The sequence below is a fragment of the Motacilla alba genome, chromosome 15, assembly GCF_015832195.1.
Source record: "Motacilla alba alba isolate MOTALB_02 chromosome 15, Motacilla_alba_V1.0_pri, whole genome shotgun sequence".
Taxonomy (NCBI): domain Eukaryota; kingdom Metazoa; phylum Chordata; class Aves; order Passeriformes; family Motacillidae; genus Motacilla; species Motacilla alba.
The window spans coordinates 13,938,024-14,007,666 of record NC_052030.1 but is presented as its reverse complement, the minus strand read 5'-3'; the positions used below and the strand labels follow the sequence as shown (position 1 = coordinate 14,007,666).

Below are 69,643 nucleotides of genomic sequence, written 5' to 3'. Positions count from 1 at the left end.
TGAAGGCATCAGGAACTGTTTTGCACAGACAAATAGCACGGAGACACTTGCTCCTGTCAGGAAGGAGAATTAGCAGCATTTAGCCTTTAAAAGGAGCCAGACTCACAACTGCCAAACACTCTGGGTCTTCAAGGAAAGGGAAAAAACGTGGAAGAAAGATGGGAAAGCTGAATTTGGTTCAGAGCTCTGGCTGGGGAATAAGCCAGCAGGTTCCAGACTCCTCCTGGCCCTTCAGAAGCAAAGCTGCACCCAGCACCTCCTGCTCCAAATGCCAACAGGAAAACCCCAGGTGGCAACAAATGCACAGCTCCATCTCCACAGGACACGGCCAGTCTGCAAAACCTCACTGCTAGGCTGAAAGCTGTGTCACGAGAGATTAATCACACCAAGGAAAACCACCCAGAATACACCTCCTCATCATTGGTACTTTGCTTATATTTAGGGCTTTTAAAAAATTGCTCTACACTGACTTCAGATCAAAATATTTCCAAATTTGCAAACTACACAACTCCAAATTTGCAAACTACACAACATTTTATGGAGAAAAACAGGAACAGATTCTCCTGTGAATACATTTTGGTCAGTCTTTATCTTTTACTTACTCCCAACTCCACAACCTTGGTTTACATCTCAGAATCTGACAGGAGCAGGGCTTATTCCAACTAAACCAAATTACAGGTATCAATTAATGGCTCATGCTTGTTTGCCAGCTCCTGCAAGCAGAAGGGTGGATAAAAATGTATTTACAGCAGAATTTAATTACCCATTTTCAAGCCACTGGCCTCCTGGCAAAAGCCTCCCGATGTAGTGCAGAACAGGGCTTGGATTAGGAATTAATTTACTGTCAGGAGTGATCTGCAATTTAACAGCTTAATCGAGTTTGCTGTGAAATTGGTCAGGAGCCCTGGAGCCTGAGCTGCCCCGGAGCTGCTGCAGCCAGGCAGGGTCAGGATCCACAGCTCAGGCAGCAAACATAGCTCAGGCAGCAAAACAGAGGCTCTCTGAGACCAGAGGCTGCCCAGGATCCAAACCTCAGCCAGAAACCAGAGCGTGGGTCAGGAGCCACAGCTCAGCCAGCAAACCCTGAGCCTGGATCAGGAGCTGCTCAGGATGCATAACTCAGCCAGAAACCAGAGCCCTTCTGTGACCAGGAGCTGCTCAGGAGAACTCTCTCACACGGAGTTACTCCGTGCTGGATCCTTTCAGCATCAGACAGTGGCAGGCTCAGCTCTTCACCCTGTGCACTCAGAACAGAGTTTTCCTCCTGTGCAGTCATCCTCCACCCCCCTGGATCCCAGCCCAGGGTGAGCTGTGGGCAGCAGGCATCAGCAAAGCCTCCCCCATCTCCAGTGGGAAGCCAGGCTTGCAGCCCTCGAAATGCCAAGGCACAAAAAAAGCATGCCTGTCCCAATTTCTGCATGTTATTTTGGTATACTTCGGGAAAAAACCCAACAACACATAACTCATTAATTATAACCTTTCAAAAGCGTTTTCCTTCCCCCCCAAACTGCTAAAATTTAGCGGAGCTGCAGCCAAAGTTCTAATAGAACCATTTTTGGCTTTTGCCATGCACAGAACATCATGAAGTAGGTCTCCTCCTTCTATTGATGCACGCGTGTTCGAGCAGTCGGTGCAGGAAACTTTCAAAGGTGCTGGTCAGTGCTCCTGTGGGCCCTGCAGCCTGTGCTGGTGTGTGCACACACAGGCCACGGGAGGGAACAGCAGCTGGCAGTGCCAGCAGGTGTGCCCAGCTCCCTTCAGGGACAGCCAAGTGCAGATTTTATTGCCATGTTTATGTATTTCACTGATTTCTACACCACAACCCTTCAACACAGGCTGGCCTTGCTCTCTGCTGCCTGAGCCGAATTGCCAGAGTGTTTTAAAAATGGAAATGCTTTTGGTGGTCACATGCACTGGCTTTCTTTGGAAAGTGGTTCAGTGCTGATGAAAGGGACCAGATTGGAGTTCCCTGATAATCCATAAGGAAAACAAGGCACTGGCAGGGCAGTGGCTCAGCCAGCTCCCTCCAGTGCATCTCCCCTTAAATCCCTGGGAGGAGAACTAAAACCAGCACCACACACACCTCACATCTCTCAGCCACAGTCTGGCTCTGCCTGCTCACACCCTTGGCCTTGCTTCTTGTTTCCAGCAGCAGGGGAAGCAGCCAGAGAGAGCAGATTCCAAATGCCCCGAGCTGCAAGGGAGATGCTGAAGGACAGCTCTGAGAAACATACTTGAAATATACTTTTCATTCCAATGTCAGCCTAATTTACCATGAGAATTAAAAATTCCGGGGCAGGAGTTTGAAGCTGTGTCGTTACTCCTGATCTAAACGCCAGCGTTCTGCATGGCTTGCCTTGTCAGCTTTAAACTCTTCACAAAAGGACTTGATTTTTATTTTTTTTTGGCCCAGCATTTGTCAGTGAAGCACCTCGTGCATTTGGAATCTGCGCTGGGATCCCCAGACAGAGATGCAAAATAAAACATGCATGAGTGCTGGGCACGGGATGGGGCAGCAGTTTGTGAACATCAACACACACCAGTGTTCCTGTTCCCACAGCTCAGTTCTGCTGGCTGCACCTGATGAGCAGGGACAGCTCACAAATGCAGTTTTAAACATCTTTCTGACAACCATATGCTTTTCCCCAGCACACCTCTCATCTCAGATGTACCTCAGCAAGCCATGGGCTCACCACAGCCCCTAATATCAGAGAGGGGTTTCATTTAAAATGCCCTCCTCCCAGCTGGGCTGCCCTCACAAAGTGCTGCACAGACTGTATAAACCCCATTTATATAACCTGGAGCTCTGACCCAACACTTCTGGTGGTTTTTAGCCAGTGCAAAGCAGGCCAGGTGTCCCTGAGCAGAGTCCTTGCTGCAGAGCCCATCATCAGAACGTCTCCAGGACACAGAGTTTGTCCAAGCAGTGATCACTGCACTCACCTGCTGCCTGGGAATATTCTGATTATTCACCCAGACAGGGCTGCTGTGTGCAGGCACCTCTCAGCCCTGCTGCCAGGGAATATTCTGATTATTCACCCAGACAGGGCTGGGCACCTCTCAGCCCTGCTGCCTGCAGGACCTGCCAGGACCTGGCCAGGACCTGGCCCATGGGGAAGGAAAATGAACTCTGACACTGTCCTAGGGAGCCCTGACACGGGGAACTCTGCCCCAAGGAGCCCTGACACTGACACAGGGAGCTCTGACACTGTCACAGGGAGCCCTGACACAGGGAATTCTGTCCCAGGGAGCCCTGACACTGTCACAGGGAGCTCTGACACTGACACAGGGAGCTCTGACACTGACACAGGGAGCCCTGACACGGGAAACTGTCCCAGGGAGCCCTGACACTGTCACTGGGAGCCCTGACACGGGGAACTCTGCCCCAGGGAGCCCTGACACTGTCACAGGGAGCTCTGACACTGTCACTGGGAGCCCTGACACGGGAAACTGTCCCAGGGAGCCCTGACACTGTCACTGGGAGCCCTGACACGGGGAACTCTGTCCCAAGGAGCCCTGACACTGACACAGGGAGCTCTGACACTGCCCCAGGGAGCCCTGACACAGGGAATTCTGTCCCAGGGAGCCCTGACACTGCCCCAGGGAACTCTGACACTGCCCCAGGGAGCCCTGACCCTGTGCAGTGTTCAGCAGTGCACTGCACACCCCTCAGAGGAGCTCAGCAGTGCAGTGCACACCCCTCAGGCTCCAGATCCCCCACTTTCACAGAGCAGAGATTCCTCTGCCTCCCCGTTTGTCAGGGCACTGGCTGCAGCCTCCAGCCTCATGGAGGCTCCTCAAAACCCCTCACAAATGCACTAAGGGGCTCACTCCAGCTCAAGGATGGGCAGACCACCAGAAGATGAAGAATCAGAATAGAAAGCCCGGCTTTACAAAATCAGTATTGATTTTCTGAAAGCCTCAGCACAGCCAGAGCCAGCTCTGGGCCCGAGCAGGAGCCAGTGAGGAACAGAGGTGTCGCAGCTGTGCCCACTGCAGAAAGCTCTGATATTCCCCAGCATTTTCCTCACCTGCTTTGGTGTAATCCCTGTTGGAAAGTAAAATCTAAATCCCCACGCTTCCTGTAACAAGGAGTCAAGCAGTCCCCGAAATAATTTGTAAATTAAATCTCAAGCCAAAATAGAAACCTGTCAGATAACACACCTCTGAGCTCAGCAGCAGCACCATGGGCCTGAAGGGTTTTTATGGGGTTTAAGATTTACATTTTTCAGTATAACCTGAATACTTTGCCTCCAACCACTGTACTGGACAAGAAGCCATGCAAGATTCTGCAGTCTGAATCATTAGGACAAAAGTTAATTAAATCACATTCTCTCCTCAGACATGCTATTTTGTCCTCAAGATGATTAAACAAGAGACAAATGTAATTAGGGCAGGAAAAAGTATGAGCCAAAACGTTAATGTTATTGTGTGTTTTAGAAAAATGGAGCAGTAAATCACCTTGCAGGAACTGATAACAGAGAGCCTCAGCCTTCCTGCCTGGTGCAAGCACCACGCTGATGGGGCAGTGTGGAGGGGAGCTGGGCTGTGCCAGCAGATATTCCACTCAGGAGAGAACACCTGAGCCTGGCTGAGGCAGAGCCACCAGCACACCTGAGCCTGGCTGAGGCAGAGGGAGCCTTGCAGGGAGCACCAGCACAGCCCTGGGTGTGAGGGCCAGGGAACACAGGCTGCACCCAGCACCACCCAGCCAGGGGGTGAAAAACCCACCAGCTGCCCCTGAGAGAGCCCAGCCCTGTTCCACACCAGGAATGAACCCACCAGCTGCCCCTGAGAGAGCCCAGCCCTGTTCCACATCAGGAATGAACCCACCAGCTGCCTCTGAGAGAGCCCAGCCCTGTTCCACACCAGGAATGAACCCACCAGCTGCCTCTGAGAGAGCCCAGCCCTGTTCCACACCAGGAATGAACCCACCAGCTGCCCCTGAGAGAGCCCAGCCCTGTTCCACACCAGGAATGAACCCACCAGCTGCCCCTGAGAGAGCCCAGCCCTGTTCCACACCAGGAATGAACCCACCAGCTGCCTCTGAGAGACCCCAGCCCTGTCCCACACCAGGAATGAACCCACCAGCTGCCTCTGAGAGAGCCCAGTGTTTGAAAACACCCAAAAGAGATGCCAGAGTAGAAAAGCTCCAGTAGAGCAGTGCTTCACCAGAGGCTGGCGTGGTGCCCAGAGCGTCCCCCCGTCCAGGAGGGGCGGCTGCTGCCCAGCAGTGTCAGATCTCCTGTGTGCCCCCAGCCCTGGCCAGGGGGCCCAGAGTGGGCCACGATGGACCCCAAGCCTGGCTGCTGCCCACAATCATTCCTCTCTCCTCCTCTCACAACCCAAATCCAAACAGAGCCTTTCGGGCCGCAGCCTCTCGCCTCCTGGAGGCACAAGTTCTTGGTGTGAGGGGAACAACCAGGGGAGCCCCAGTGACTCCAGGGTGCCCCCGGTGGGTCTGGGTCTGCAGGCAGCCCCTCCCTTCCCCTGCTCGGGGAAATCTGGCACTGCAGGACAACGCTGACTCCCCTTTCCCCCCGAAATGCCTTTCACCAGACCTTACCACTCAGTTCCCATCACTGCTGTGCAATTATTCCTTTCAGGAGCAGAGATGCAAAGGAGGCATTAACAGCCGCTCAGAATATCACATTTCTGCACTTTTCTCTTGTCATATTAAATATAATTACTTCTGATGCAATCAGACTCATATCCTTCACATGGATAAATCCAGCACCAAATTTAGAACCTCAAGCTTCACACATCAGGCTCCTAAAGCAAAGCTTTAAGCCTTTACTTTCAGTTCAGCGAGGTACAAAGAACAGTGAGAACATATGGTTTAAAAATGGTGTTTTAAAATGAAATTTCTTTAAATGACTCTGTTGGTTACTGGTGGCAAAGTGCTTTGAAGATCAGAGGTGATACATGAACTACATCTCCTAACTCAGCAGCAGGAGACGGGAACCAGTAACTGACCAAGCCTTCTGGAAGTTTCCTGTCCAAATTCAAGAAGTGCCTGAAAATCAGAGCATGTGAACAGCCAGAGATGCAACCAGAACACATCTGCTGCCACTCAGAGCCAGGACGGGTGCCCCAGAGGCACAGACTGTGCCCAGGCTGCTGCACTTGTTATTCCTGCATCCAGAGCTCTGCCCTGGAATTATTCACATCCCATTCTGGCTTTCACAGCCCCACCTGAGGCTGAGCACTCCTGTGTGCTCAGTGCCAGCTGCCACAGTACAGGAGCTATTCCTGCATCCAGAGCTCAGCACTGGAATTATTTATGTCACTTTTTGGCTTTCACAGCCCCACCTGAGGCTGAGCACTCCTGTGTGCTCAGTGCCAGTGCTGCCACGGTGCAGGGGTCATTCCTGCATCCAGAGCTCAGCTGTCATGGTGCAGGGGTTATTCCTGCATCCAGAGCTCTGCACTGGAATTATTCACATCCCAATTTGGCTTTCACAGCCCCACCTGAGGCTGAGCACTCCTGTGTGCTCAGTGCCAGTTGCCACAGTTCAGGAGTTATTCCTGCATCCAGAGCTCTGCCCTGGAATTATTTATGTCACTTTTTGGCTTTCACAGCCCCACCTGAGGCTGAGCACTCCTGTGTGCTCAGTGCCAGTGCTGCCACGGTGCAGGGGTCATTCCTGCATCCAGAGCTCTGCACTGGAATTATTCACATCCCATTTTGGTTTTCACAGCCCCACCTGAGGCTGAGGCTGCACCACAAGCACTCCTGTGTGCTCAGTGCCAGTTGCCACAGTTCAGGAGTTATTCCTGCATCCAGAGCTCTGCCCTGGAATTATTCACATCCCAATTTGGCTTTCACAGCCCCACCTGAGGCTGAGCACTCCTGTGTGCTCAGTGCCAGCTGCCACGGTGCAGGAGCTCAGCACAACTGAGGGGGTGCAGCCAAACCCTCCCAAGCCTCCCCCCAGGAACGCCCAAGCCCTGGAGCTGTGCACACGCACACAAACCCACACGCAGCCCCGGGCAGCAGCTGGAGTGCCAAACAAAACTGCCCCGAGCTGCACTGCAGCTGCCCCGAGCCGTCCCGCAGGGGCAGGACTTACTGAGAGCTGCCAGCGGTGACACTCTGCAGCTGGGCCGGTGACATGGGCTGGGGATCTGGCTCTCTTCTACAAACCAGCTCTGAGCAAATCTCTTCTGTCGAGCTGCAGGCTGCAGGCGTGGTGGAGCATTTCCAGACTGTGCGGGATAGAAGAGAAGCGGTCAGTGGCCAGTTTGTCACAGCTGCATTGCCCCGGCTCCGGCCGCGCCCGGCGTGTGCCCCAGAGCTGCAGCACAGTGAGGGTTAATCACCGCTGCATGCAGTGAAAGCATGAATTAATTAAATAATTAATTAATCCAGCCTTGCCGAATAAACATTTTTGTCATGGCAGGCAACAATCTGAGGTCCAGCAAAAGCTCCAAAAGAAGCCTTAAACGGTGTCATCACTGCTAAAATGATTTCAGGGGGCAAACGCAAAAATTCAGTCTCAGTACCTTCCCTAAGAAATGTAGGGACACAGAACGAAGCAGGAAAATTCTATCCAATAGTTATCATTGCACTCTGCAAGTCTGCCAGAATCTCTCTTTATAGTAACAACAAATTTCCAGCAAAGGTTAATACAAGGCAGCATTAGAAATCCTGCAGGGTTTTTGCTGTCCCACCCACTCGACTCAACTCACAGCACTCCTCAGCTTAACAGGGATCTTTACATCTGATATTTCAAACCTTTTTGGATGGAAGCAGTGAAGACAACATTCTCAAATTCCTCTTCAGAAAGGGTTGGGAACAACCCCCTGAAATCCACAGCATTTTCATGCCAACTTCCTTTGAAGCCCACGTTTCTGAGCAAACTGGAGGGATCCTCACCTTGGCACAGCTGAAATCCTCTTCATTCTCTGCTGAGCACTTTTGTTGTGGCCAGCAATCAAACACCTTTCCAAAGTGACTCAGAGGGGACCGGGCACCACTGAGGGAGATGAAATCCAAAGCAGGAGAGCCCCCAGGGGTGACAGCTCGGCTCCACTGCCCCAGGGGAGAGCCAGCAGCCCTGGCACAGCTTCCCCTCCTCACACCCAGCAACCCCAGAGCCACCTGCAGCCCTTTAGGCTGCTTCAGGAAGCACAAACACCAGGGGAAGTTTCTTAAAATCACAGGGTCCTTTTCAGTTAATTCTGGGAGAACTCTCGCTGTGTCCTCACTTTTCCACTGAGCCTTCACTGCTCCGAGCCACACGCTCTACCCTCACATCCCTCTTTGTGCAAGACACAGGTCAAAATAACCAAGTCAAAGTCGTCAGAGCTACTGGAAGAGCAGTTTTAGAAATAAATTGTGCTGCCAGTGGGGCTCTGAAGCAGTGAGGCACCTTTCAATAAGGTTTGATTTGGGCTGCAGCTCACTAACTAGAAAATAAAAAACGGAGTAGAAAGATCTGCTGATTAAGCTCAGCAAATAAAACTCTGGTGAGCCCCCAGCTTTGCAGAGATGTTCTCATTTCAGCTGCACTGAGGGGTAGGGGGAATTCAGACACAGCAACAACTCCCTTCCAGCAGCACTCAACCCTGGGACCTGTCCTCTCTGCAAAGCGCTGAGACCCATCGGGGCAGCAGCTCCCACTTGTGCTCACCTGCACACGAACATCAGCTCCCAGCTGTGCTCACCTGCACAGGAACATCAGCTCCCAGCTGTGCTCACCTGCACAGGAACATCAGCTCCCACCACTGCTCACCTGCACAGGAACATCAGCTCCCACCTGTGCTCACCTGCACACAAACATTAGCTTCTACCACTGCTCACCTGCACACGAACATCAGCTCCCACCTGTGCTCACCTGCACAGGAACATCAGCTCCCACCTGTGCTCACCTGCACACAAACATCAGCTCCCACCTGTGCTCACCTGCACAGGAACATCAGCTCCCACCTGTGCTCACCTGCACAGGAACATCAGCTCCCACCTGTGCTCACCTGCACACAAACATCAGCTCCCAGCTGTGCTCACCTGCACAGGAACATCAGCTCCCACCTGTGCTCACCTGCACACAAACATCAGCTTCTACCACTGCTCACCTGCACAGGAACATCAGCTCCTACCTGTGCTCACCTGCACAGGAACATCAGCTCCCAGCTGTGCTCACCTGCACATGAACATCAGCTTCTACCACTGCTCACCTGCACAGGAACATCAGCTCCCAGCTGTGCTCACCTGCACACAAACATCAGCTTCTACCACTGCTCACCTGCACAGGAACATCAGCTCCTACCTGTGCTCACCTGCACAGGAACATCAGCTCCCAGCTGTGCTCACCTGCACATGAACATCAGCTTCTACCACTGCTCACCTGCACAGGAACATCAGCTCCCACCTGTGCTCACCTGCACACAAACATCAGCTCCCAGCTGTGCTCACCTGCACACGAACATCAGCTCCCAGCTGTGCTCACCTGCACAGGAACATCAGCTCCCAGCTGTGCTCACCTGCACAGGAACATCAGCTCCCACCTGCACAGGAACATCTCTGTGCCTCTCCCTGAGCCAAGGAAATTCCCCCAGGCTGTGCAAGAGTGTCCAAGTGTCCTCCTCAGAGCTGCCCCTCTCTGGCACCTGGGGCAGTTCAGGACTGTCCAGGGGCACAGCAGGGCGTGGGGCAGCTCAGGACCAGCCAGGGGCACAGCAGGGGCACAGCAGGGCGTGGGGCAGCTCAGGACCATCCAGCCAGGGGCACAGCCACCCCAGCAGTGCCACAGGCCCCGTCCTGGTCTCTCATTAACCCCCTCAGGCTGAGGTGCAGACCCGTGCCCTGGCTGTCACACAAGTGCAGCACAGCAGCCTCTGCAGCCTGGCTTGGTGCTGAAACCCAGAGTGGAGCAGAGGAGGGGAGAGGACGAGAAGCATGAATCAGTTCTTCCAAAGACTTTATTTTTTTCCCCTGGAATGGAATTCTAAAAATACCTTGGGATGGCGTCCCTGCACACGCAGAGTGGCAAGGCAGATGAATTGCATCCCATAGGCACGAGCTAAATACCAGAGGCTGCAGTCTAACAGATTGCACAGAGGCAACGACAGCTACTTCCACCCATACCCACACACTGCCAGCTATTTTTAAATGCCTTTACTTACATAATGCTTGGTGTCTTCATCAGCACAAGTCTAATTCTGATGGCAGCGTCAAGGCTGTGCTCGTGGGACACGGAAATCACTCAGGAAGGGATGCACCCCCAGCTCTGCCGGGCTGGGGCCTGCAGCTCACATCGTTCATTATTCATGGCTGCCCTGAGCAGAACCAGGGCTGCACAGGATCGTAATTCAATCTCCTGCAACCTGCCCGAGGTGCAGGCTGGCTGCTGGAGAGCTCAGTGGCAGAGCCTTTGGCTGGGGAAGTTCTATTCTGAGAAGCCACTTCACGCAGTGCAAGTGCCCCACGCTTGGTTTGGAGCCTGCCTTCATTGCTCAACGACACAAACAAAGGCAGGGAAGCACAGTCACAGCACGGGGGGTTCTGCTGCAAGGACCGTGCCAGCGGGCACTGGGGTGCTCCACGGGCACGGGCCTTCAAAGGCAATTCACAGCTGCAGCCTGTGTTCAGGCACAGCATCTGCAATCAAATGCAATTCACAGCTGCAGGTTGTGTTCCAGCACAGGATCTGCAATCAAATGCAATTCACAGCTGCAGCTGGTGTTCAGGCACAGGATCTGCAATCAAATGCAATTCACAGCTGCAGCCTGTGTTCAGGCACAGCATCTGCAATCAAATGCAATTCACAGCTGCAGCCTGTGTTCAGGCACAGGATCTGCAATCAAATGCAATTCACAGCTGCAGCTGGTGTTCAGGCACAGGATCTGCAATCAAATGCAATTCACAGCTGCAGCTGGAGTTCCAGCACAGGATCTGCAATCAAATGCAATTCACAGCTGCAGCCTGTGTTCAGGCACAGCATCTGCAATCAAATGCAATTCACAGCTGCAGCTGGCATTCAGGCACAGGATCTGCAATCAAATGCAATTCACAGCTGCAGCTGGAGTTCCAGCACAGGATCTGCAATCAAAGTGCTGTTTTGCAAGGAGTTCTCACCGCTCCTGTGGAATTCCAGCCTGCCCCTGGGGCTCTCTGAGTGTAAAGAGGAGGAGCTCCCTGCCTGCACAAACGCCCAGCCCTGGTGCCTGCAGGGCTCTGTCAGCGCAGGTGAAAGCCCTGGCAGAGCTGCAGCCTCATGATCATCAGCCTTGCAGAGCTCTCCTGGGGAAGGTGTCACCACGACATTTTAATGACAGTCCTTTGCCGGGATTTTCTTCTCCTGAGAAGCTGAGGGGCCTCAGGAAGGAAATGCAAACAAGAACTCTCTGCTGCTGTGGGATGCAGCAGGTGCTGCCTTGGTTGGTCCAGGGAGGTGTTTCTAATGAATGACCAATCAAGGATGCAGCTGGCTCAGACTCTGCTCAGTCACAGCCTTTGTTATTCATTCCTTTCTGTTCCTGCCCAGCCTTCTGATGGATCCTTTCTCTCTGTTCTTTTAGTGTAGTTTCAATACAGCATTTTAATATAATATATATCACAATATAATAACTCAGCTTTCTGGAACATGGAGTCAGGATCCTCGTCTCTCCCCTCGTCCTGGCTGCCTGCAAAGAGCACAGGGAAGGTCTCGGGTGACAGGAGCTCAGCAGGAGCTGACCTTTCCCAGAGAGCTGTGCAGCACACACAGGCCAGCAGGGCTTGCTAAGAGCCGGAAAGTCTTTCTAGGAAATGCCTGCCAGGAGCTGCAGGGCCAGGCTCTGCTCCTGCTGGGCTCTGGGCTCAGCTCTGCGCTGCCAGCCCTGGCGGGTCACGCTCAGCTTGTCCCAGCAATCTGGGAGATGCTGTCACTGCCTTGTCCTGCGTGGTCTCCAGCTATACCCTGGAAATAACCCGGCACTGACTCTGCAGGTGAGGGGTGCCGGGTGACCACAGGCAGCAGCCAGGTTACAGAGCACCAAACCATGCAGCATTCCAAACGCCAGCAGCTGCAAGTCATCCGTCCCCTGAAGCAATGCTTGAGCGTGAGCTTGTCACGTCAGACACCTCAATAAATCCTGCACAGAACACATTTCAGTCTTTCAAATTGAAAGGGTTTTCCTGACCTGCCTCTGCTTTTAACATCATTTTCCTTTTGCCTCCATCAGAGTATAAATATTCAGTGTTAGTGCAATAATCAGCAGTGTCACAAAGTGCAGGGCTTGTGCAGCTCTGCGCCGCGTGGGTGCGTGCAGAGACTCCTTCAATCAAACTGACCAAGCTGGAATGGCTTATTTACTGTAATTAATTTATTACAATCTAGTACCGTCCTAGGAAGTGTTAGTAGGTAACAGTAAGATAAGCCTTGGATTAGGGGCACTGTTAATTTTTGGGTTAAAGAGCCTACAAACCTGCACTGTGGTGGTGCAGGACAAAGGGGCAGAGATTCAGAGAAGGGAAGTGGCACCATGCACGTGAAAAACGCCAATCAGTTGTTTTCAAGATTTTAAAAGTGTGAAAGTAAAAAAATGGCTATAAAAATAGTAATATAGTTAGAGTAATAATAATTTGGACAATTTGGGTTAGGACAATAGGAGACAATAAAAACAAAGAGTTATGGACAGTCCGGGTGCCTTTTCTGGGCAAAATAAGCCCCAAAAAGGACACCTGTTAACAGAGGATAAAAACAACAGAAATTTGCATATTCATACACCTCATCCATGAGGCACAAATTCCATTCAAACCAAGGATTCTGGCTGGGCAGTGTCAGTGATTCCTCTGAATCCTGACAGCGCCTTCATGGCTGAGCAAGGTGGGAAGAAGTTATAAATAAATAACTATAAATAAATAACTATAAATAAATAACTATAAAAGCAATAAATCCTCTTTCTCTGAAAGATTTCGGTGTCCTGTGGCTGCTGTCTGGTGCAAGTACCTCATTCCTCTCTTTAAAAACATATCCCACACACACAGTTTCTATTTTAACATCATAACCTAAAACCATATTTGAGAAAATTAGCACAGCATGACTTTCTAACATAGCACATATAATATCCATCCTAATATTTGCGAAAAGCCAATCTCAGAATACGCGTTTTTCACCGTGCAGTACCCAGAGCCCAGGAAAAACTGCAGCTCCCAGCTCTCCCCGGGCTGCCAGCGAGGATCCAGCTCTCGGGGAGCCCCCGAGAAAGGAGGAAAGCAGCTGCAGGAGCCTCTCCTGGAACGTCTCCGTGCAGGACGAGGGTTTGATGTCTCAGTGTGAAGCCAAGCATCATCCCAGCCCTGGTACTGCTGAGAACAGGATCACTGTGGTGATATTTGTCTTCCAATTTGAGAGCCTCTTGGTGGGTGAGCAAGGGCCAGTTTTGTCCCATTGCATCCCGTTTCAAAGTCACAAACCAAATTAATTAGCGAGATCGTGCCACCTCGTCCTTAATCTCATTAGGAAAGACTAATGGCTACAGAATCAACTATTGCATACAGATTACTGCCCCAACACCACCAGCCTCCCCATCACTCGGGCTCGTTCTGGATCTTCAATTCCGTTGTCGTTTCCTCCACTGCTTTAATTACAACCCTTAATTGAGTCCCTTCTTTAATCACCTTCATAGCTGCGTCCATCCAGGTGTGGCAGCACATAAAACAAGAAACAAAGAGCACCCAGCAGAACTGTGGGGCCAGCAGCAGAGCTGTGCCAGGGTTTGGCTGGCCCGGCCTCTGCTCCCGGAGCTGCAAGCATTCCTTCCTTTGAAATACCCCCAGTGAGCTCTCACAAATACAAACCCCACATTTTATTGCTACAGAGGTCTACAGAACCATGATGCAATTTCCATTTTGTAGCTCCTGAAAGCGCAGTGGATTTGTGATTACACTGACACTCTTCACTGTTTACTCTTCTGTCAGCTCATTTCTGGGGGTGCTGTATTTTCCAGGATAGATAATTTCATTTCCAAAGCAATAATTGAGATTTTCCAGCTTCACTCTCCGCTGTTACCATAAACAGTTTGCATTTCCTTCCAATGCAGTGCAGGAGTAACAAGTTTCTCCATTGATCTAGACACATTTCTACTTTTGCTTTTTTTGCTGATTTTTTTTCCCACAATGGTAAAAAATAAATTGCTATCATTTCCTGATAAAGAATCCAAGTGTTTTTTTCCTTCAATTCTATCTTTCATATTCTCATGCATAACTGATGAAACTATCCAGTGATGTTTTTCTTTGAGACCTACTAGAGCAAATGTACCAAAAGGAAATTAGCAACAAAAATGAGAAAAGCCAACACCCTCTCTGTATGCAAATTTCTTCTCTTAAACACAAAAAATGAGACCATGGGAATCCTATTGCACTGAGCAAATTAACAAAAGGTCAGAAAGCTTGATCTTTGTCACTGGTGTACCCTGTCTGAAAGCTGAACTGCCATTTAAATATTTATGAGGGAGAGCTGTAATTGCAGGTTGAGAGCTCTGTGTGCACAGAAGAGGAAACTGAAAATATTCATGACGTGGGAGATATTCCACCAAAGGAAAATTCGGGTGAAGGAAAGGAGCCCTACCCTGGAATTTCAGTAAGTTATGAATCCAGACACATGAGGAAGTGTCCTGAAGCCTTTCCCTTTTGGGGTCTGTTATGGGACACAGGCACAGGAGAGAAATTCAGCCTCCACCAGCCACGGGAAACTGAGGAAAAAAGGGGTTCCAGGTGATGGCAGGACCACAGGCAGTACAAGGAACCATGCTTCATTTTTATGACTATTTTTTTATGAAATAAACAAAACAAAGGAGGAGAAGCAGCTGCAGAGACATCCAAGTGCAGAGAGCAAAGAAAGATGTTCAGCCCCTGCTGCAGCTGTGAACTGGGCTTGCCACCAGCAGATGAAGGGTTCTTGCTACATAACCTTCCTGCCTGGTTGTAGTGCCTCCAATTAAACTAAATTCATACTTCTCCCTGTAGTTTGATACCCAGTTTATTGAAGTTTCTCTTCAAGTTATTGAATTATTCAGCTTTCCCAGCCAATTCTTCCTGCACAAGCCCCAGACAACACCAACACTCTGCTCCCTTCAGCTGGGCTCCCTCCAAGCCCAGATGTACTTTTCACACTGGGGAACGTTCCCTTTTGGCCATAAGGAGATTCCCCCAGAGCTGCTCAACACGAGGCTCTCCAAGCACAGCAACCACAGGGCAGCACAGCAAACGCTCCCAGGTGAGGTCCCCTTCTGAGAGGAAAATGCTCAAAGAGCTGCCTTGCAACAGCCTGGAGGCTTGGAAGGGAAGTAATTACAAGAGAAATAAAATCTGAGCTCTATCAAAAATACACAGTGAGCTTGACAGGAATTCCTCTGAACCATCTGAAGAGAAGGAGTGTTTGGCTTTCCAGGAAGGATAACTGTCTGCAGGGTCCCCACCCAGTGATGCCATGGTACAGAGGTTTTGAAAGCAAGCTGTCGTTGGAAAAGGGAAAGTGGGCTCCAAAAGAAAGATTCGCTCTGGTTAAACTCAATCTTGTGAAATAATTTTTGGAAGCATGTAACAAAGCACGCTCATAGGTTAGACAAGGCAACATCCCAAAACACTCCACTGATGACACCTGGTGGAGTCGCACAGGGTTTCTGTCAGCTCTGAGCACATTTCAGACCGCAGGCAGCCAGCCACCAAACTGTGGGACAGTGTGGACTCCACTCTGAATTGGTTTGATGTTATAAAAATTATACCATGTTCCTCACATCCCAGCACCAGCTGTGCCAGCTGTACACCCCAGGCTGATCTGAACACCCATTATCCATTATCCAGCGTGTCAGCTCGGGGCTGTGCAGCATCTAAACCTGCCCTGTCGGGCTCCTGGCTGGAGCATCCGTCCAGAGCACACGGTCTCTGGGCCTGCAGCTGCAAAGTGCATCCCAAAACTCGGGGTCCCAGACTCACAGAGCTCGGGGTTCCAGAGTCACAGAACTCAGTGTTTCAAACTCACAGAACTTGGGGTCCCAGACTCACACTGCTCGGAGTTTCAAACTCACACAGCTCGGGGTTCCAGGCTCACAGAACTCAGGATTCCAGACTCACAGAACTCGGGGTTCCAGGCTCACACAGCTCGGGGTCCCACACTCACACAGCTCAGGGTTCCAGGCTCACACAGCTCGGGGTTCCAGGCTCACACAGCTCGGGGTCCCAGGCTCACACAGCTCAGGGTTCCAGGCTCACAAAGTTCGGGGTCCCAGGCTCACACAGCTCTGCCCTGCTGAAGGGAGCCCTCACAGCTCGTTGGGCAGAGCCCGTGGAATGAGAGGCGTCCTGGAAGGGTACAGACAGACAGACAGACAGACACCTGTGCTCCCTGGGGCTCTGGCCAGCAGGAAGCTGCCACCTTCACTCCTCACTGCTCTGCTCCAGGAGCCGTTCCTGAATTCCCCCCAGAGCGTGCCAGGCAGGGAAGGTGGGCAGGAGAGTCCCCAGCACGGGGCAGCTGAGTGACAGCTGGGGCACTGGGCGACCTGGGGCAGCTGGCAGCTCCACCCTGCGCATTTCAGCTGAAATAAAAACCCCTCTTCCCGCTGACCCCGGGCTCTGGGGATGGACACAAATCCCTGGCCTGAAACGCAGACACGGCACATTTCCTGGCCTGCCTGGGGAAGCTGGCTGCTGCCTTCAATAATGCTGTTTTCCCCAGCAGTTTGGGCTGCCGTGAAACCACCCTGGTGGCTGTCAGCTCTTTCACAGGATCAGGAATAAACGAGTAAGACGTGTTTGTCATCAGCCAGAAACATCCTTGTGTCTCTGTTCCAGCATCCTCCCAGTATCAGCCAGACGGAACAATTCCCACCACGACAGCAAAGAGGAAACGCTGCTGAAAACGCAAAGTCGAGCTCGTGGCTAATTACACAGAGCATGCTTTGGCTGAATGTGATCTTGATTGTGAATGGGAAGATTGTTGATTTGATTTTTTAATAAATAAATTCAAAAATTAGAGCTCGCTTGTCACTTGCAGCTCAAAGCAAGGAAGAACAATAGGCAGTGCTGGAGGCTGTCCAGGCATGCAGCCCCAGCCCTGGAACAGAAACATCCAGAGCCTGCCTCACCAGAATGATAAAATGAGTGCAGACAGTTGACAGGAAAAAAGCCCTGATAAGCAATAAAATGCTCCCACCAACCAGTGGAAACCACTGCAGAAAAAGTATGATTTACTTTGATTTGATGAGTGAACTAAGTGAACTGTTTCCTTCAAAAATCAGCTAAGGACTGGGCTTTTTTTCTTTCTTTTTTTTTTTTTAAATTTTTTTAATTGGAACAATAAAATCTTCAGCAACTATATTAACTATCTATTAACTATATACTGCTAAATTATATATATATATATATATATATATATATATATATATATATTGTATTAACTATAAACTATTACACTACTTTTCCAGAGTTTTCCACACTGTTTTCCATTCAGGTCACCATGGCTCTGTGCTCCTCCCTTTGAAGCAGACACTCTGGATCCTCCTTGGCACACAAACCCTTCCTCCATCAATGAAACTCCACAAAACCGAGCTCTGCTGGGAGCTCCACTGAGCAAGCTCCTGCTTGCAAAAGCCTCTTCTCCCTTCCCCATCCTGAATTCCCCTCCTTTGTGCAGTCAGCATCACACTGCCCTGCCCTCTCAGCTTAAAAACGTCTCAATCACTCTGATTTTCATCATTTTCTTGCTGACACCAATTCTCCAAAGCACTGCAGTCTTGAGGGCTCCCATATTTTTAGCTGCTGTGCCAAATTGCTCTGAATTTAATTAGTTAAACACCTATCTGCAGAAATCTATCCTAAATTCAAAGTGAGAGTCTGCTGCCAAAGTTTTCATGATAAATTCAAAGCAACTTTGGTGCCTTCTGGGCAGGAAGCTGTGATGCAAATGACTCATGTTGCTGTGTTAATCTTTATAGAAACCACTTCTAGCTGCACGTCTCAGAAAGCAGAGCATCACAGAGCATGCCAATAAATCCTGTGGCCACAGCAAGAAATGTGATTCTTGGGAAAAACACTGATCTGGCTATTAGATGGAAAAACTGCTTTATTTATTACTCTTTAACACTGCGCTAGAGCAGAACCATTCTGTGCAAAGAGAGAACCATTCTGGGCTAAATCAGAACCATTCTGTGCTAAAGAACCATTCTGTGCCAGAGCAGAACCATTCTGTGCCAGAGCAGAACCATTCTGTGCTAAAGCAGAACCATTCTGTGCTAAATCAGAACCATTCTGTGCCGGAGCAGAACCATTCTGTGCCAGAGCAGAACCATTCTGTGCTAAATCAGAACCATTCTGTGCTAAATCAGAACCATTCTGTGCTAAAGAACCATTCTGTGCTAAAGCAGAACCATTGTGTGCTAAATCAGAACCATTCTGTGCTAGAGCAGAACCATTCTGTGCTAAAGAACCATTGTGTGCTAAATCAGAACCATTCTGTGCTAGAGCAGAACCAGTCTGTGCTAAATCAGAACCATTCTGTGCCAGAGCAGAACCATTCTGTGCCAAACCAGAACCATTCTGTGCCAGAGCAGAACCATTCTGTGCCAGAGCAGAACCATTCTGTGCTAAATCAGAACCATTCTGTGCTAAAGCAGAACCATTCTGTGCTAAAGAACCATTCTGTGCCAGAGCAGAACCATTCTGTGCTAAAGAACCATTCTGTGCCAGAGCAGAACCATTCTGTGCTAAATCAGAACCATTCTGTGCTAAAGAACCATTCTGTGCCAGAGCAGAACCATTCTGTGCCAGAGCAGAACCATTCTGTGCCAAAGAACCATTCTGTGCTAAAGAACCATTCTGTGCCAGAGCAGAACCATTCTGTGCTAAATCAGAACCATTCTGTGCTACAGAACCATTCTGTGCCGGGGCAGAGCTGCTCCTGTGCTCCATCAGCAGCCCTGCCAGGGCTCTGCTGGCTGCTCTAAACGCTGCCAGCCCCAGGTTTAGATGGATCTGCCAAATCAGAAATGGAACCTGCAGGGAGAGAGCGCTTCTCTCTCAGAGCAGGGCTGAGACACGAGCCCTGCTGGACGTGTGCCTGCACAGGCAGCCAAGGCCAGAGCAGCCAGAGCAGCCCTGCAGCCCCTGAGCCCTGCAGGCCTCCCCTGCCTGGCCGAGCTCCGCGGGCACAGCTTGGGCTGCCAGGGGGGCTCTGGCAGCCGGGCAGGCGCTAATGGGCTCATCAAAGCCCGGCTCAGCCCGTGGAGGCCAGCCAGGCAGAGATGTGCCCGCTCTGCAGCCAGCCCTCGGTACAGAAACACAGCTTCCTTCAGGCTCCGAGCATCCGGGACCGTCTGCGTGGAAATTATAAATGATGCATCAGCATTTTATCAGCATCGACCGTTTTCCAACGTGTGCTCCTCTCACTGAGATTAAAGATGCTCGTAATTAAAAATGAATCCATCTGCTATACAAAATGGGCAATTTAAATCTTCATGGGATTATTTTGGGTATCATTAGAGGTGTATAAACTCGAGTTGTCTGGGCCTCTGACACTCAGGGAAGAAATGGGCACTGCAAGGTGTAATTTATATCCACTCCAAGACAGGCACTAAAAACAGAAAGCTTTCTTTCTCCGTCTGAGTTCTGGAAGTTATTCCTGCCTGAGCATTACTCATGGTCCCTGTGGTGGTGCTGAAGCTGCCCCTTTCTGGCCAGCCTAGCAGCAAATCTACCTCGATTCCCACTTGCTTTTGTGGTGAGCCATTCAAAGCTCTCCCGGACCCCAGGCACCCGTGCTCACACCCTCCTTCCACCAGGAACCTGCAGCTGCTGCTGCCTCCTGCCCTTCCCCAGGGGAGCTCTTTGGGTGAGGGCAAGTTAAATAACTCTATCATCACAGGTCCAGAATTAAGCCCAGGAAGCAGGAATCAATTTACTTTGACTTTCCTATTAAGTTATATGAAGATTAGTTACAGGATTTTCCCCGGCCTCCATCTGCATCCTGTATCAGCAAAGGGTGGAACTGCTGATATGCAAGTCACAACTATCCTCCTCTTTGATCCACTTAATGAAAGTGAGAAAGTTGCAATTTCCTGCTTTCCATCTTTGGAGGAACGTGGTTACTCAGAGGATTCCTTGAAGCTTGCAGTGTTTTTCCTTATAACTAAATTCTGTTTCTCCTGGATATCTTATTCTTGATCACTGCCAGTGCAAGTTGTTAATACACGTCTGTCCAAAGCATTCTGGACTGACTGAGCTCCACGAGCTTAAATTCTGACATAACTGATAGAAAAACTTTTCTAGAAAACATTTCTTGCTTTCTCCCTCCTCACACAAGAATCTTGTATTTCTGACTGCTGGTGCAAGCACTGGAGTAGCTTCATTTAAACGATGCTTCAAGAATGCTAAAATGGATGAGAAGGTGTCTTCATCAAGGGAATGGGCAGACTCTGCTGAGCTGGAGCCCAGTCTGGGCAGGTTCTGCTGAGCTGGACCCAGCCTGGGCAGGTTCTGCTGAGCTGGAGCCAGCCTGGGCAGGTTCTGCTGAGCTAGACCCAGTCTGGGGCAGGTTCTGCTGAGCTAGACCCAATCTGGGCAGGTTCTGCTGAGCTAGACCCAGTCTGGGGCAGGTTCTGCTGAGCTGGACCCAGTCTGGGACAGACTCTGCTGAGCTGGACCCAGTCTGGGCAGGTTCTGCTGAGCTGGACCCAGCCTGGGCAGGTTCTGCTGAGCTGGACCCAGCCTGGGCAGGTTCTGCTGAGCTGGACCCCGTCTGGGCAGGTTCTGCTGAGCTGGACCCAGCCTGGGCAGGTTCTGCTGAGCTGGACCCAGTCTGGGCAGGTTCTGCTGAGCTGGAGCCCAGTTTGGGGCAGGTTCTGCTGAGCTGGACCCAGCCTGGGCAGGTTCTGCTGAGCTGGACCCCAGTCTGGGCAGGTTCTGCTGAGCTGGACCCAGTCTGGGCAGGTTCTGCTGAGCTGGAGCCCAGTCTGGGCAGGTTCTGCTGAGCTAGACCCAGTCTGGGCAGGTTCTGCTGGGACAGACTCTGCTGAGCTGTCCTGTCACAGGGATCAGCTCCCAGACCCTGCTCTGCCTCTCCCCCTCAGGATAAGAGCACACCCGGAGGGGTGGTGGGTCAGAGGCTGTGCTCAGCTCCTGGGGCTGTTTCCAGCCTGAAGGCTCCTCTCATTCCATGGGCACAGTCCCACCCTCCCCTGAGCTCCCACCCAGCCGGGCTGGCTCCGGAGCAGATCTGCAGGAAAGCTGCCAGCACAAATACTGGAATCCATCCTTCCAGCTGAAAATAAACCAAAAACCCCAGAGCACCACATCTCCTGACAGCCTCCACCTTGCACAGTCTGCTGGCAGGCTGGGAGAAGCCCACTGGAGGGGAGCTGGGGGAGCTGCAGACGGGGAAGGTTCACAGTGCTGTGCTGGGGCTGGCTTTGCACTGTGATTAGGCTCCCTGCCAGCCTGATTCCTTCCCTGTTTCAACTATCTGCAGCTGAGTGATTACATTAATAAACTTCCAGAGCAGACAGCATGCTGAATTCATGCCACTGTTCATGTAGGAAGAGAATGGATGTCTTGAAATACACTTTCTCTTTAAACCCTAGGAAAAGAAAAAGGCAAACCCTGGCCTGATTTTCCCCGAAAGAACCCTTCCTTAGAAACCTCCAGCAGCCTCCTGATTCTCAGCAGGGCTTTTAGGACCGGCAGAATTCCCTCTCAGCTGAACAAAGAAATTTTTCTTTATTTTTAAGGTGGCTGCTAAAGCCCAGCCAGACAGGTGCTGTGCACAAGCTGCAGTAAAGAGGAGCAGCTTTTGGCATTTCCGAGCACTTCCCTCATCCTGGCAATCTCTGGCTGCTTGAACGGGAGCACTCAGCACTGAGTCTGTGCCTGAGTCAGCATTAGTGATGAAATCAGACCTACCTTGTCATTTTGTCACTATCAGACAACAAAGAATAAGCTCTTTTAGTGTTTCATAACATAAGCTCCCCAAATTCCTGGTTTATTCATACAGCCCTTTCTTCTCCCTGTTCCAGTTCCAGCTCATCCTTCCCGGACACAAATCCCACACTGACACAAAAAGCCAGAGCTTTGAGGTGTGTTTGAGAATTCCACTCTCTTTGTAAATGGTTTTAATTGCGGATGATGGAAATAATGGCAGTTGTTTCTCACACCTCTCGGAGTGGGCAGTGGGATATTTCCCTGGTGTTTGCTCGCTGGTTGTGCTGTTGGTGTAAGAGAGGTCTGTCATCAACCCAACAGTGTGGACAGTGATAGCTGAGCACTCCTGGGGGCTTCGCCCCTGAAGCAGCTTTGATGGAAGCACAAAAATCCAGATGCACCTTCCAAATGGCTCTGGGGCACAGAGAGCCCCAGACAGACCAAACCCACAGACAGGACTCAGCCTGCAGGGCCATGGCCAGGAAACCAGCACGAGATTTGTGTGCTCCAGGGAGTGCCTAAAGTGCACTGGAGAGGGGACAGGGATGGACAAAGATGCACAAGGGTCTGTAAGGATGTATAAAGATGGATAAGGGTGCACAAGGGTGTATTAAGGAATATAAGGGTGTCTAAGGGTGTATTAAGGATGTATAAAGACATATAAGGGTGTATAAGGGTGTAAAAATATGTATAAAGATGTATAAGGGTGTCTAAGGGTGTATTAAGGATGTATAAAAGTGTATAAGTGTGGATAAGGGTATATTAAGGATGTATTAAGGATGTATTAGGGTGTATAAGGGTGTAAAAAGATGTATAAGGGTGTATTAAGGATATATTAAGGATGTATTAAGGATGTATAAAGGTGTATAAAGGTGTATAAAGGTGCACAAGGGTGCACAAGGGTGTTTTGGGCACCGAGAGTGTGGAACTGTGTGTGAAATGTGACCCGGGGATGGTTCTGGCCTGCAGGAAGGAGGAAGAGCTCTTACTCTGTGCGTGGACACGTTGCTGCCGTTTACAAAATGCTCCTTCAGCAAACCAGAACCTAATGAATTAGCAGGCATTAAAAATTGATTGTCCCTACGCAGCGTTTCTGAGCTGTATTGATTCATGCTTTCATTCTGCGGGAAGCACCAGGGCCCAGTTAACATCTGGGGGAGGTGAAGGGGTGGGGGGACACAGGGCAGCTCCCTGCGCTCGGGTCCCTTCAGCTGGGGTGAGCAAAGCTCCCAGCAGAGCGGGAGGCTCCTGGCATGCTGCATGTACCCTGGGTCCCATCCTTACCTGGGATTCAAAGCCAGCCCTGCCTGCTCGCCCTGCAGGGGCTCAGACAGGGAACACAGCTGACCTGACAAGCCAGGGCACAAATCTTGTGCCAGAACAAACCATCCACAAGATTTCTGCAGTCATCCCACATAAAAAACCCGGTCGGGCCGCTGGCTGCAGACACAGCCTTATGTCAGGCCCAGTATGACACAAGCACATTTTCCCCAACTACTTAAAGGTTATGTAATGGAGATCTGCAGAGCATTAGCAGTCACATGACAGGCCACGAAGATTCCAAACTGCCACCTACCAAATTTAATTAGCAGGCAGTAAACAAGGGAGCAGGGAGGGAGCACACGCCTGCAGCTGGCAGGGAACGTCCCCAGGGCTCTGGAGCCCAGCACGGGGGCAGGAGGTGGGGAGAACAGACACCCCATGCCAGGAGGGGGAACGGGGAGAGACACAGAGGAGGGAACTGCAGAGCACGGGGCCAGAGCAGCCCTGTAGAGCTGGGGCAGAGACAGCTGAGAGCTGCTTGCCCTGCATCCTGAGCAGCACCAGCTCCCCAACCCTGCCCTAAATCCAGACTAACCCTATACTCAACCCTGACCCTAACCCCAGCCCTAATCCTAACCCTAAAACCAACCCTAGCCCTATAGTCATCCCTGACCCTAACCCCAGGCCTAACCCTCACCCTAAATCCAGCCCTAACCCTATACTCAACCCTGACCCTAATCCCAGCCCTAACCCTATACTCAACCCTAACCCTAACCACAGCCCTAATCCTAACCCTAACCCTAACTCTAACCCCAAACCCAACCCTAAACCTAACCCTAACTCTAATCCCAACCCTAATTCTAACCCCAAACCCAACCCTAACCCTAACCCTAACCCCAACCCTAACTCTAACCTCACCCCCAACCCTAAACTTAACCCCAACCCCAACCCCAAAACCAACCCTAAACCTAACCCGAACACAACCCCAATCCCAACCCTAACCCCAGCCCCAACCCCAACCCCAATCCCAACCCCAATCCCAATCCTAACCCCAGCCCCAGCCCCCCGGCTGTCCCGCCGTGCCCAGCCCCTGCCTGGGGCTCGGTGCCATGTCCCCCAGCACAGATCTGCACCATCCTGCCCGAGGGACACCAGAGAACCCCCCAGGGCAGGGCTCCCCCACGCCCACCCCAACGGGCACCCCGGTGTTCCGCACGGGGGTAACAAGGAGCATTTCCCAGCTCTGTAAGGAGGCACGGGAATATTCAGCTGAAAAGGTAAAGCCCCAGAATAAACTCCCTGTTCTGGAGGAATTTAGCCCTGATGTAGGATTTTTCTAAGCCAACCCTAAAGAAGCTAACCTGTTTTAAGAAAGGCTTATTTTCCTTTCAGCGCTGGCAAGAGGGGGTATAACTGTAATTTTTTGTAATTGTAAATTTTTTCCATCACACATCCAGGGTAAAAACTTTGTGAGGCTGTCTGTAAAAATGATTTATGCTCCTCAGTGAAAGAAAATAAATCAGACTAGTTATGGAAGGAAAGGGGTGCATGTGAGGCTGCCCACCAGCTCAAACCCCGAGGAAGAGGAGCTGGCTGCAGGATGGACTCTGAAGGAAAGCTGGGAAAGGGTTTCTAATTGTCACGAGAGGAGAGCAGGGAGGAGAATCTGTGCCAGGCTGTTATTTCCTCAGTGCCTTCCTCCTGCTCATGGAACAGCCAGCCCTGGGCACAGCACTGCCTGCTGCTCCAGAAACCAAGCCCGTGTGTAACACAAACCTTCATGACAGTTATGTATATTTTAAAAAGCAAAAGTCAAGCCCCCTGTCCCACTCCCTTGTCCTGACACCTGCCCTGTAAATGCTTCCACCAAAGCACGGCCAGCAGCAGGGAATGAGGCTCTTCACTCCAACCTGGACACACCCACCAGCACCACAGGGAAGCCGGCTACCAAACGTTATTCCAGAAACCCCAGAACTGATTCCAGCTCTTCTGGCACTCGGCAATATTCTTCCGTGGATCAACAACACACAATGCAGGCTGTCAAGTGATTTATAAGCAGCATCTAGAAGCCTCTGCTGGGATTCAGCATCCTGATGGAGAAAACAGCATTTGGTCTGAAAATCTCATTTCCCAAGCAGATAAAATAAGTAAAATGTAGTGGAAAGAGTTCATTATTATTCCCATTTACAGAAGGTGAACGGAGCCCAGGAGATGCTAAATGCCTCGCTCAGGGCCACTCACAGAATCCGTGGCAGAGCTGAAGCCCCACTCTGATGTCCTGATCAAGCACCACGAGCACCAGCCAAAGTGTGGAGCCAGGAGCCTTTGGAGCACCCTCAATTCCCCCCAGGATCCCAGCCACAGATGGCTCCGCTGTCACCACTGGTTTACAATGCCTTTAAAATCACCACTGGTTTACAATGGCTTTACAATCACCACTGGCCTTACAATGGCTTTACAATGGCTTTACAATGGCTTTACAGTGGCTTCACAGTCACCATTTGCAGGATGAACACAGCTCCACACATCATTCACCAGGATGGGTGCAGTGAGCAGAGAACCCTCAGCGCCCACTCAGGCTGCAGCCCCCAGCTGCCCCTGGCTGGAGCCCTCTTCTTCCTCACTGAGCTCCCCTGCCCAGAGCCCCTGGCTGGAGCCCTCTTCTTCCTCGCTGAGCTCCCCTGCCCAGAGCCCCTGGCTGGAGCCCTCTTCTTCCTCGCTGAGCTCCCCTGCCCCTGGCAGCCTGGCTGGAGCCCTCTTCTTCCTCGCTGAGCTCCCCTGCCCCTGGCAGCCTGGCTGGAGCTCTTGCCCACCCCGAGCCCCAGCGGGGTCCTGCACCCTGCTTGTGAGGAGCTGCATCCTCCCAGCGCTGTGGCCACACTCCAGTTCTATTTTTATTCATGATATTGGGATATATTTCTCAATTCTAACAGCAAGTGCTGCTGTAACAGAGGAACTGCTGCTGTCAGCAGCTCTCTGTGACAATCCTCATCTGTGCTGGGCTGGCATGTTGCACAGAGCACCAGCAGCACAGTGATCACCAGGGGCACCAGGTGCCGTCCAGAAAATCCAAATTTCAGCTCCTTGTCCTAGGCACAGAGGCTTTCCAAACACCAGAGAGGAGCTGGTGTCTCTACAGCCTGACATCCCCTCAGAATGGGAGACGCAGGCTGTGGCAGGGGGAACAAAGCATTTACACAAAATTCCAGTTTAGTCAGAACCTTTCGCTGAATAATAACCCAAAAATAAGTCCCGGGAGAAAAGTCGTGACTAACAGGAATTTCAGCTGGTGTGACATATTTCGTGGCAGTGATGAGGGCCTGAAAGAGTTTCAGTGGAATGACAAACAGCCTCGACTGTCAAAGCACGCTGCACTCAGCACGAACGCTGAAAGGACAGACATGGCCAGCGAGCTGCTCACCACAGAGCAAAGCCAGCGTGATTTGCAGGTTTGATGCTGATCTGTGGCGGGGCCTTTGACACCCCCTAACAGCCGAGGATGTTAATTACCCCGTGACCACAGGCTGCCGTTCCTCTTGTGGCAGCCCAGGAAGGTCCAGGGTTTGTAACAAGAGCACTCTCGTGCTGTACATTGATTTAAGGCTCAGGCTCACACAGCTGTCCCAAGGGCAGTGGCTGCACACTCGGGTGTGTGACACCTGGCACCTGAACCAGAGACACACCTGTGCAGCTTGGGCAGGTGCAGAAGAACATCCACAGCTTGTACAGGTATGAACATACAGGTATGAATGTATTTATTCTATCCACAGCTTGTACAGGTGTGGATGCACAGGTATGAATATACGGGTATGAATATATTTATTTTATCCACAGCTCGTACAGGTGTGGATGCACAGGTTTGTTTGGCAGATGCAGAATTTCATCCACAGCTTGTGCGGGCATGGGACTGGTCACATCTATAGAGAGATGCTTCGGGTCTCTGAGCTTGCAGCTGCGGTTGACTAAAGCAGCACTTAGCAGCTATTCAGACCATCTTCACGCAGAACTCTGTGGCACTGCCCTGCCCCATATTTTGCCCCACCTCACTTTTCCTACCCCTGAAACCCACGTGCTGTTTTAGAGCTGTAACTCGGTTTTAATTCTAGAAATTTCAGCAGGCTGCCTGTCTCAAAGAGGTGCTCCAGGCAGAGACAGACAGATCCAGCTGGCTGCAGCAGCAGAGCCCCTCTGTCCTCTGCCCCTAGCACGCAGCCAGGCTGTATTTCAGCAGGCTGGGGCCCATTCAGGTACATTCAGGGAAAACCAGGGCTGCTCTCCAGCCTGCAGACAGCACGGCCTCGTCACTGGTTTCATTTAGAGCTGTCTTTCCCCTTTTAAAAAGAAATCAGTCTGCACAGAGCCACTGACCAGGACCATCAGATCAAAAAGGAACAACAGAGAGGCACCTGCAAAATCCCCAAGCTCCTTTCAGGTCCTGGAAGTAGCACAAATGTGTTTCCAAGGCTGTTGCAGCGGCGAGTCCTGGCTGACAGCTGTAATATTTGATCTGAATTACCTCCTTCATTTGTCAGCTGGGCAGACTTGAAAGGCCTGCTCTGATAAAAATGTAACACCTCCGGATCAGAAACGCCAAAACACAGAGTGACTACAGCAACTTCCCTGTCAGTGCCACATACTGCTGGTTTTTATCACGCTGGCTTTGTGGGGATGCTGCTGGGTCTGTGCTTCAGTATTTCATGCCGTTTTCTTAAGGCAGCTCTTCCGTCTTGCCAAGCAATATTCCTTGTTTTTATTTGGATGATAACCACCATGGTATTCTTCCCCTGCCACAGAACACTTGGTGCAATTCCTAATGTTACAACCAGCGGCTTTGAATTTAAGTATTTCCTCAAAATACATCCAATCCCTTAAGAAGCAGACTCTGTGTTTACCAGATGCAGTGCCAAGGCTCACTAACACGTTATTCTGCTGAGTTATTCTGTATACAAACCCTGCATCACCACCTGCACTGGGCAAAACAGCCCAGGCAGCGTTTTACCACTAAAAAACCAGGCGGCAGCAGCTTAAAAAAGAAAAACCAAAGCTGTGATGTGCCCTGAGATTCTCCTCGGCCACAACTGCACTAAGCCCGCGTACAGCTGTAATGTCGACCATCACATCACTCCGGAAAGACACACCCCCGTGCCCAGCGCCACCAGCGTCTCCAGTTTGGGGGAGAGGCCGATGAAGCCCTGCAGTGCCCTGTAGCGCTGAGCACAGCACGCTGCCGCACGCCAGCTCGCCGGTGTTTAGGGCAATGTGCAATAATAAATGCAATTATTGTGTTCTGCGCGCTCGTCCGCAGAGCAGACGCCCCCCAGCCCTGCTGTCCACAGTGTTTCTGTCCGGATCCATCTGCAAATCTCGCCGCTCGGTGGGAGAAGGGTGAGGTGTTTCCCTGCGATTGGTGTGATTTGGCTTCAGCCGCCCGACAAGCGGCACGTACCCGCCCGGGCAGCGGCCGTGCGGAGCAGCGGCCGGGGGTGACTTTGCCGTGACACGACAATCCCCATTCGCAAAGCAAACACATTCTGGGGAGATGCGCCACGCCTGGGGCTGGGGGCAGCGACAGCCACCGCCAGCTCTGCCCACAGACAGCGACACGGAACGGAAACGCGGCCCCCCGACCGGCCAAAATGGCTTTTATTGTATTGGGAACCCTAAAAGCGACTGGGAAATGACATCAGATTAAACATCAGCCGGAGGGGGGATGGAATAATCTAGCAAGAGTTTAATCCCTTTACCTAGCGCTCGTGCACGATGCACATTTTATTATTCAGAGCGGCACCTGGGAGGGAGGATGCAGTGAAGGGCATCGCCGAATTGCTGCAGAATAATAAACTTTGCCTGCCTGCCATAAGAGGGACCGATGCCGGAAGGGGACTGTGCCCCCGCACACGAACACGCATCCCCATCCCATCCCATCCCATCCCGTCCCATCCCGTCCCCAGGGCGCGGGGCAGCCGCGGCCGCTCCCGGGAGCGATCCCCGCGTACCTGCGCTCAGGCGGGGCCGGGGGCGAGCGGGCTCCAGCCGGGGGGAGCGCAGCGGGGCCGGCAGCAGCTCCGGGGCCGGCAGCAGCAGCAGCTCCGGGGGTCGGAGGGGAGCAGAGCGGGGCCGGGCAGGAGCTCCGGGGCCAGGGAGGAGCTCAGGATGTCGACAGCAGCAGCAGCTCCGGGGCCGGCAGCAGCTCCGGGGCCGGCAGCAGCCGCAGCTCCGGTGTCGAGCAGAGCAGAGCGGGGCCGGCAGCAGCAGCAGCTCCGGTGTCGGAGGCAGCAGCTCCGGTGTCGGAGGCAGCAGCAGCAGCAGCTCCGGTGTCGGAGGCAGCAGCTCCGGGGCCGGCAGCAGCCGCAGCTCCGGCGGCGCTCGGTGCCGGCGCTTCACGGGCGCCCCGCGGGCGGGCAGGCGGGGAGCCGAGCGAGCATCATCGCCGTGCACGGCCGCCCCCGAGCCTATGAGGCGGCGGCAGGCTCTCGCAGCCGCCCAAGATGGCTTTCCCGGGGCCGCGGCGCTCACATGGCCCGGGCCCGCAGCGCGCCGGGGCCGCGGGCGCGCCCGGGGAGCTGCGGGCAGAGCCGCGGGCTGCGCTGGCGCAGGATCCGCTGCCGGCTCGGCTCTGGCCTACTGGCACGAACCAATGAACTGTAAATGCGAGCCGCAGGTTTTTTTCCGCCGCCCGGCCTGCCCAATGAAGGCGCAGGAGCGCCGATGCAGAAGGGAATTAAGGCGGATTACCTGGAGCATCCCGGCCGTCCTGCCGCTCCTCTTCCCGGCAAACGGGGGCAAAGCGCTCCCACAGAACTCCCAAGGCGCAACAGCATCTGCCCGGCAGGCAGGGGGAGACGCTGTAAGGGGATACAGGGGATGATTTCCAATAAATCAAATTTTAGAAACCCAGATTCAGTCGTTTTCTCGTTGTGTTTTGCTCCTAGTTTCTCCTGAGCAGAGATGTGACAGAATCTGATCACTTTGGGAGTGCATTCACTACAACGTAACTGAATCCCCCAGGCTGGTGAAGGTTAAGTCATCAAGAAAACATCTGAATTTTATTGAGTGGTATTTCTGTATTTTCCTTTTTGTGTTTTCCAGAGGAAGGAGATAGTGCACTCTCAAGGCACTATTTTATTGGATTCTGCTAAAGTGTCTAGAGAAACACATCCCTCAGTTCAGTGCTGTCTTTCCTACAGTTCCTTTTCAGACACCAGCCTTCCTCCCATGCTTTCACCCACAGGCACAATGAGGAAGAGCAGGAGAATTTTCGGAAAAGTCTGGAATTAACAAAAGAAGGCAGATTTCCCCTCAAGCCCGATGGTTCTCTCTGAAGTTGAAGTGCACGGGGGGTACCCTGCTCTCCAGGAACTGCAGCGCCTGATGCTCCTCTGGAAGGACTCAGGAGCCGTGGAAGAGGCCATTCTCAGAGGGTCTCTCTCAAGTTTTGTGTCACCTGCATGTCCAGCTCACGCTCAGCGTGAACCCCGATGGTCCCTGGCCAGCTGAGGAATCTCTCCCACCTGGCCTTGTCTGGATTTCTGGAGCAGCAGCTCCCAGCCACCCTTCTGTTTGAGCCCCCAGAGCTCCCAAAGCACTGCTCCCACCTGCCTGGAGCACGTTTCTCCTCAGAGTTTGGGGTTAAATCGTGGCCACAGTGTGAGCTGCAGAGCACCTGGCTGCTGCTGAAAACCCTGTCCCTGGCTGTGTGAGTGAAACACCCAGAGCTGAGGTCTGAGATCTGAGACCTGAGACCTGAGACCTGAGATCTGAGATGTGAGCCGGGTGACGTGGCACGGCAGGAGGAACAGATGAGGAGAGCGTTTACAGACAGTCTGTGCTTCCTTCCCTGCAGATCTGCCCTGGCACCATCTAGAAAGACCAGAATCTTCTGAGTGAGAAGTCCAAAATCTCAAAGCAAGGTCCCCAAGACCCCTCTGTGGTGCAGATCCCAGCCCCAGGTGACCTTCCCTGAGATCACTCGTGGCTGCAGCAGGAACAGCAAAACTTGGGCGTTTTCTGAGGGAGAAGCTGCTCCCAGCCAAAGCTCACTCCCAGATTAGATTATGGCTCTGATCATCAGGCAAGGCCCTCTTACTTTTATAACCACTTTGTGCCATAAATGGCTTTCTTTCTTTTTTTTTTTTTTTATTCTAATTTTGGCTAGTCAGATTTCTCCCCTCAGCTGAGCTACATGGCAGCTTCAAACTGAAATGTTCCCTCTGACAGTACCAGCACTGAGCACACCGTGCTCCAGCCCCAGCTCAGATCTGCAGCTCCAGACGTCAGCTGCACCAGAATATTCCTTCTGGCACGCTCTGGGGATCTGCCCTGCCAGGCTGGGGACTGCAGGAACGTGGCTGTTCCTCTGCCTGCATTCGTACAAACAAAACAAAAATGCACCAGGCCAACCTGGCACTTGGAAGTCTGTCAGGTCAGGGTGAGATGGTGTTACTGGAGTGCCACGCTGAGCTCTGCTCCTCCCTTGTCACGGTGGGTTTGGAACGTGAGTGTCTGTGCAGGGGTGTGGCTACACGCAGGGATAAAAGATGTAAATTACCATAAACTTTCTGAAAGCCTGCTTTCAAAAATATGCAAAACTGCATGAGTAAATTTGATTAAGTCATTCTGAAAGTAAAATAGCAAGTAGTTCTTTAAACTACCCGTGCAGACTCACTGCTAGGAAGGTTTTAAAACATATTCTTTATCTCAAGAACATGTTTAGCAATTTGAGTCATAAAAATTTGACATATGCAACTTGTTATGCCACAGCAGACGAGAACTGACATTTTACTGGAGCTGTAAGAAGTTAGGATTTATTACCATAAACATTTCATTATTATTTTGGTAGTTTGTGTGGCCGAATACCAGCATTGAGTGTGTAGCTTGATAATAATTTTTCCTGGCTGCAGTTGTGCTGTTGATGGCTACTGGCATGTAAGAGCACACGTAACACATAGAGCAGCTCTGCTGAGAGCAGAAAGGGAGTCAGAGCTCTGTGTGCCGTGGAATCCCCCAGGACAACCCCCAGAGGATGGCCCTCCCTTGGGACAGACACTCTGGAGCAGGAGGAGAGCAAAACATCTTTCTGTAGGTGATAAGGGCTCCGGGAAATACCATTGCAACTCTGACACTTTTCACGGGCTCCAGTCCTTCTGAACTGCATTTATTCTGAATTGCAATTATTTAAAAGATGTCCTAAGAGCTGGGCAGCCAGTGCATGAACAGCCAGTCCTGCAGGGTGTTGTTTCAGTAAACCAAAGGTGATGAGCCCTCCCTTCCCCAGCTCCATTTTGCATTGGAAAGCCCCTGGAGGAGCCCACCTGTGCTGCCAGGGATGGAGGAGAGCTGGCTCTGGGCTCACCTGTGCTGCCAGGGATGCCCGGGGAGGAAGGAGAGCTGGCTCTGAGCTCACCTGTGCTGCCAGGGATGGAGGAGAGCTGGCTCTGAGCTCACCTGTGCTGCCAGGGATGGAGGAGAGCTGGCTCTGAGCTCACCTGTGCTGCCAGGGATGGAGGAGAGCTGGCTCTGGGCTCACCTGTGCTGCCAGGGATGGAGGAGAGCTGGCTCTGGGCTCACCTGTGCTGCCAGGGATGCCCGGGGAGGAAGGAGAGCTGTCTCTGCAGCCTCAGCAGCTCTGCTGGCAGGGTCTCAGCAGCCCCTCCGTGTGCCCCTGCCCCAGCAGCACGGGCAGTTCTGCATTCCCCTCCTGCCACACACAGGGGGACAGTGACACAGCTCAGGAGCTCCTCTGACCCAGCCAGGGCAGGTGGGACACGAGCTGGGCCCTCGGGAGCTGAATTCATCCCTCTCACGGGGTTTGCTGCTGGGCAGAGGGCTCGGAGATGCTGCTGGCAGGCACAAATCAGTCCAGGACAATGCCAGCAAGAGCTTGGGTAGAAACACAAGGTCCAGGAGTGGCACAGAGCACCCCAAAGTACCAGCTCTTCTCCTCAGGGGAAGCCTCGAGTCTAAACCACAAGTGCTGTGGATTCAGACCCACACGGCTGCACGCAGGACAGCCTGCTGGTGTTTGATGCTGGGTAAATAATTACCTGTTTGGATGAGAAACGGGCAGGTGAATGTTTCGGGTTTAGCACGCCCATCAATAAACTATTTTCACTGTAACCAAAATAATAATACAGTTAAACTATTTAACTGTACCAGCACATTGGATATCAAGAATAGAACGGGGTTTTGACTGCCCTCAGGCCCCCCAGCTGATGCTGGAGCTCCTCGCTGTCCCCTGCAGCAGCTGGATCTGCAGATGGTGCATGCTCTGGGATTGTCTGTTGATTTGTGCAGATGTTGAGACCGAGCATTGACCAAGTGCCTTTCCTGCTCTGGCGGCCGTGTCCTGGTGCTGTTCTGTGATGACAGCAGTGTCACTGATGCCAGTGCCAGGGAAGATGAGGGGTTGACAGCCTGGGAAGGAGAAAACACATTTTTCCTTTTTCATGTCATTCTTGCTAAAGCTTTGTCTGAGGTGAAGAATTTAATTCAAACGCTTTCAAAAATGGTAGCTGAGTGCTTTATTTGAAAATTTCCTTCCTCAGACGTTTCATTCAAGCTGTGAGCGAGTGAGAGCCAGTCTTGCCTGCTCAGTCTCAGGGGTCGGGATGGGGCTGGCAGAAGGAAAAGCTGACAGTTCTTTCCTTCCCTGTCCCTTCCCCGGCCACCCCGCTGGTGGCTCTGGGGACGCCGATGGATTCGCCGCTGGATGGCAACCGAGCGCTGCTGCTCCCGCGCCTCCGACAGCCGTTCGTGCCGGTCCGTGCCGAGCCGATCCGTGCCGAGCCGGTCCGTGCTGAGCCGGTCCGTGCCGAGCCGATCCGTGCCGAGCCGATCCGTGCTGAGCCCGCTGTTCTATCGGAACCGATCCGTGCCGAGCCGGTCCGTGCCGAACCGATCCGTGCCGAGCCGGTCCGTGCTGAGCCCGCTGTTCTATTGGAACCGATCCATGCCGAGCCGGTCCGTGCCGAGACAATCCGTGCCGAGCCGGTCCGTGCTGAGCCCATAGCCCGTTCGTGCCGGTCCGTGCCGAGCCGGTCCGTGCCTGCCCGCGGCTCCTCGCTGCTGCCTCCCGGGCTCTCTCGGGGCCACCGAGCCCTGCCCGGGCTGGGCCCGGGAAGCCGGGGCTGCTCCGGGCCCGGGCTCACCCGGGACAATCCTGTCCGTGCTCCACCGCCAGCGGACATCGGCTCCGGGCCGGCTCGGCGGCTGCGGGCACGGAGGAACAGGAGGAAACGGAAGCAGCGCTTTCTTCCAGCGCTGTGCCGGGCTGCACCTCACTCCTTCCCTTCCCTTCCCTTCCCTTCCCTTCCCTTCCCTTCCCTTCCCTTCCCTTCCCTTCCCTTCCCTTCCCTTCCCTTCCCTTCCCTTCCCTTCCCTTCCCTTCCCTTCCCTTCCCTTCCCTTCCCTTCCCTTCCCTTCCCTTCCCTTCCCTTCCCTTCCCTTCCCTTCCCTTCCCTTCCCTTCCCTTCCCTTCCCTTCCCTTCCCTTCCCTTCCCTTCCCCTCCGGGGCTGCGCTGCCCGGGCCAGCTCAGCCAGGGCAGCTCGGCCCCGTCCAGCAGGGCTGGTGCCTCTCTGCTGTCCCAGGGACACTCTGAGCAGGGCTGGCTCCTCTCTCCAGGCCAGGGATGCTGAGCCTCTCTCCTGCCCCAGGGCTGGTTCCTCTCTCCAGGCCAGGGCTGGCTCCTCTCTCCTGCCCCAGGGCTGGCTCCTCTCTCCAGGCCAGGGCTGGCTCCTCTCTCCAGGCCAGGGCTGGCTCCTCTCTCCTACCCCAGGGCTGGCTCCTCTCTCCAGGCCAGGGCTGGCTCCTCTCTCCAGGCCAGGGCTGGCTCCTCTCTCCTACCCCAGGGCTGGCTCTTCTCTCCAAGCCCAGGGCTGGCTCCTCTCTCCAAGCCCAGGGCTGGTTCCTCTCTCCAGGCCGGGGATGCTGATCCTCTCTCCTGCCCCAGGGCTGGCTCTTCTCTCCAAGCCCAGGGCTGGCTCCTCTCTCCTGGCCAGGGATGCTGATCCTCTCTCCAGGGCTGGCTCCTCTCTCCTGCCCCAGGGCTGGTTCCTCTCTCCTGGCCTGGGATGCTGATCCTCTCTCCTGCCCCAGGGCTGGCTCCTCTCTCCAGGCCAGGGCTGGCTCCTCTCTCCTGCCCCAGGGCTGGCTCTTCTCTCCAAGCCCAGGGCTGGCTCCTCTCTCCAGGCCGGGGATGCTGATCCTCTCTGCTGCCCTGGGAGATGCCCCTGCCCCTCACTCTGGGCTGGCTGCAGGCCCTGGCAGAGCAGCTGCTCTTTCACTTTACATAACGTTTAATCTTGTGTAACCAAGACCGCTCCCACAGGGCAAACAGAGAGGGAGATCTCTTTTTTCCAGGCACACCACCCTTATTTTCATCTTCTCTCTCTCTGGTGAGTCAGGCTGGCTCTGCTCGGGCAGCAGGACAGGCTTCAGTCCCATCTGAGTGTGGGTCTCACATCTGGGGGAAGGAGAACCTGGCACTGCCAAGCAAGAAGGTCTCTTGGGAAAAGGAGCTGGGGTTTGTTCTTTTCTCTGGTCAGATCTCAGAATTATCCAGTCACTGATCATGTACAGCCAATCAGCTCAGCTTTGCTCTTCCTCCTGTGCCCTGCTGCACCGTGCTGTGGCACTGTGAGGGCAGAACTTCTCAGGTTACAGCAGATGTTAATGAAACAGCTCCCCTTCAAGCACAGAAAAGATCTTTTTATGCAATTAAAATGATGCCACATTCACTTTTCTAGTATAAATGGTAGGGAAGTCATCAAGGGCACTTATTTATATCTGTGTAGGATGAAAGAATGCTCAGTGGAAACCCAAGAAAAGCATCCTGGCCCACAGGTCTGAGTCACCCTGCTCAGCACATGCTTGCCTTAGCAATGAACCTGGCTTTGAGGAGGCACAACACAGAAAGCAGAAATGGAATCCAAGCCCAGCCCTGGTGTGGGCTTGTGAGCTCAGCTGGACTGCAGGGCAACTGAGATTCTGCCTTTATTTTCTTCAATCTCACCTGAAGTTTCTGTTATTTAGGGATTAAAAACATAAATATATTGGCTGTGATTTAAAATACATGTCAACACGTGCTGCCTTTTATTGTCCTGTGAGTTTATGTTTTGTTTCTGAGGCTGGTTTGTTCCATGGTTTTATTTGCCTCACATTGGAAGGAAAACCATGCCCAAAAGTCCATTAGGGAGAGCTGCATACATGGGAACTCTGACAAAATCTCTCTATAAATAGCTTCAAAGTCAAGGGAGCACAAGTGTGCCCAGCTGTCAGCCTGGGCTGGGCAGAGCTCTCTCCTGTCCTGCAGACAGGGCAGACCTGGGGCTGCGTGGGGCAGGGCAGGATTGCTGAACCCCAGAACTGAACCCCAGAACTGAACCTCAAAACTGAACCCCAGCACTGAACCCCAGAACTGAACCCCAAAGCTGAACCCCAGAACTGAACCTCAAAACTGAACCTCAAAACTGAACCCCAGAACTGAACCCCAGCACTGAACCCCAGAACTGAACCCCAAAGCTGAACCCCAGAACTGAACCTCAAAACTGAACCTCAAAACTGAACCCCAGAACTGAACCCCTGAACTGAACCTCAAAACTGAACCCCAAAAGTGAACTCCTAAACTGAACCCCAAAAGTGAACCGCAAAACTGAACCCCAAAACTGAACCTCTAAACTGAACCCCAAAAGTGAACCCTTAAACTGAACCTCTAAACTGAACCCCAAAAGTGAACCCCAGAACTGAACCCCAAAATGAACCCCAAAAGTGAACCCCAGAACTGAACCCCTGAACTGAACCTCAAAACTAAACCCCAAAAGTGAACCCCTAAAGTGAACCCCAGAACTGAACCCCAAAAGTGAACCCCAGAACTGAACCCCTAAACTGAACCCCAAAAGTGAACTTCTAAACTGAACCCCAGAACTGAACCCCAAAGCTGAACCCCAGAACTGAACCTCAAAACTGAACCCCAAAAGCGAACCCCAGCACTGAACCCCGAACTCCCCCAGCCCCAGCTCTCCCTGGCACACGTGCCCCTGTCTCCGTGTCCCCGGGCCCTCGGAAAAGCCGCCGTGCAGCCTGGCTGCGGCTCCTGGGTGGCTCTGAAGCCGATTTTGGGTGAACTGTTCTGAGTCCTGCCTTCAGCGGCCGTGAGGGACTGTGCGGATCGGTGGTGAGGAGCAGCTCTGCCCTGCAGGAGCAGCCTAAACGCACCTTCCACACGTAAAGGGATTCATCTAAAACCGGGGTAGCACTCGGAGGGCAGCTCGGGACTGGTTTTAGCGCGGGGACAGGAAGAGGAGCTCAGCGTCCCCTGCAGCAGCTCGGGAGGCAGGGGCAGATCCCCGCGGGAGCTGACTGCACCCTAAACAAACGGCCCTGGATTCTGCCCGTCCTCGCCTCCTGCTGCAGGAGGGCGCTCACAGAAGCCTCTCCCCCGGAGCCCCCACTCTCTGGGCTCTGCTAACCGCGTGCTTGAGGAGAATTGTTTATTTCGGCAGCCCGTGTGAAAGTTTCACTGGCTGCTGAAAGGTTAGTGATGCTCTGAACTTCCCCCACACAAACGAGCTCTTTTTAAAAGCCTCGCATTTGAAAGATGCCCACCACGGCTGCCCAGCTGAAAACAAACTGCAAGGCAAGCTCCAGCTCCAGAGAGGGAAATGCTGACAGAACACCAGAGGAGAAACGAATGCATGGAAATGTTCCAGCGGTGCCTTTACAGAACAGAGCCAGAGCAGCCTCTAAAGGCACAGCTCCATCCCACCTTTCATTTCTTCTGTCCCTCATGCCCCTGCAGAGCCCCAAAGCCCTGCTCCAGCCGAGCGGAGCAGGTGATCCTCATGTGACAAACAACGCCCAGAAAAGGGCCCAGATTCGAGCTTCACACAGCACAAAAATGGGACATTTTCCTAAACAAAAAATGTGCAAAGTAAACATAGAGAAAATTGTATGGCAACACCCTGAATTATTGAACGGCCAGCTATGCAGAACAAACATAATTAAAGGGTCTCATTATCTCCTAAATAATCATTGTAAATAATGCTTTAGATAATTACTTCATTAGCTCCCAAAACACTGGCTTTTATTCTCCTCTGAGATTCTACCCACTAACTCCTCTCTGAATAAATTGCCAAAAGGGAAAATCAAAAGCAGAGCGAGCGTGTGAGCTGGGGATGCAGTGTGCACTTGCATGCACTGATCGGGACCCAGGATGTTTTGAAATGGGTTTTTGCAGCTTCTCAGATGGTGAAAAGCAGTTTGTTGGGATTTTTTGATGAGTGTATTTCTTCCTTCAGCCTGCTGGCTGCTCAGCCAGGCTCCCCTGCTTGCAGCTCTCAGCTGGTGCTGCAGAGGGGACTGGAGCTTAATTGCTCTCGCTGAAACACTTCAGATCAGAGCTGCTCCCTGGACTCAGCTCCAGGCTGCTAGCTGTGCTTAACTCAGAAATCCCAGGGAAGGCCTGCAAGAACACAATTACAATTAATTGTGTTTTCTGAGGGCCCTCCCATCCCACTGAAATTTGCAGCATGGAGTGCACGCAGCTGAGAGGCAGCTCTGGACGGAATGGCTCTGTCTGCCCCACGGCAGCAGTCAGGGGCTCTGCTTTCCACCTTCCCAATGTAAAACCCAGGAATGAATGGAAAGCAGAGCCCAGCCACGGGCCAGCTCCCTCCTGCCCAGCAGCCTGGCTTGGATCAGGGACCAAAGAGCCAGCCTGGCAAGTCCCAGGAGTATCCCAGGAATCTCCCAGGAATGTCCCAGGAGTATCCCAGGAATATCCCAGGAATCTCCCAGGAATCTCCCCACGTTCCCCCAGTGCACCTCACCTGCATCGTGGCCAAGCTCCTGCAGCTGGGTGGGGAGAGCTGCTGGGAAACCTCTGGAACCTCTGCAGGGGAAATGCTGACTGACAGATGAAAGCAATTGCATAAACCTTCAGCAGGCTCCCCCGATGGCAGAAACGCTGCTGAGGGCTGTGCAAGCTCAAAAACCCAAAACCCCTTCAAGAAGAGAAGCAGGAGAGCTCTGTGCAACGCCAGCCAAATCACCAAATCCATGGAGTTCAAAACACCCCACACAAGGACTGAGTGAGCTGCTGCAGGAGCAGCACCTCTGCCCGGGCACTCTCTCAGCTGAGCCACTCAAGCTCAGCCTAACGTGTCCCGATTCCCTTTCAGCTGACAGGACCTGGCACAGCCTGACCCAGCCAAGGGTCACGTTCTCCCAGCAGAACGGACACAGTAAACACCATTTGGTATGCAGAATAATCCAGGTCTCCTTCCTGCTTAGGGCTACGCCTTGGTGGCTGTTTGCATCGTAACTCGCCCGTTTTCTAGGAACTGTTTACCCCAACACTGAAATCCTCCTTTCCCCTGTCTGCAGCACAACGGATTGAAGTGCCAACCACGTTCCTCAGAGCCCCAACACAGCGGTTTTGACAGGTTTTGTCAGTGCTTTCCATTTCTGTGCGCTGCCCTTTGTGAAAACCTTTACTCCACGAGTACTCTGCCCCTCAGCGCCCAGCTGCGAGCGCCTCTCCAGAGCTGCTGCCACTGCCGAAGGCTCGGGGGAGCTCCGGGGCTGCAGCTGGCACCGGGGGACAGCAGAGCCCAGCCCCGCTGCCCTGCACGGTGACAGCTGCTGCCAGGGGTGCCAGGGCTGTTTCCAGGGGTGCCAGGGCTATGCCAGGGGCTCCAGGGCTATGCCAGGGGCTCCAGGGCTGTTTCCAGAGGTGCCAGGGCTGTTTCCAGGAGTTCCAGGGCTGTTTCCAGGGCGGTTTCAGGGGTGCCAGGGCTGTTTCCAGGGGTGCCAGGGCTATGCCGGGGTGCCAGGGCTATTTCCAGGGGCTCCAGGGCTATTTCAGGGGTGCCAGGGCTATTTCAGGGGTGCCAGGGCTGTTTCCAGGGGTGCCAGGGCTATGCCAGGGGCTCCAGAGCTGTTTCCAGGGGTTCCAGGGCTATTTCCAGGGGCTCCAGGGCTATTTCAGGGGTGCCAGGGCTGTTTCCAGAGCTGTTTCCAGCATTTCCAGGGGTGCCAGGGCTATTTCCAGGGGTGCCAGGGCTATTTCAGGGGTTCCAGGGCTGTTTCCAGGGGCTCCAGGGCTGTTTCCAGGGGTGCCAGGGCTATTTCAGGGGTGCCAGGGCTGTTTCCAGGGGTGCCATCCCAGCCCCATGCAGAGAGCACTCACTCAACGCAGCCTTGGTGTTTGCTACCTCAACATTTCTCTAAAAATCCCCCACCATGGGCACAGCTTAATTAACATTTCCCATTGTTTTCTCCACAATTACCTCCACACCTTTTTTGGTAAGAAGCTGCAGAGAAGATGCCACCTCACCCCGTGTTTGATGTAAGCCTGGCTCAAACCCTTCTGGAACATGCCCGGGGCCCCAGGGACACACAGCAGACACAGCAGAGTGGCTGATGAGTTTATTAGTGCATAGGTTAGAGATTTACTCCCCTCCCACCTCCAAACAAAGAGGTTCATGTGAAAAGGTCTGTTTTGCTTTAAAACAAACTCAATGAGGCAGCTGTTCAACAAGAAGTAAAAACTGTGGAGTAGCCTATTCAAATTTCTGGTCTTGATGGGCAGATTACTGCATTACAGAGAAAAAATTCAACATGACAGGATTTTGAGGGTCAGTTTATAACCAGCTGGAAAACAGCAGGAGTGATTTTTCCCCCCATCTAATTCGCATATCTGTATAAATAATATTTACTGATAAAAATCTAGAAAACTACAGAATAAAATATATTTACCTAGAATGAGCATTAAGGCCACCAATCCTTCCTTACTTTGCATGTAAACTTCCTCACAAACATCAGTGAGCATTCTGGACTCAGAGGTAAAAGAAATTTTTGTTCATTGTTGAAGCCGAATTTTTCAAGCGACTTCTTTATGGCTGACTTCTGAAGAGACCAATAATAACAATAACAACAACGGTATTTGGTTTCTTTTTTAAACATGTTTGACATCTGAATAGCTCCAGCATATTCACAGTATACCTGGGCAGCAAAGCAGGAATATCCACACGTGCAAGTGTAAACTTTGCTGGATTTTGTGAAGTCTGAATTCTCACCTGTGAGTAACTTTGATCTCAGACACTTCCAACAAAACCTAAGTTTAAGGATTCTAAACTTGCAGGACTGAGTTACTGCAGTCAACGTGAGAGCTGAGTATCTGAAAACATTATGAGCAGTTTTAGACTATGTTTAAAAAGGCACAAATTACCCTCTCCTCCACTTCTCCTAGAGTGTAAATATATCTACATATCTACATGGATATGCTTAAACAACGAGGAGTCACAAACCCGAGTTACAAATACTTTACACACAGAAATACAAAAATAACCTGTAACGCTAAATGCAGTTATGTGGGTACATCTGCATGCTCTGAAGCCTCCAGCTGGCACTACAACAGGCACGTGCACACCCAAACACTTCATCCTTGTTACAGCCACACGCGTTCCATAACAAATCAGTGTCTTAGTTTGAGTTTCAGGCTCTTCTGGGGCAGTTCATCCCCCTGTGCTGTGCTCACGCATCAACAGCAGCAAACTCCAGAACAAGAAACTTGATTTGGCTTTATGAAGTCATCTCTGTCATGTTCAGGTAAGCAGTAAGGCTAAACTGATCCGTCAGTTTCCTCTGCACAAGAACTACCTGTGAAATTACCTGCCCGAGTGCAAACGCGGCGTTTCAGAGCTGTGTGCTTTTACCAGAAATGTTGCAACTCACTTTTTATTAACCATGAAGGAAGTATTTAAAGCAGTTAACCTTGACAGAAAAAATAAAAAAAAAAAACCTGGCAAGTGTAAAAAAGCTTTTTTTGTTTTTCTTCTCAAGTAACGCACCAGGCAGTTAAAGGAGTAGTCTTTTCAGGATAAGATATTTTAGCACTTGTTGGAGAAAAAGCGTAAGGCTTAAATAGGTTTAAGGTGACTAAATAATTAATACACTTAAACACAAGGCTACATGTCATAAAAATATTCACAAGAGTGCTAACAAAGGCAGCACTGGCAAGGTACTTAAAGTCATGATTAGAGTTGGGTTAGCTATAGGAAAAAAAAGCCAAACACTCAAAACTCAATAGTCTCTCAACTCCCTACTTCCACTGTAACACTGAGATGTGAAAAACCTAAGTTACTGTAGATGAAAACCAAGTTTCAGTCTCACAGGTGTCTAGGTGATGCTGTAAAATCCACACACCCCCTAAGGCATTCTGATCTTCATTTGTGAGTAAACATCAGGAGTGATTTTGCTTTCATTTCTAGCCATTAGTGACAGGTCATCATGGTGGGACAGGTAAGGCATCATCTGTGGAAAGGTTTGGTTTTACTGGAGATGGTTTGGAGTTCCTGAAGGCTGGTAACTCTTGGAATGTGCTTGCTAGGACAGAGTTGTTGCTAGGATAATTCCAAGTATCAGAAGCAATACAGTTACACATATTATTATGAACATCAATTTCTGCAGGGAAGAGAGAGAAAAGTTAAGATTGAAATACTTTGTCAGAGACAGAATTAAATATATTCAGAGCCACAGCAAGACTGACACCCAGGCTGAGTGCTGGGATTCTCCTTCTAAGGAGTAATCACTGCTATGATTTCCTGTTTCTAACACACGTGTAACCACAGTCACAAGACAGAGCCATCTGTGCAACATTTCTCTATTTTCCTTCACAGAATGTTGGTTATTACTCATGCCCAACTTCTGTAAACATTGCTGGGAACAGATGTGGGTCAGCTCTAAGGAGTCGCTCGCTGCCACCCTCCTTGGATAAATATTTGCAGCCTGCTCCAGCCCTCACAGCTGCACCCCAGTGGAATTCACCAGAAGGTCAGTGAGAACACTGAGCAGGCGACGGCTCAGAGGGGCTGCAGGGGTTAAAGTGGAGAGATGCTGCTGTGCAAATGCCTCAGGGGTGACTCTGGGGCAGGTGTTTCTGACTGCAGGGAATGGCACAGGGAATCCTGCCCCCACCCACGACCCAGAGCTGAGAAGAGTCTCCAGCCCCAGCCACAAACCTGGGTGTTAAAGGGTGTTAGTACAGAAATGTGAATTTCTGAGGAGCTGTCTGACGTGGGCCTGCTGCTGGTGCTCTGCGTGCAGCTCGGGGACTGTGCACGCTGCAAGCTGCACTGCTGCTGCAGCCAGGGCAGCGAGCTGCTGAGCTGGCTGAGCACTGTCTGAGCCAGAACTGGCTCTGTACTGCAGCAGAAACACGAACACAAGGAATCCCCTGTGCTGCACACTCTGTTATCTGCCACCGATTCACCCAGGCTAGCATCAATAACCAGTTTCAGGGGAAGGCATCTGAAGATGGGCTCCAAGCCATAACAGACATCTCCTTTTTAAAAACTGCTTAAAACCTCAGAAACCCCCACTGGGTAAAGTCCCAGGGGTGCTCCGTACTCCGGATTGTTGCTGATGAGAACTTTGAGCACAAGAACAGTGACTGCAAGGGCTGGGAGCCAGCCCCGGCTGCTGGGTGCCCTGGGCAGGGTGGCTGTGCGCAGCCACAGCACTCACAGGACCTGCCACAGGTCCTGCAGCACGACACAGCAGGGCCAGCAGGGCACTGCACAGGCTGAAGGGGAGCAGAACAGCACGGAGAAAACGAGAGCCAAATTAGTTGATTAGTTACTTACTGCCACAGTGGCAGGAAGCCATGCATGCTGAGGTTATCCAAGCATCACCGAATACCCACAGACAAACCAATTATCAGAGCTACTATGGCAATCAACACCACTGACACAATGACAATTATCACCATTTTCTGTCAAAAAAACAAGCGATGGTAAATATTAAGCACATCAACACTTGCATTTACGTTCAATTTTTCAAGTAGCTTTTAGATCCACAAGCACTGTTATTAAAGCCTCGTGTATTCTTAAATTGAGATTAATTTCTGTATAATCTTGCAAATGTAAGGATTAAGGTTTTTGAACAGGTAAACTCGTGATTAATGCCTGTTCAGTTATCAGAGATGATACAAGCCCCGTTTACACAGACATTAAGTGGGCTCTTCGAACACTTCTGAAAAGGGCTTTTGTGAGGGATCAGGGGTGTTATCTCTGTGTAGATCTCTATCTACAGAAAATGAATTATTCCCTCAAATCCAGCTCACCAGAACGAGCCGCACCCAACTGCACAGCACATCAGAAGGGAAATTGGAATGCAAAAATAAACTACTTAGTAGTCTGATATCAGAATATATTATTTGGTGTCTGATGGGAAGAAAGATACTGAAACAAAGCAAGCGCCCTGGAAAGTGCCAGAACCTTGCTTTGAACTCAAGCCCTCCACAAATTCAGTGTCACGGCACAATGCCACACCCTTTCCAGAGGGAAGATCCCCCCAATTTATCTGCGAAATTAAAAATCAAAGCACAATTTTTTAAAAATAAGCCTATTCAGCAAAAGCACTTTTATTTTTTCTGCTAGCAAATGGATTTTATAGCCTTAAATTTAAGTAAGTTCATTTGTGATAAACAGCCAGAAACTATTAAGGTTATTTAGAATCTGAATGACTTAATGCATTGTGAAAGCTGATGAGAAAAAGATGGGAATTTATCCACTGGAATAATACAAAAGTTCTTCTTTTGGGGTTTCTGCACTCTGTAATGGCAGCTCTGAGTGGAGCACTGTGAGCAGACCCTCAGCTGGGCACGAGCTGCTGATCTGTTCCCACAGGCCCAGTGCCTGTGCTCTGCTGCTGGTACAGATCTGCAGCACCAGCTGCAGCAGAGTCAGGCACAGGGGAGATGTTGCTGAGCTAAACTAAAGCAGCGCCGAGCGCAATCACAGAGAGACAACATACCCTGCGTGCCTTGCTCTGGTATTTCACTGCCTTTTTTGTCTCTTCTTTCGCATGCTCCACATAATCTGTCGCGTTCATCACGTTCTTTTCTATGTTGTTGATCATTTCTCCCTGAAAACGAGATTTTGAGGGAAAGCCAGGTTACTGCAATGCACGGATCTCTGTTTAATGGCTCCAGAACATCAAGAACACTTCCACAATCAATGATGCACACACTGGGGATGGCATTTAGTCTGCTTTGGCATGTGGAGGGAAAAGGGAACGAGAAGCAAGGGCTCCAGCTCTGAGCAAACCAGGGATGTTCAGGAGCAGGGCAGCGAGCTGCTCCTCGTGCAGGAACAAGGAGCGAGCCCCTGCAGACATGCCTGGTGTGGAGGCGCTCCAGCAGCCACAGCTGAGTGGCACACGGGGACCACAAAGCCCTGGAGTGGCTGCAGGGGGACAGGACACACGCTCCCTGCCTCCACACAAGGTCCTGCAGCTGTCTAACTCACACACGTGAGCTCCCAGAGCTCAGGGATGGGTGCCAGGGCATGACAAACTCAAATTCACCATGAGGAATGGCGTTTGGCAGTGGAATGGAGGATGGTGAAAGGTGACAGCAAGTCTGTTACCTGTGTCTCTGTCCATCAGAAGACATAATAAGCAGCAGTAAACAGCAAAGCATTACAGAATGATGCACAAGTAACTTCTGCTCGTGTGTAATTCAAAAGAAACCTGCTACCACGTTCTCTTGGCTGAATATTTAACATGAAAGCAACAAAGGACTTCTGGAACAAACCCAATTACCAAAACCAGGCAAGTTCCTCTAACTTGCTTCTCAGGCAAGTTTCTCTTCTAACACCATTCTTTTCCCTTTCCTGCAGAAGTCAAACCATTTTAAGATTGAGGTTAAGAACACTTCTGTGGGATAATTGGTATTGAAAGACTAAAAGTAGAACAGATTTATGTAGGTGCCAAGACGAAGCTCATGAGTACAAGAGATGGCTTGAGGGAACGTCAGGCCCTTCACATCCATGCTGGTGAGCACAGAACTGCACTTCTGCACGAAGTGCACGGTGCACACAGCCCTGCTGACACACCTGCACTCCATGGTGCCTGAGAATCCGAAATCCCCAAGGAATTAACTGTTCCACAAGGCAGCTTTTCTTACTTAAACATGCCCAAAGGTGTTCCAGCGTATTGCAATTAATCATATTGGAGAAAATACTAAATATACTGCCTGCAAGGCAAGTCTGCGCTCAGCTATTGAAAGCATAAGGACACTGAGATGGTCAATTTGTCCACGGGAACCTCCAGGGATTAATTTCCATGTATTTTAACCACAGATTCACTCTAAACCTGCACTGTCTGAATGTAACCCACTGCCATGCCCATGGCAAAGGGCAGAGTGAGGCAGCCCAGCCACGGGTGTGCCTGAGCAGCCCCAGGTACCTGAGTCTCCACAAACATGGCCATGTCCATGAACATCTCGTGCAGCTCCCGGATGCTGGACTCCAGCTTCATGATGTCCTTGTGGCGGGACTCGATCTCGTTCAGGGCTTGCCGGGTGATCTGCGAGTCTGAAATGATCTTGGGGACAAAGGGAGGGGACAGGGACACGCCTGAGTGCCAGCGCCCTCCCAGGAGCAGGCAGCAGGGCAGGGAGAGGAAATGGGCCAGGAATACATACATCAGAGGTGAAAATGGAAGGATTGCCACTCTCCAACATCTCCTCCAGCTCCTCATCAGTGGTGGTCTTCCCAGCTAGGATAAAAACAGCAATTAGCATGAGAGGCTAATGACAGATTTGAAAAGCACACGAAAAGCAAGATTTTCTTGTAATTTGTCAGTTCCCCTGTTTGCATTCCCTGTTTCAGCAATGTATATATTAATTTCTATAGAACACATTTAAGAAAGGACTAATTTCAGGCACTTTTTAGACACTTTCCAATACTGTGCTTCAAAGTGAAGTCAGGAAGCTTTCTAAATACTCCTAATAATGGACTGGAAGTAAGTCGTATGTGAGTCAGTCAACAAATGAGTAAAGCACATGTAACAGCAGCAGTGATTTTGTGCCAGGTGAAGTGTCCTTGTAGACAAAAACAGAACCACATAAAAAGAGCTGTTATCCTGTTAGGCATGTTAATTTTGGAATGGCTTTTAATAACACTTGCTGTTTCAGAATGCAGCTTTTCTTGATGCTTCATTTAAAGCTGCAACATTGGAAGTAAATGAAGCAAAGGAAAAAAGACGATTTCTTTAATAATTTTCAATCCAAAGGAAATTATTGAGTTTTCTCTCTTTTCTTTACAGCTGTTCTAGAAAGAGTAATAACAAGGAGTTTGTGCCACGCAGTAAAACTGATTCTTTCCTCTCACAGCCTGGGAGATGCTGTCCAGGATCTCTGAAGCTTTGTACACGAGTGAATGAGGAACAGGGGGCTGTCACTACAGGACACGAAAGAGCACCAACGCTCACTGCTGCTCTCAGGGTGAAGGGAAAAGTTTATTTCCTGACTCCAACATTCATAGATTTCCAAAAGTGACAGTGGATTGGAGGGTGACAGTGCCACCTCTCCAATGACACTGGACGAACCACCAGCCCATCAAATGTCTCCTCCTCCATAAAGGAATGCAAACCAAGGAGTTATCTACAGAAATTGTGTGAGAAAGTGCCTTACAAGAATGTAAACAGCAGAAAGCTCAGAAAATCTTAAAAAATCAGGGCGACAGGGGGCAGTGACAGGGAGGGACTGGTGGGTCTGGGAGCAGGGGGTCACTCACTGATCTCCAGCTGCCTCTGGATGCGGCCCTTGCTGCGCTCCCGGAACAGCGTCTGCGTCTCGTTGTACTCCGTCATCACCTCCACAAACTTGTGTGCCAGCACCGAGTGCTGCAGGGACAGCAGGACAGCGTGGGACAGGGACAGCACGGGGACAGGGGTGAGACAGGGACAGCACGGGGACAGGGCATCAGGGAGGGACAGACACGGGGACAGGGCATCAGGGAGGAACAGCAGGGACAGACAGGGACAGACATGGGGACAGGGAATCAGGGAGGGACAGACACAGGGACAGGGGCATCAGGGAGGGACAGCAGGACAGGGGTGAGACAGGGACAGGGGCATCAGGGAGGGACAGACACAGGGACAGGGGTGAAAGAGGGACAGCAGGATAGGGGTGAAACAGGGACAGACACGGGGACAGGGGCATCAGGGAGGGACAAACAGGGACAGACATGGGGACAGGACATCAGGGAGGGACAGATGGGGCAGACAGGGGCAGACAGGGGTGTCAGACAGGGACAGATGGGGCAGACAGGGGTGTCAGACAGGGACAGATGGGGCAGTGAGGGGCAGACAGGGGTGTCAGAAAGGGCCGTTTCTGTCACACAGCGACAGCTCTGCACTACAACTCACAGTGGCACTCAGAGCCCAAGAAAGCAGCACCGAGCTCTGAAATGAGCTCAGAACAGCTGAGCTCCTCCTCCGCCAGGACCCCCTGCCTTTCCTCCAGCTGAAGGGAGCCTACCTGTGTTTTCCTGATCCTCAGGTCCACTGACGTCCGATTGGCATTTTCACCCTGATCAAAGCTCTGCTCAATCGCTGAGAGCAGCACAAGAGCACAGAGTCAGTGTCAGCTATTTTACAGCTCAATTACTTTGTAAATGTTATTATTGCTTTTTAAAGGCACAAGTTCCACAGAGACGTGTAACATTTCAGGGGACAGGGGGGGCATATATAAGTAAAGTTTTAAAATAATTTTGGTAATTGGTAGAGATCTTTAAACACAGTAACTGCTGCAATCATACTCTTAACAGAGTCACACTACTGTCCATTACACTGGAACAATTTTAAAAGGAGTCATTTTGCAGTTAATCTTCTTCCAAAATACCATCTCCCCAAAAAGCACTTGAGTTGCAGAAGACATTTCTATATGGAGGAATTACTTTGCATTGTCATTTTCTGGGTTATTTCTGAAAGCAAGGAGTTCCACTTGTCCTCACAACTTACCCTTTAACCTGGCCCGGATTTTATTAGCAATCTTCTTGATTTCCTCATTTAGTTCTTCAAGTTCTTCCTTTGTTCCTTTAAAAAATATAGTTTTGGAACAGTTAATGATTGATTGCAGTAAGTCAGCGAGTCTATGAATCCACCTTGTAATCTCAGAATTTCATTCAGTACCACCATGCAGAGCTGAAGTTTATTATCCTCCGGAGTGCTTTAAATACTGTTTTTACAACAGCACCCATCTTATGACAGGCTTCCACCTGGGCAATGTTATTATTGGTTATTATTTGTTGGATATTATTTATTGGATATTATATTATATGGTTATTATCACCAAATCTTCAACTGAACCAGTGACAAACAGTTTTTCTAACACCTTCAGGGTAATGTTAATTTGCCAGTCGAAAGCTGAATGCTCCTGAGCTGTAAGTGGTGACACCACAGATTCCTGTCCCCTTTTCTGTGTGCTGTGACCCCTCTGTGCACTGCTTTAATGCAGGGACACGCCTGTGCCAGCGGCACGGTGACACTGGGAGGGCTGCCCCCAGAGAGCTGTGCACATCCCCAGAACACACCCTGCTCGCAGGGCTGCCACGGAACAGCCAGCTGAGCCCCGGGTTACCTGAGAGCCTGAAAAAGCAGCCTGCAAAATCAGCCGTGGGACTGCAAACACACACCAAGGAAAACGGGACGGGATAAAACGACTCCCCAAGCTCAGCTTCCACCACCGAGACGCAGTCACAGGATGAACGGCCAGCCAGCATTGCAACACTCACACAAAAGCACCTCAGCATCTTCTGTTCCCCTTTCTCTGAGCCCTGCCCGGAGCCAGCAGGGGCTGAGCAGGGACCACGCTCTGGGCAGGGCTCTGAACTTCCCAGTTCTGTGCTGGGAAAGCACAGCTGCACTTCCAGCCTGGGGGAAGCCTCTGAAAATAGGGCTGCACGTGGAACTGCAGGAGCTGAGCAGCAGCTGGCCCTGGTGCCACGCAGGACCCCGGCCCCACGCAGGAATAAAGATCTGACAGCACAAACTTCAGCTGACAGCTCCAACACTTGCACAGGCTGCAAGAAACGTAAGTAACCTCTCTGCTTCTGAAGGAAAACACCCACATTAAACTGAGTTTTGGTCTAGGAAAGGCTGGGATGATGCAAGAAATATTCTGAGCACACAGTTTTTCAAATGAGACTTAAAAAGGGTCAAAATAAACAAATGAAAGTATTAATTCAAAGTTAAAAATGAAAATGTTTACTTAGTGTTACATTTTGCATTCTGAACTCCTGAAGTTCTACTCCTATGGACAGCTAAAATAAGCAAACAATATTTCAGAATATCTAGCCACACTTATGTGACATCTTAAAAATTATTACTCACTTCCTTCAGGATTTGGTGCTGACAGGATAATGCTGTGCTGCTTCTTCACTTCTTCCACATTTTGTGCTATTTTTGCTATGTTATTTCTAATTTCCTCAACCTAGAGGAAGAGAAATATGGCAAAGAAGATGTTAGAATAATTTAGGGCAAATATTTTTTAAAAACCCCTGCTAATAAAACCCAAACTCTTTCATCTGTAAGTAGCACAGAAAGAAATCCCAGCAGAAATGTCAACATTTAAACAGCCTGTAATTACTTTTTTAAACTAAAACCCGGTATTGGTAATAGCAAATATATTCTGAATGGCCAAAAACTTAAGTGCTAATGTTCCTAATAAACAACTATTTTAAAATTTCATTAGCAAATTTCTTGTTGACAGGGAATTAAAAACATTTCTCTGCAATAAACACAGAAGATACCCTGAAATAAACTAACAGAGCATTACCAAGGCGTGTTTTGGCACACAATCACTGACCATACTGGGGTATGATGGGGTAGATGAATTGTTAAACCTCACTACGGAAATGAAAAGGCACAGAGAAGAATCAGTCTTCAATCCAGGGTGAATGCTGGAACTTTACCTGTTGGAAGAAGTCATCCATGAAATGGTCTTTCTCGATGATAACTGTCTCCCCATCTTCATTTCCTTTATACTGCAAAAGACAGCAAACAGCAGCCCGTGAGAGCCAGCCCCCGTGGGGACAGCACAGCCCTGCCCCGCTGCTGCAGGACACATTCCCATGGCTGGCACAGCCAGGGCAGCTGCCCTCTGCCGAGGGCTCTAATCTAAAAGCAAATAAGCAGAGAGGCCCCAGAAGCCAAGAGAGTCCTGGAGAGCAGGGAGAAAGCCAGCTCTGCCCCGCTCGCCAGCCCAGCGCACAGAGCTCAGCTTCTCCCACAGCAACAGACACGATCCACGTGCTCATTGAAGGGAAAGAGTTCAAGCTTCTCTTCCTCCGTTCCCTCCGTGGAGCACGGGCTGTTTGAAGTGCAGGGGGCCACAATGAGAACAAAACGCTACCCTTAACACACAGTCAACAGGTTATCTGTTAGGAGAAAACAAACTACAAGATATTGTCATCGAGGGACTTTCATTACAAGACAGCTTGCTTTTCTTACAAGGCCATCTGATCTTCCAACACCCACTCTCTGCTCCTAACCTCTGATCCTATTACCCACCAAGTTTAGTTCTGGTTTTCTTAAATTACGTGAGATACTTGTTTGCATGACAATTCTGCAATTTAATCCCGTGTCAAACACTATTATCTTATAAAGAAGTTACTGTCATTAGGAAAGGCTAGGAGTGCCCCAAACCCTCAGGGAGAAGTCACAGACTTGGTGCCAGCTCCTCTCCTGCAAACTCGGGGAATGCACAAAGCCCTGGGGCAGAACCCAGCCGGGTTTTGCTCAGGGGAAATAAAGATGCCCCAGGAGAAATACAGGAAGGAGATGTCACTGCCCTCCTGGGCCAGCACTCGGGGCTGGCTGTCACTGAGCACTGGGTAAGTTACTCCTTTTGGGGAGATAAGGCCAGAACTCACATTATCTGTCCTTGCAGATTGCCATCAATTAACAGCCTTGCTCAACGCACACAAGGGAGGAAGTCTGTGCCCCAAGGAAGCCACCCACAACTTTACCTTTCCCAAGACTGCCCTGTACCAAGCCACAAGCTCCAAGTTAATGTTTAAGAAGGAGCTACATTTTAAAGACATTTAATTTCATTATCTATGCAAAAGAACTACCTATGTTTATATTTACTGAGTAAAGGATCATTTTTCTGCTTGCTCATAACTGCATCCTATATTTAGCTATTTGAACTAAAAATAATGAAGATACCATCCACTAAGGGATTCAGAATGTCAGCTTTCAGTTCGATCAGATCTCAGTGAACTGTGTAACACCTGAGTGAATGCTGGATGAATGAAGGACTGCAATGTGACTCAGGAATCTGCCTGGAGATGCTCAGCTGGGAGGCAGCTGACCATGACTCCCCAGCCCACAGCCTGTGCCATGTGTATTTCACTGTCCTGCCTGGTCGCAGTGATTCCACTGACAGGTCCATTTGGTCAAGGATTTATGGACAGCCTAGCTCAGTCACCAGCACTTGAGACACCTGAGAAGTCTGTCAGCCTCTGTTCTCTGCATTCTAAATCATCTCTTACCGAAAGCACAGCTCATCTGCTGACTCTCTTAGGCTGATGTGCTTTTGTGCCTCTTTAGACGAGCACAGCACTGACCAAGAACTCACTTTTATCAGAGTTTAGCAGAAACACACTGCCCTGCCTGGACTTCACCTCCCCAGTACAAGCAGTATCACAAAAAGCTGATAAAGAGTTTCACGTCAATGCCAAGAGCAATCTAATAAAGTCTGTTTGCAGCTCATACCTTGACCTTGGGACTCAGAGTCTGGGACTCGCAGCTCCATAAACATTCAGAGACTGTAAAGCACATCCAGCCCCGCCAGGGCTTGTGCTGCTGAGGCTGGGACAGGGTTAACTCTGTCCCCAGCAGTGGCACGGGCTGTGTTTGGGATTTGTGCTGGATCAGGGCTGGTGACACAGGACCCAGGGCTGGTGACACAGGGACCCAGGGCTGGTGACACAGGGACCCAGCTGGACCAGGGCTGGTGACACAGGGATGTTTCAGCTCCAGACCTACAGAGGCAGGGCCTTTTCTGCTGCCCTCCAAGGGGCTGGGGAGCACAGGCGGCAGCAGCAGTTCCCAGGTGACCCAAGGGACATTGCAGGGCACGTGGCATTATGCTCAGTGCGTGAAGCTGAAGCAGGAAGGAGGGGGGCACCTTTAGCCTTCAGGCATTTTGTCCACTGTTATGTGTGACAGCTCTGCTTTTCTGCAGACCCTGCCTGCCCAGTGGAAGTAGGAAGGAAATCCTCTTCCTGCTGTGCCCACATGTAGCTTTTACTTTACCAATTAAACTGCCTTTATTCTCAATCCTTGAGTTCCCTCACTTCTGGAATTCTGCCCCATCCCACCGGGGCGAGCGAGGGAGCTCTCGCTGCCAGCAGGGTTAAACTGCAGAAATTCTCACCAGGTCATTTCTCAGCTCCAAGCAGAAGCTATGCTGATGGTTTATGAAGCTGCTGTCACTTCCACTACCTGACAGAACTGCAGAAATAACTCAGGCTGGAGATGTCTTTGTAATTACTGACCTTTGGAACTGGAAACAGCTTTTGCCTGAAAAACATGACTCTTACTTGCCCTTGAAATTCCGTTCAAGGTTAGCAGTTTCTCAGAGCAGATCACACACATTCCTGTGAAAGCTGCAAGGACCACAGCTGACCATTCATTATCCCGGGGAGCCAGCCCCAGGAGTCCTTACACAGAGTTCCAGCCTCTCCTCTCAGCATCCCTGTGTCCAGAAACCCTTCTGCAGCCAGCAGGCAAGGAGGGCTTGCAGAGGGCCGGGAGAGCTGAGGCAGCTGGGGCAGGTCAATCATTAACGTGCCTTTAGCAGCAGCGCTGTACCAGCCCAGCAAAGCACCTCGCACGGCCACCGAGGGCACAGGGCTCATCCTCAGCAGTCACACCTGACCCAGGCAAACACGACAGCCGTGCTCTCCTGCTGCTGCGAAGCTTCACTCTGGGCTTGTTTCTGTACCACCACTTCCAGCAATCCCAACCTCTGTGACTGCGGCTGTCACCCACTTCTAACTATCCCAACCTCTGTGACTGCAGCTGTCACCCACTTCTAACTATCCAAACCTCTGTGACTGCGGCTGTCACCCACTTCTAACTATCCCAACCTCTGTGACTGTGGCTGTCACCCACTTCTAACTATCCCAGCCTCTGTGACTGCAGCTGTCACCTGCTCCTGAGCAGTCCTGAACTCAGGCAAACACGACAGCCGTGCTCTCCTGTTGCTGCAAAGCTTCACTCTGGGCTTGTTTCTGTACACCCACTTCCAGCAATCCAAACCTCTGTGACTGCGGCTGTCACCCACTTCTAACTATCCCAACCTCTGTGACTGAGGTGTTTCACCTGCTCCTGAACAGTCCTGAACTCAGATTAAAAAAAAAACAGCCATGTTCTCCTGCTGCAAAGCCTCACTTGGTGCTTGTTTCCAAACCACCCACTTCTAACAGTGCTAACCTCTGTGACTGAGGCGTTTCACCTGCTCCTGAACACTCCTGAACTCAGGCAGAAACAACAGCCGTGCTCTCCTGCTGCTGCAAAGCCTCACTTGGTGCTTGTTTCCAAACCACCCAGTTCTAGCAACCCGAACCTCTGTGGCTGAGGCTGTCACCTGCTCCTGAACAGCTCTGGGGGCACCGAGTGCCTGGCCAAGAAAGTGTTTAGGAAAAATCAATGCACTTCTGCCCGAGTTACAGGTCCTGCTTAAAACAAGCTGCAGTCAAATATGAACTTGTAGATTGCTACGTACTACTCATTTTTCAAATATGAACTTGGTATGTACAACTCATTTTTCAAACATTTCACGTAACAGACCTTCGTTAACGCTCACAGGTAAAGAAATACAAAAATCAAGTACTTTAAATGATTCACCTATCAAGCATGAAAAACGGACTCCAGCAGACAGGTCTGCATCCACTTCAGCATGTCACAAGGGGGAAATTTTGGAGCCATGTGGACAACGCAGCCCAAACCTGAGATCTAAACCAGCACTCTGCTTGAGCAGAGGTTTATGTCTTCTGAAATGGCAGAACAGCAAAAAGGAAGTATGAATAGGTTTTATTACCAGGCTTTTAAAGGCTGCCTGTCTGTAATAGCTGAAGTTGGCTAAACGTGCTCAGCTGGAGGCTGAACATGGTCTGCAGAGCTCTCTGAGAGCCCTTTCAGATGGAGCTCATCTGGGCACAGCAAACCACGCAAGGCTGGGAGCACATCCTGCAATCGTGGCTATGCACCACTCACTCTCTTATTCCCTAAACGCCTGCTATAAACCACTGCTGAAAGCACTGTATTGGGCCACAGAACCTTTCAATCTTACACTTATTTGTGCTCAAAATAACTAAAACCAGTCTGGAATTTGCTCAATTGTCCCATTAATTGTATTAAAAGACAATTCAAACAGCTTAAAGAGGTTAATTTAGGCCTGCTTAGAGTAATTTAGAAATGACATTAAAATAACCCCCTGAAGTTGAACAAATACATTTATGGTTGCTGTCTTCTCAAAAAGCACATAGCTTACAAAACTCCTCTGAGCCAGGAAAACAGGAGGAAGCAGCATTATCTGAAGGCTATATAATCTGCATGTCATCAACCACTTCTTTCTCCAGCAACTGTTTAACAGCCTAAACACAGTGCACTAACAAAAATATCTGACAGTTAAACATAATATTAACAAAATATCTGACACTGTTGTGTCAACGGACCACAAGCACTGATAGGCAGCATTTCTCCCTCTTCCCCATAATGATCTAGGAAAAACTAACAACAGAAAGCTTTGCCTGCTGCCCAGTAAAATGCAGGAACACAGAAATGGGGAGATGGGAAAGGAGCGTTTCTGCTGACGGCAGCGGTGTGCTCAGTAAAACAGGCCAGAGCACTGGGCTCTCCGGGACCCCTGTGTGCCAGGGAGGGTCTGGGGGCTGCAGGGAGCTGACCCACCTCACACCGCTGGGGCACGACCAGAGGAAACAATGAACCCTCATGGCAAGGGAAAGAGGCAAGGCACAGCTGTTCCTGGAGACTTTGCAGGCCTGTTGGAAAACCACAATGCCCATGCTCCACTCTTAAAGATTAGCCAAATGCAATACAGCGAAACTACATGAATAAACCTAAACACTTAGGAGAACAGGCAAGCAAGAGTTAACACATCGTTCCTTTGGATTCGCTCTTCCTTTTCAGAGCATCTCATCCACCTGTCAAGCATCTCTGCTCAAAGCGTTCATCCTATGAAAGGAAAACCACAAAATCACTATGCTTTTGGTATTTCAGATAAAGATGTAAGATGGAAGCTGCTGCTTCAATGAGCTGCCCATGGAAATGGGAACATCCATCTCCCTTGGATCCACAAAACTTCAGGTCAACTACACACCTCTAATTGTGATGAAACATAGACTAGATCCTCAGTAACTTTAACCTTCATTTAATGTTGAAGTATTTTCTTCACTGGAAGAAAATGTTTAAGTCTCCAAGCTGTCTATTAATTCTGCAGTGGGAATGACATTGATGAACACGTGAAGCACTTCAGCAATACTGGCCGAGAGATGTTTAAAGAGCAGCCCACTGCAGTGATGTTTTCAGATGTCAAATACTAAAGCTGCCTTAAGAATTCCTCTGTTCAGCTGCATTACACACTTTTAACCCTGTCAATGGCGGGTGTGGCAGGGTGTGGACTGGTTTCCTCCATTTATGAAAACACAGAACAGGATTAAGTCTGCGGGTATAGAATTATAAATATAGAGCAAATTTGGATCACTACTGGTTGCTTCCTCTATCTGGGAAGTGTACACCAGCACTGAAATCTGGCATGTGTTCCCACAACCTGGAAAGGGAACAGCTATGCCTGAAAGAAATGGCACTGGTTTTTTGGCATGACTCCAAAACATCATTCCTGGTAGAGAAACTGAAATTTAATAATCCCAAAACTTTTCCAATGCCTATTCATCCTTTCAGAGAGAAAGACAAAAAGACTGGTAATTCCATCACTAGAGATGGAGCTTCCAAAATGTATTTTATGGTCCAGAAGATGGAAGAGCCCCAGACCTGAATGCAGCTCAACACAGCCCAACTTCCACACATACGAGCAGTACTGGAACTATCACAGGAACTCCTGTGTGTGCGCTCCATTTCCATTCCCTTCCAGGAAAATAACAAAACAAAACCCTGAAATATCCTTTTATTTTACCCAAGTCATATCCTGTCGCAGACAGACGGACGGTGCCTGTCCCCAGACTCTCCCTTCTTTTTTAGGACACAGTTTCCAAAGCACAAGCAGCGGAAAGGAAAAGAGCGTATAAACAGCGGCAGCTACCATTTTGTAAACACGCGGAAAACGGGGCTGGCATTGCAGAGCGCTTTCCTGCCGCATCACGGCCCGAGAGCCGCCGGGCGGACAAACCGACCCCGCCGCGGCCGGGGCGGCTCCGGCGCCGAGTCCCCGGCGAATCCAGCGGGATCCCCGGGGAATCCAGCGGGATCCAGCGGAACCGCGGACTCCAGAGCCGCCCCGGGCGCTCCGCAGCGGAGCCCGGCGCGCCGCAGACACCGCGGAGGGCGGCCCGGCCGCCGCAGGCCCGGGGGTTCCCGGCGGAGCGGGGCCCTCCCGGCCCCGGCAGCGGCGCCCCCGCCCCGCCCGCTCCCCGCGCCCCGCCGCACCTCCGCCAGGTCGGCCAGCCGGTCCTTCATCCCCGCGGCGGCCCCGCGGCGCCCGCCGCCCGCCCTCCGCGCCGCTGCCCTGCGCGGGCCCGCCCGCCGCGCACGCTCGGCCCGCCGCCCGCGGCCCGCCCGCCGCCAGGGGCCCGCCCGCCGCCGTGACGTGAGGGGACGGAGGGCGGGCACGGAACGGGGGAACGGGGCACGGAGAGCGGGGAGCGGGCCGGGGAGCGGCAACGGCGGAACAGGGCACGGAGAGCCGGGAGTGGGCACGGCAACGGGGGAACAGGGCCCGGAGAGCAGGGAGCGGGCCGGGGACCGGGGAGCGGGGAGCGAGCACGGCGAAATGGGCACGATTGAATGGGCACCACGGAGCGGGCACGGCGGGCAGTCCGGCCCCGCGGCACGGGCACGATGGAGCGGGCAGGGAGCGGGCACGATGGAACGGGCACGATGGAACGGGCACCATGGAATGGGCACCATGGAATGGGCACGATGGAGCGGGCAGGGAGCGGGCACAATGGAACGGGCACGATGGAATGGGCACCATGGAGCGGGCACGGCGGGCAGTCCGGCCCCGCGGCACGGGCACCATGGAGCGGGCAGGGAGCGGGCACGATGGAATGGGCACCACGGAGCTGTACAGTGTGGTCGGTTATTTCTTAGTGAGAGAAGGAGCTGTACAGAGTGGTCGGTTATTTCTTAGAGAAGGAGCTGTACAGAGTGGTCTGGTCATTTCTTAGTGAGAGAAGGAGCTGTACAGAGTGGTCTGGTTATTTCCTAGTGGTACAGGCTTCCTGAGAGTTGGCAGGGCAGAGCAGGCACGGGCTAGGGAAGGCAGTGCTCCTCCTCCTCACATCTCCAAACGCTCTGTGCCTGCTGCCTTTGGTATGTCTACCTGAGCCAGACTCGCTAGGTCTGTTCACAGCTCACCTGAGTTAAGATACAGGAAATGGAAAGGCCTTCTAAACGTAATTATTCTGCTGACTACCTACGGATCTCATGGACTAATCTTGCAGGCAGTGATCTAACACTGCTGAAGTGTTTTGCTGCCTTTTGAATGGGTTATCTGGAGCAGATGTTTTGTGCATCCTCTGAACTGAACACTTAATTATACATGCTGATGAAACAGATGCTAAAAACTAGATTCCACATGGTAATTTATCTTTTTAACAAAGAAGTAGGTGTTTGCCAGGAGCTCAAATGCTATGATAATGGAATTTTTAATTATTCCAAAATAAAGTGCTAGATAGCTTACAGGGAAAAAGTAGTTCACTAGTAAATTTGTTACAATATTAAGAAATAACTAAAGCACAGTGAGTGTTATATACACAGTTACAGATTGCTTTCCCCCCCGAGTTTATATTCTTTAAAACTGCCGAACTCTACTAATGTGGCTTTACGGCCTCCTATTTATAAACACATTCCTGTTTGTCAAAAGGAGATCGCCAGCGTTTTACCAGGATAGCATTGTGCTGAGGAAAATAAAAGATGAGTTGCATGTTGTGAAGAAATAATCCTGACACCTAGAGGCACTCAGCAAAAGTGCTAAAAACCACACAAACCCAGCTCATCTCAAAAAGGGAAGGCAAATTCAACGTGCCAGTGATTTATCCAAGGAAATCTCACACAACATTTGGATTGGCATTACACTATCAAATAGGCAAAAATTACAGCACGTGCCAGCCAGTCTTGTAAAGCTTTGAGTATATTTTGTGTCTCTGTCAGAGGAAATTAACAAGAAATAAACTACATTTGTATATATCAGCTGCTGTCAAATACTTTCCTTGTCAATTCCATTCATTGAGATAGATGTAAAAACATATCATTCATTTCTTCTAGATTACAGGGACAGCAACAAATATAATAAAAGCAATTTAAGTATGCTGGATTAAAAAAAAAATACCAGAGGCCTTAAAAATCAGAGTGAACCTGTGAAATTGGTATTTACAGACACATGCAAAACTCGCACATTCTTTGGAAGTCAGTTTTCAAACAAGTTTTTTTCACTGATGTTTGGACAGAGTTCTGAGATCTTGGAGAACTATTCTAAATGCAAGGCTTACAGAACAACTTTTGCTGTCACTACTGCACTGTAGTGAACGCAGGTCAGTTTGGACGAAGAACGGAAAATCACGGTACTGAGGCATACGGAGGGAAAGCCCCTTAGACCACAGCCCATCGTACCTGAGAGCTGCTGTCAAACCTCCTGCTGGAGAAGCCTCTGCACTTGAACAGTTTATCTAAGTCACTACGCGCCTTTTGCTCACTTTGTCTGCAAGAGAGCATCGCCGGCTGAGAGCATCTCCCGGCATTTCATCGGTGCAGCCGGGTCGGTCCCTGAGCCGGGCACAGCGGCTGTGCCACCCTCACCAGGACAGCCCGGGAGTGACCGCAGCCCGGGAATGACCGCAGCAGGATAGACTGAGAGTGACCACAGCAACCACAGCCTGGGAGTGACCGCAGCTCGGGAGTGACCACAGCGGGACAGCCCGGGAGTGACCGCAGCTCGGGAGTGACCGCAGCTCGGGAGTGACCGCAGCGGGACAGCCCAGGAGTGACCGCAGCTCGGGAGTGACCGCAGCTCAGGAGTGACCACAATGGGACAGCCTGGGAGTGACTGCGGCAGGACAGCTCGGGAGGTGCTGGATGTGCCCGGCAAGGGCAAGCGAAGCCACGAGAGGTGTGGAGAGGTGTGGAGAGGTGTGGAGAGCCTCCTCCGTGGTGGAGCTGAGGGGCTCAGGGGGCACCTCCTGCTCCCCTCGGCTGTGGCCAGTGCCTCCTGCCTGCCTGAGGCGAGGCCCCCTGCACTGTGGGTATGTGGGAATGCCGCGAGCACTTTGGGTATCTGGGAACTCTGGCTGCTTGGGCACTGGAACGGGGTGCCAGCGGGCGATGGAACCCCCATCCCTGAGGTGCCTACGAGGCTGTGGAGCGGTTTGGGAGGCCGTGCTGGGCTGGCTGGCCTCACAGGGCCCTGCCCGGTGCCCTGCTCAGTGTCCTGCCCGGTTCTCTGCTCGGTGCCATGCCCAGTGCCCTACCCGGTGTCCTGCCCGGTGCCCTGGTCAGGGCCGTGCCCGGTGCCCTGGTCAGGGCTGTGCCCGGTGCCCTGGTCAGGGCCGTGCCCGGTGCCCTGGTCAGGGCTGTGCCCGGTGCCGTGCCCGGCTCAGTGCCCGGTGTACTCCCGGTGCTCTGGTCAGTGCTGTGCCCGGTTCCCTGCCCGGCGCCCGTTGCCCCGCTCGGTGCCGTGCCCGCTGCTCGGTGCCCGGTTCCCTGCCCGCTGCCCTGCTTGGTGCCGTGCCCGGTGCCCCGTGCCCGCGCTTTCCCTCATGGCCGCGGCCCAGCCCCGTGCCCCGCTCGGGGCCGTGGCCGGTTCCCTGCCCGGTGCCCGGTGCCCCGCTCGGGGCCGTGGCCGGTTCCCTGCCCGGTGCCCGTTGCCCCGCTCGGGGCCGTGGCCGGTTCCCTGCCCGGTGCCCGTTGCCCCGCTCGGGGCCGTGCCCGGTTCCCTGCCCGGTGCCCGCTCCCCGCTCGGGGCCGTGCCCGGTTCCCTGCCCGGTGCCCGCTCCCCGCTCGGGGCCGTGCCCGCTGCTCGGTTCCCGGTGCCCGCTCCCCGCTCGGGGCCGTGCCCGGTTCCCTGCCCGGTGCCCGCTCCCCGCTCGGGGCCGTGCCCGGTTCCCTGCCCGGTGCCCGCTCCCCGCTCGGGGCCGTGCCCGCTGCTCGGTTCCCGGTGCCCGCTCCCCGCTCGGGGCCGTGCCCGGTGCGCCGTGCCCGCGCTTTCCCTCATGGCCGCGGCCCAGCCCCGCCCCCCGCCGCCTCCCGCGCGCCGCGCCCCACGTGACGCGTGCCCCGCCCCCGCCCGCGGCCGCGCGGTGTCGCCGTCCGGGTATTTGAACGGCGCTTCCGCCATTTTCCCTGCGCCCGGCACGGAGCGAGCAGCGGGAGAGCCTCGGTGGAGGTACGGGCCCGCCCCGGCCCGGCCCCGCGCCCGCCGCCGCCGCGGCGCGCTGGCCGCTCCGGAAAGCGCCGCCGGCGGGGCGGCGGTCCCCGTTAGCTCGCGGCCGGGCCGGGCCGGGCTGGGCGGCGGGAGGCTGCGCCTGAGGGAGCGTTGCGGCTGCGGGAGCCGGGGCGCGTGGCGGTTTTCCGGGGCGGCGGAAGGGCCGGGGCCGCGCGCGGCTCCGTCCGCGGTGCAAGGGCGGGCGCGATGAGCGGGGCGGCGAGCGGGGCACGGCCCGAGCCGGGCGAGGCGGCGCTGCTCAGTCATGGTGCCTCATGGCGGGCCCGCCGCGCGGGGAGGCCCGGCCGGGCGGGCGCTCCGCAGCACCGGCCGCGGCCTCTCCCCAGCGGGCACAGCCGCAGCGGGCGGCGCGATGCGGGCTCCGGAAGGGCTCCGGGAGGGCTCCGCGGGCGCGGGGCGGGCGGAGGCGGCGCCGCCATTGCCGCGCGCGGGGCCGCCACACGCGGGCGGGAGGCGCCGCCCGGGCCCGGCCCGGCGCTGGAAGCGGCCCCTTCCGGCGGGCCGCCCGCGCTCACACGCTGCCATTTCCCCCGCAGAGCCAGCATGGCCGCCCAAGGAGAGCCACAAGTGCAGTTTAAGGTAAGGCAGCGGCTCGCGCGCTGGGCTTGGGGTTTTTGCCCCCCTCCTTCAGTAGAAAAGTAGCGCGAGGTACTCTCGAGTGTCGACGTGGATGGTGGGTTTGGTTTCCAAGCGCTGCTCTTTCCGTAATGGGGCGGTTTGTTGTAATGTTGGGTGCAGCGCACACGAAGAGTCTGTTAGCTGTGGCAGTATATTCTGTTTGCAGTTTAATCTGATACAGTTTAATAAGTATTTGCCTACAGAATGCAGTTCAATTCTTAAATTCAAAAATCACTGTAAAAGGAGTGATCTAGAATTAGACTTACTCGGAATGAATTAGAATGAATTAGAATAGCATTCTTTATGTTATGTGCTCATTGATCAAGTGTTTCAGAAGAGAATTCTCTGATGTTTCGAGTGGATGGTGGGTTGGTGGTGTTTTGTGTTATCTTAACAGCCAGAAGTCCTGAAGACTGCTTCTTGAAGGTTGTTACTTGTGTTTCCTGCAGTTCTTGGCTAGTGTATTCCAGTTCATGGTGGGTTTTGGGTTTGTTGGTCTCTTTGATTGCAAGATAACGGGTTTCTCCAGTGGCTGTTTGGATAATTCCTTTCCAGATCTGGTCACATTCAGGTTGAAAGCCCTCAACATTCTTCATTCAGTCTATTGCAGTAGTTTGGTAGAACCATGTTCACAGTGCAGTGCAGTTCTTACCTGCAAGGACTGGGTAAGACTGACTTCAGGGCTTCACAGCCTGGTTCCCAGCACAGGGAGCTGCCTCATGGGCAGTTCTGTTTGCAGCCCCTTGTAGGAGCTAAGCTCTTTGTAGTAAAGAACAGTATCTGTGCTAGGATGACTGATAAATGTCTCGATGCCTTGCTCTGACTCTCTTTCTCTCTCCTCAGCTTGTTCTGGTTGGTGATGGTGGCACTGGTAAAACAACATTTGTAAAGCGTCACTTGACTGGTGAATTTGAAAAGAAGTATGTAGGTATGTCTGAAGAAACATTTGAGCTCCGGTGTCTTACAAATGGGAGGTCAGCCCATGACTTGCTAAATGTGCTGCTTTGTGTTCTTTCCCTAGCAACGCTGGGTGTTGAAGTTCATCCTCTGGTGTTCCATACTAACAGAGGCCCTATTAAATTTAATGTATGGGACACAGCTGGCCAGGAGAAGTTTGGAGGCCTGCGTGATGGCTACTACATCCAAGGTAAGAACTGTGGGGGACAGTTCTGTGCCTCTCGGGCTCAGTGCTTCCTTCTGCTCATGCTGGAAGCTGGCAGAGTGGCTGCAGCGATGAGCTGGCATGGAACTCCTCAGACTCTCAGCAGAGGATACTGTCCTTTGCCACACGACGTGGGAACACGGTGAGGTTGTGTCTCAGGGGGTGGCTGTGGTATTAATGGAATGACCAGGTACCACTGGCAGCCTCTGGCGGGTAAGGGGGAAACGTGTGCTTCACTAAGTGCAGGTTTCTGTCTATTGCTGTGCTCAGGCAAGGGCTTGGAACACAGACTCAGCATTTTCAGTACCCTGAGCAAGTTGGACGCCTTCATGCCAAAGTCTGTGTTTCTGAAAGTGCAGTGTTCCTTACTTCTGCTTGGCAAGGGTCTGTCCTGTGCTGCTTCACTCACCTGCATATCTTTGTTACATCTTCTTTTTGTGAAGCGTTCTTGAGTTCCTGGAGAAACTGCTCTGGACAAGGGCATCCTGAGATGTGGACCCCTGGCTCTCAGCCTACCTTTAAGCCCTATTAGTGTGTCTGAGATGAGTTAAAGAGGTGCTACCTGATTCTGCCAGGCGTTTGGGTGAATCCAGGCTGGCTTCCATGGTCTGGTGTATTCCATTTGGTGCAGTGCCATGCTCCTTGGTGATACAGCTGAGCTAGTGGAGGCAGCTGGACTGCTGTGAGGTGACGCAGCGTGGGCCGGGTTCTGTGGGCTCCTGCCCTGACCTGGTGAACAGAGCAGGAGCTGTCCCAGCTGTGATGCTGAGAGGGAATAGCTGGTGCAGATGCCTAACCCTAGTGTGGCATGTCTCTGCGTTCCTCTCCATCCTGTGTTGAAAGCAAGTGCTTACACCTGGTGTAACTTGACTTCCCTTCTCTTGCAGCTCAGTGTGCCATCATCATGTTTGATGTAACATCCCGAGTTACTTACAAGAATGTACCTAATTGGCATAGAGATCTGGTACGAGTATGTGAAAATATCCCTATAGTGTTGTGTGGCAACAAAGTGGATATTAAGGACAGAAAAGTCAAGGCAAAATCCATTGTGTTCCATAGGAAGAAGAATCTCCAGGTAAGCCAGGAGGAGTCCAGTTGGTTTTGTCTTGTGAGTGCAGCTGGGTTGGATGGTGAGAGGGGTGCTCTGTCATCACAGGCAGCCTCCCATCTGTGGGCTCTCCAAGCCAGCATTCAGGGGAGAGGCAGGTCATGATGTGAAGGATGATCATCACTGGCCTGCAGCACAAGCTGTGCTGAGTTCTTCAAGAACTCGTGTGCCCTTGGCTGTAGCTGCTCAGGATCTCATCTCATCATGGCAGGACTGGGACCACAGTAGATCACATCGCAGGAGAAGGATATGTGCACTGTGGTCTCCTGGAAGTTTTGTCCTTGATGAGATTTGATAACCTTTCTGTTAATAGTTTCTGCCTGGAACTGATTGTTCCTGGCCACTTAAATCATAACTGCTTATGGAAACAAAAGCCATGCAGTCAAAAAGAAGAAGGTAAAAGAGTTGATTGTGTTAATCTTGATAAGCTCTAAACATCAGAGGGTTTTTTAAACAATGTCTAATGTGTGCTTTTTTCAGTATTACGACATTTCAGCTAAGAGTAACTACAACTTTGAGAAGCCTTTCCTGTGGCTTGCTAGGAAGCTAATTGGAGATCCCAACTTGGAGTTTGTTGCCATGCCTGCGCTCGCACCTCCTGAAGTGGTTATGGACCCAGCACTGGCAGCACAGTATGAGCAGGACTTACAGGTCAGTGCAGGGGGCACGGGGGAGCAGCTGGCTGCTGTCACACTCGGGGCACAGGCAGCTGAGGAACAGTTCTGAAGTGTGATTTCCTCTCTTGCAGATTGCTCAGACCACTGCACTGCCAGATGAAGATGATGACCTGTGAGGGATGAAGCTGGAGCCCAGCGTCAGAAGTCTAGTTTTATAGGCAACTGTCCTGTGATGTTGGTGATGCAGCGTGTTTGCCACTTTATTATCTAGCTGAACAGAACATGTGCTTAATCTTTGGGATGCTGAAAGAGATGAATGGGCTTCGGAGAGTGAATGTGGCAGTTTAAAAAAAAAACAAACAAAACAAAATGAAAAAAAAAACCAAAACAAAAAACCTTCATATTTTGGACCTGCATATTTAGCTGTTTTTTGGACTGCAATTACTTCCCCTTTTGAGTTTCAAATACAAGACTGCTGCAGTCACACCAGTGTTAAGTGGAAAATCTTGTTTCTGTCATTCCCATTCTTTTGTTTAGGTAATAAAGTTGTATTTCAAGTATCTCCAAGAAAGTGAACTTTCATGCATTGTTAGGAAAACTGTTCAAAGTGTCTTCTGTTCTTCATTTGAGGGTAATACTTGATTGTCTACTACTGCATTTCTCATTCTGTTTTCCTTCTGCTTCTCATACTAAGCTCCTCTTGCTGATTCAGAGCTAACAGCCTGTCCTTTTTTGCTGGCTGCAGAGCTGCCAGGCCGAGCCCCAGCAGCGAGCACGGCGTGGCAGAGGGCAGTGCTGCTGCTGCAGGGCTGCAGAGCCCAGCTGCAGCTCTGCTTGCACGTGCTGCACTGGCGCCCAGCCCCGGCTCCTCAGTGCCACAGGTCCCCGCAGCTCTGCTTTCAGCAGCCAGCAGCAGATGGCAGCCGGGGCTGGAGCTGGCTTCAGCTGTGTCTTTGCATGGAACAGCGTAGAGCTATAGCTGGTTAAACCAATTCTAAGCATCCTCAAGTTCACTAACCAGAAAACAGCCATGGTTCGAGCCAAAACGCTCTTGCCTACCCAGTGCTATCTTTGCTGGAGCCACAGTGATTTAAACATCTAGACTTTACTGTAACTGCACCAAGTTCTTAATTTGAAACTGGCTTATTACAGCACAAATGGTGGAAAATGTCAACTTTTAACACTACCTTGTAGAGATGAATCTTGGTCAATATTAGTACTGCTAGTAAGCAAAACTTAAGTTTAGGAATTTTTTTTTCAGTAGTGTTTGAGTACATGAAGTCTTGAACTCTTCAGTTTTGTATTTTTGGTTTCTTAATAAAGTGGAGCATTTCATTTATTCCTTTTAACTTGCATGTTTGTGTACGTGGATTACTTCAATATTCAGCTTTTGCTGCCTGCTAGCAAAATGTGCACTACGATTATTGTGCAGTATTGCTCTAAAGGAGTCATTTTTAAGTTAGTGCAGTTTGGGAATTCTTGGGGCATTGGGCTTTTTGGTTTGTTTTTTGGCTACTCCGAAGCATTGAAGCGTTTGAGAGTTGAAGCTCCTGGATGGAAATGAGGGATGTTGCACACTTGGTGTTTGTGAAGGGAACTGTTCATTGCCCCTTCTTGCTGCATAACCCTGCTCTAACTTCTGTGGTGGGCTTGTGCCTGCAGCGTTACTAATTCCTGCGCAGGCCGTGGCTCATCCTGCTGCCCTGGCTCTGCTGCTTTGCTAGCTGTGCTGTGCTCTGGTAGCTTTTGTGCCTTCAAGCTCTCACTTCTGCAAACGGCTGCCCAAAGCCAGCACGGAGCGCTCCTGCAGCGCTGGCACGCTTGGAGAACAGGCAGCAGCGGCCCGGGGCTGAGCTGGTGTGGGTTCACAGCGTGGCACCTGCACAGCTCCCCTGCCTGGCTGCTCCTGGGGCTGAGCTGGTTGGTGTCACAGTGTGGCACTGGTGGCACCTGCACAGCTCCCCTGCCTGGCTGCTCCTCCTGGGGCTGAGCTGGTCTGGTGGCACTGGTGGCACCTGCACAGCTCGCCTGCCTGGCTGCTCCTCCTGGGGCTGAGCTGGTCTGGTGGCACTGGTGGCACTGGTGGCACCTGCACAGCTCCCCTGCCTGCCTGGCTGCTCCTCCTGGGGCTCAGTTGGTGTGGTGTCACAGTGTGGCACTGGTGGCACCTGCACAGCTCCCCTGCCTGGCTGCTCCTGGCCTTGGTGCAGGTCCTGCACAGCAGCCCCACAGGGGAAGAGCTGCTTGGACACTGCCCTGACCTGGGAGCTCTGCTCTGATCTTCAGGGCGTCTCCCAGGCTCTGGAAGACCGGCATGCTCACCCTGCAGTAAAGGAATCTTCAATTTGCAATGTGTGGGGAGAGCAGGAAAGCCCGCTTGCAGCATTTGCTTAGTCCTCGTTAATATTTGATTTTAAATGTGGGCACCCTTAGCTGCACGCGCAGAGTGCTCAGGTCAAGTTCTTCATCCATAACCATCCCAAGGAAGTTTGCACAAGTTGGGTTTAGAGAATACACAACGTGTTGTGCTGCTGTTTCAGTCTGAGGCTGCTGGGATAAACGCCTGCCCTCCCCTCCTGAAACAAGCGCGGTTTGATGGAAGCCGCTCCTCTCCCTGCCCGGGCAGAACCGGGCCCTTCTCCCCTGAGTTCTGGCAGCGCTTCTCTGCTCCTCTTAGCCAGGGGCTGCCTCACAGGCGCTGAGCAGCCTCCACGGCCTCGGTCCCTCGTTTCACTGGGGAGTGTTAATTCTCAGCCTGGCTCTGTGGGAGCCTTGGGATTGGCACTGGGTGATAATAATTTAATAATTGCTGCTGTATAAACGTGCCGCTGCACAAAACCACTGCACCAAATGCTGATGGCTTTTTTCCATCTTGGTGGCTTTCAAAAATAGTACTGCAGGGGAGCACCCTGTGTTTTGTTTAGACTGAGAATACAAAGGTTAGCTTTCCTGTCAGACTCTTTCAATGGATAACAGCATGTAAAAAAAACCAAACCAAACCAAAACAAAAAACCCAAACCAAACCAAAACAAAAAACAAAAAACCAAACAACAAGAACAAAAACAACAACAACAACAAAAAAAACCAAAACCAAAAACAAACAAACAAAAAAAACCAACCTGGGTCTAGGAGTGGGTTCTCTGGGCAGTTTTTAGGGAAAGGGCTCAAGCCAGAGAGTTTTGTTGCATTTATAAATGAAAAGGAGGGCTATAATGAACACGGAATCTGCAAATTTTGGCATTATTCACTATCTTTTGATCCCGGATCTGGATCCCTAAGTTGAGGGCCGGGTATAACGCTCGTTTCGGAGCACAGCAAACACAATTGTGCCAGTTCATGTGCGGAGGGGCTCAGAGCAGCCGTGAGCATCCTCGGCTCGCTGGGCGAGCCGCTCTGCGGGCCTCGGGAGCAGCCCTGTGCTCGCTGCAGGGTGGGTTCCCTTTGCTGGGGCACCCGCCGGCATCCTCTCAGCACCGGGGCCGTGCCGGGCTGTTCCGGGCCGGTTTTGGGACGGTTCTGGGCCGTTCCGAGCCGATTTTGGGCCGTTCCGGGCTTATTTTGGGCCGTTCCGGGCTTATTTTCGGCCGTTCCGGGCCGATTTTGGACCGTTCCGGGCCGATTTTGGGGCCGTTCCGGGCCGATTTTGGGCCGTTCCGGGCTGCTTTTGGGCCGTTCCGGGCCGATTTTGGGGCCGTTCCGGGCCGTTCCGGGCCGATTTTGGGGCCGTTCCGGGCCGTTCCGGGCCGATTTTGGGCCGTTCCGGGCCGATTTTGGGGCCGTTCCGGGCCGATTTTGGGCCGTTCCGGGCCGATTTTGGGGCCGTTCCGGGCCGTTCCGGGCCGATTTTGGGCCGTTCCGGGCCGATTTTGGGGCCGTTCCGGGCCGTTCCGGGCCGATTTTGGGCCGTTCCGGGCCGATTTTGGGGCCGTTCCGGGCCGTTCCGGGCTGCTTTTGGGCCGTTCCGGGCCGTTCCGAGCCGCTGCCCCGGACCCGCTGCAGTTCCAATTTCCGCCACGCGGTGGCGGCCGCCGCCCGCCAGCGGCTCTCGGCCCCTTGGGAGCGGATGCAGCGAGCGCTGCTGCGGCCTGCGCGTGCGCAGTTGTGCATCCTGCATTCTGCGCGTGCGCGGTTGTGCAGCCTGCATTTCTGCATGTGTGCATTTGTGCATTCTGCATCTCTGCATCTCTCTCTGCTTTCTGCATGTGTGCAACTGTGCATTTGTACACGCATCTCTGCATTTGTGCATTTGTGCGTTCATTTCTGCATTTGTACATTTCTACATTCATCTCTGCATTTGTGCATTCATTTCTGCATTTGTACATTTCTACATTCATCTCTGCATTTGTCCATTCATGTCTACATTTATACATTTGTACGTTCATTTCTGCATTTGTACGTTCATTTCTACATTTGTACATTTGTGCATTCATGTCTGCATTTGTCCATTCATCTCTGCATTTGTGCATTCATTTCTGCATTTGTCCG

The 69,643-nt window shown here is 51.8% G+C and overlaps 3 protein-coding genes across 6 annotated transcripts in view; 1 reads left to right on the top strand and 2 right to left on the bottom strand.

Annotated features, from left to right (window-relative positions):
- LOC119707598 (RIMS-binding protein 2-like) overlaps window positions 1-29,224 on the bottom strand; it is a 69,366-nt gene extending 40,142 nt beyond the window's left edge. The window contains exons 1-2 of one of the 2 annotated variants that reach the window (XM_038152828.1): window positions 29,158-29,224; window positions 7,074-7,209 (exon numbers count right to left, since the gene is read on the bottom strand). The gene's annotated coding sequence lies outside the window, so the exon portion shown is untranslated. The remainder of the gene's footprint in view (window positions 1-7,073; window positions 7,210-29,157) is intronic. The other variant, XM_038152830.1, reaches the window with a different exon arrangement.
- Window positions 29,225-40,571: 11,347 nt separating this feature from the next.
- Window positions 40,572-57,765, bottom strand: LOC119707570 (syntaxin-2-like). Of its 2 annotated transcripts, XM_038152772.1 has the most exons (11): window positions 57,642-57,765; window positions 50,921-50,992; window positions 50,340-50,439; window positions 48,969-49,043; window positions 48,487-48,560; window positions 47,741-47,849; window positions 46,648-46,721; window positions 46,410-46,547; window positions 44,976-45,086; window positions 43,805-43,932; window positions 42,497-42,623 (listed from the first exon to the last, which is right to left on the bottom strand). In XM_038152772.1, exons 1-10 carry the CDS (start codon window positions 57,669-57,671, stop codon window positions 43,849-43,851), a joined length of 867 nt encoding a protein of 288 aa, XP_038008700.1. In that variant the 5' UTR covers window positions 57,672-57,765; the 3' UTR covers window positions 42,497-42,623; window positions 43,805-43,848. The 2 variants fall into 2 exon arrangements, with proteins under 2 accessions (XP_038008701.1, XP_038008700.1); XM_038152773.1 differs by lacking the exon at window positions 43,805-43,932 and having other exon boundaries at window positions 40,572-42,623.
- A 3,711-nt stretch (window positions 57,766-61,476) lies between these two features.
- Window positions 61,477-66,507, top strand: LOC119707614 (GTP-binding nuclear protein Ran). 2 transcript variants are annotated; one of them, XM_038152867.1, is made up of 7 exons: window positions 61,477-61,593; window positions 62,190-62,232; window positions 63,115-63,199; window positions 63,293-63,418; window positions 64,321-64,508; window positions 65,022-65,192; window positions 65,290-66,507. In XM_038152867.1, exons 2-7 carry the CDS (start codon window positions 62,197-62,199, stop codon window positions 65,332-65,334), a joined length of 651 nt encoding a protein of 216 aa, XP_038008795.1. In that variant the 5' UTR covers window positions 61,477-61,593; window positions 62,190-62,196; the 3' UTR covers window positions 65,335-66,507. The 2 variants fall into 2 exon arrangements, with proteins under 2 accessions (XP_038008795.1, XP_038008794.1); XM_038152866.1 differs by lacking the exons at window positions 61,477-61,593; window positions 62,190-62,232 and having other exon boundaries at window positions 63,058-63,199.
- Window positions 66,508-69,643: the final 3,136 nt, after the last annotated feature.

Coding starts and splice junctions, on each gene's coding strand:
- LOC119707570 (XM_038152772.1), bottom strand. CDS start 57,671: ATGAAGGACCGGCTGGCCGACCTGGCGGAG. Junction 47,850..48,486: donor TGAGGATCAGGAAAACACAG/GTAGGCTCCCTT, acceptor CTGTCCCTGCAG/CACTCGGTGCTGGCACACAA. Junction 45,087..46,409: donor CCATGTTTGTGGAGACTCAG/GTACCTGGGGCT, acceptor TCTCGTTTTCAG/GGAGAAATGATCAACAACAT.
- LOC119707614 (XM_038152866.1), top strand. CDS start 63,073: ATGTCTCGATGCCTTGCTCTGACTCTCTTTCTCTCTCCTCAGCTTGTT. Junction 63,419..64,320: donor TGATGGCTACTACATCCAAG/GTAAGAACTGTG, acceptor CTTCTCTTGCAG/CTCAGTGTGCCATCATCATG. Junction 64,509..65,021: donor ATAGGAAGAAGAATCTCCAG/GTAAGCCAGGAG, acceptor TGCTTTTTTCAG/TATTACGACATTTCAGCTAA.